General features: G+C 46.4%; 2 protein-coding genes across 2 annotated transcripts in view; both read left to right on the forward strand.

Moving 5' to 3' along the window:
• The first annotated feature begins 1,139 nt into the window (after nucleotides 1-1,139).
• LOC141192416 (uncharacterized) lies at nucleotides 1,140-39,993 on the forward strand. Its single transcript, XM_073661930.1, has 7 exons — nucleotides 1,140-1,480; nucleotides 18,639-18,849; nucleotides 18,979-19,158; nucleotides 19,242-19,365; nucleotides 19,449-19,546; nucleotides 19,745-19,835; nucleotides 38,372-39,993. Exons 1-7 carry the CDS (start codon nucleotides 1,140-1,142, stop codon nucleotides 39,649-39,651), a joined length of 2,325 nt encoding a protein of 774 aa, XP_073518031.1. The 3' UTR covers nucleotides 39,652-39,993.
• Nucleotides 39,994-60,752: 20,759 nt separating this feature from the next.
• The window catches only part of LOC141192446 (uncharacterized), a 20,100-nt gene continuing 8,763 nt past the window's right edge, over nucleotides 60,753-72,089 (forward strand). Inside the window, exon 1 of the mRNA XM_073661978.1 lies at nucleotides 60,753-60,834. The gene's annotated coding sequence lies outside the window, so the exon portion shown is untranslated. The remainder of the gene's footprint in view (nucleotides 60,835-72,089) is intronic.

A 72,089-nucleotide genomic window follows, 5' to 3' on the forward strand; every position in this document is an offset into this window, starting at 1 on the left:
AATTGTAAAAGACATTCCAAAGTACAATGAGAAGATGGATGATTTTGATAATGCCGACATTTTTGAATCTAATAAAGATAAATTCAATTTTAATGATGAACAGAAAAACAAGACATTTAGAGTTTGGTTACCCTCACATATGGCAAAAAGATTTCAGACCACACCCAGACTAAATGAGGATAATGAGCTGACACATACTACAAAAGAAGACAGACTTAGACAATTGCTATTATTTACCACAGGAGACATGCCCTCTCTTGACACTTTGCATCAATTGAGTGCGAGTGTCCATGATGACCCGTTTGCTTTTTTGGTCAAATTTGAACAGGTCTATAGAATGGTGATGCCTATTGTGGGGCCTAATGAGGAACCAACATCGATGATCAAATTTTATGTAACAAAATTCAAGTATCTAGATCCTGTTTCAGTGCAATTGGCTAATGCTCTGACATCATTGCAGGAGGCAACAACTTTTATCGACACAATTAGGAGATCCATAAAACGGAATCAGGTCACGGCAAAAATAGCTGTAGTTGATGAGGAAAAAGATAGACAACTGACATCAGAGAAAACTCAACCAAAACCTAAACCCACATTAACATCCAGGAATAGAGAGAGATTACACTGAACATAAAGGTAAAAATATCACACAAAGGAACAATATTCATTGTTATTTTTGTGGTATACCTGGACACTTAAAGTGGCAATGCAGAAAATTTTTGAGAGCAGAATCAGAGGCAGGTACATTGAGAAAAGGTAAGCTTGGAAGGAAAAATGGACTCATACCAGAATCATCCATCAAACCTTCTGCCCATCCATTCAATTCTCCCACATCCCCTCACACTGACAATACTCAAACACAGTCACAATAAGCTCCATTAATCAGACAGAGCAGAGAGATGACAGTGAAGAAGTCAAATTCCTGGGACAGTGCTTGTAAAAGAGACACTGGTCTGCTTCCATCTCCTCCATCTTTCTGACTAGCAAAGAATGCTCCCACACCCAATCCATTGGAATTTGTGACTCGAGTTACATTGGATGACTGTGGAAGACCGTTTCTCAGGGTGATTTTGGCAGAACAAAGTGCTGTGTTTCTCATTGATACAGGGGCACAATTAAGTGTTACTAACCTTGATTTGATGGTAAAATCAGAATCTCCAAGTTGTAATGTTATCGGATTCAGCGGAAAAGGAAAAACAAAAGCAAAGCTCGTTCCCAATGTTATGTTGGAAATACCAGGTTCTTTTAAAACAGAAATTGACATTTGGTATTGTCATGATTCTGAGAATATACTTGGCACAGATTTTATGCAGAAATTTGGATGGGTAATTGATCTAGGGAATCAAGTGATCTGGAAAGATTCTAATGGACGTAAACCTGTAGTCATTGACCCTAGTGAATATAGCCATGTTGGAAGTATTTGCTTGAATGATGTTTTGTGTCATCAGATCATTTGTGGCCTGAAACTGGTGGTGATGAGGTACTGACTGAAATTGTACAATGTTTTCCTTCTCTTTGGGCTCAGTTCAGGAATGAGGTGGGTACAATGAAGGATTTTGTTGTGAATGTAAAAGGACGTGATCCTCCTCCACAGCGTCAGTATAAATTGCCTCCAGATTCAATTGGTTCTATGTATAAGATAATACAGGAATTGCTAGCTCAAGGTGTCATACCTAAGGCTAACTCTGTAAGTAGCAATCCTTTCTGGTGTGTATTGAAATCTGATGGTAGATATCGAATGATATTGGATTTGGGGATGTTTAATAAACATACTCCCAATGTTGCTCCCATTGTTGCAGATACTCATGACATGATGGCAAGGCTAAATGCAAAGACAAAATATTTCTCTGTACTACACATCAGTAATGTTTTTTTCAGTATACCTCTTTAAAAGAGCTGTCAGTACAAGTTTGCATTTACTTTCTTGGATGAACAATATCTGTTTTGCAGGTTACCTCAAGGAGCACATTTGTCACCTAGTGTTTTTCATCAGGCGTTGGTAAAGGTATTATCCAGATTTTCTAGGCCTGATTGCATACAGCAATATGTGGATGATATTCTGTTGTCTACTTAGGATAAGGAGTCACATGTTTCTCTTTTGACAGAATTGTTTGAACTGTTGTATGATGCAGGGTTGAAATTTAACACTAAAAAGGTCAAATTGATGCAGACCGAGGTCAGGTTTCTGGGAGTGTTGTTGAGTCCAGGAGAAAGACAGCCATTGCAGGAAAGAATAGAGGCAATCGCTTCTCTCCCAATCCCAACCACACACAAGGCATTGCGACACTTTTTGGGTCTTGTAAACTATTCTAGGGATTTCATTGAGGATTTTGCTGATAAGGCCAGGCCTTTTGTACGAACTTTTGAAAGGTGAAAATAATGATTACTTTGGTCATTGGGATGTTGAACAACAAACCTCATTTGAACAATTGAAAATGAATTTACAGAATGCACCTGCTTTGTCCACAGTAGATCCTTCAGCTCCATTTGCTCTACAAGTTCACACATCAGAGACAGCGGTGCCTGCTGTTCTGTTACAATTGCAGGCAGAAGAGTGGAGAATTTTGGGCTATTTTTCTAAGCTTCTCTCATCTGTAGAACGAGGTTTTGAAATTTGTGCAAGACACTTGGTAGGTGTCTACTTTGCAGTCAAAGCAACTGAACACATTGTTGGTTTCAACCAAATCATTCTGCAAACTCCTCATTCTACACTAAAGCTTCTCTTTGAGAAAAATATCCCAGGTATCCCACATCAGAGATTTGCCCATAGGTTACTGTCATTGTCTTCCAATCAAATTGAGGTAGATTATAAGGCCAAATATGTTCTTCCTCAGTTGATGCAATATGAAGGGCAAACTCATGATTGTCTCCATTCTTTTCAGGATCCGATTCTATCACTTTTCAGACGGTAGGCCGAGGTAAGAGATGAAGCAGTCTTTGTAGATGGTTCCAGATTCTATTCAGATGGGCACTATTATACAGGATATGCCATTTTTTATCCCACAAGAAGACAGGTGGTAAAACAAAAGTTACTGAGTCATTTTCAGCTCAGAGGGTAGAGCTAGAAGCAGTAAAAATGGTGCTACAGCTGAATGAGGCTGACGAGTAGTGTCCCATTGTAATCTACAGTGATAGCTCCTATGTTGTGAGATCATTTACAGATTACCTGTCAGTTTTGGAAAAAAGAGGCTGTAGATTCTTCTAACAAGACTCTTGTACATAGTGACACACTGAAAACAATTTTTGAGATAGCTTCAAAAACCCCTAACGGTTTTGCAATTGTCAAAGTTCCTGCCCATAAAAAGTCTGATGATGATGATCTGTTGGAAATGCAACTGCAGATACGTTAGCCAAAGAGGCAGCCCTGACAGGAGAAGAAGTGTTTGAACCTGAACCTCTCGAGGTTTCAGCAGTTCAAAGAACAGACACGCATATCCCTTCTTTTGCGGAAGAACAAGAAAAAGATACAACTCTTGTTGCGTCCCGGGTTTTGTGTCATGACCTAAATGGGGACTTGCGTCCTGTTGTACCAAAACATCTACAGGATGAGTTCACGAGATATAATCATGACAGCTTGGGTCATTTGGGCCAACAGAAATTGTTAGGGATTCTCAGAGAGATTTTACTGGGAAAAGATGGAAGAGACTGTATGAAATATTGTTCAATCATGCCTCATTTGTGCCCAAATTAATCCAAGACAAAAAGGACAGAAATCGCCACTACTGCAAACCGCACCTGCAGATGGTCCATGGTCTACGTTACAAATAGACTATATTGGTTCATTACCATCAGGTAAAAATGGTCTCAGGTATGCATTGGTTGTAGTAGATGTTTTTTCTAAATGGGTTGAAATTTTACCTGTCAAGAAACATGATGCTTTGTCTATAGCTAGAGCATTAGTTAATCGTGTCTTTTGTACTTGGGGGATCCCAAGAATGATTACCTCTGATCGAGGAAGTCACTTCATAGGAAAAATCATGCGAGCAGTTTGTACTATTCTAGGGGTACAATAGTTTCATGTACCTTACCATCCACAGTCTGCTGGTATTGTGGAAAGGATGAATAGGACAATAAAATCCAGAATTGCCAAAATGTTATTGGACAAAGGTAATGCTTGGCTGGATGCCTTTTGTACTGTTGAGTGTTAGAGGAACAACTTCCTCCACAACTCCATTTACTCATTTTGAACTAATGACAGGAAGAAAAATGCCATTGATTTTCCCACATGAACCATTTTTGTCCACACCTCAAAAAGATGCTGTTCCAAGGTCCAAATGGTTGCAATTGTTGCAGGAAAACTTGAAAACCTTTCTTCCGCATGAATGCCGAGGATGGAGCCACCATATGAATCCAAATTCAAAAAAGGGGCTCTAGTCATGATTAAATCTTTCAGGAAGAGTGGACCTTGGGAAAGTAACTGGGAGGGTCCCTTTGAAATAATCGACACCATGGGACAAGTTATGATCCTAGTGCAACCAGCATCCAACATGGTTAAAAATATCTGCAGACAACAAAAATTGTGGGTACACGTTGATCAATGCAAATTGTATATTGCAAAATAATGATACTGCATTTCTTTTAGGAAGAAATGGATTCCAATAAGAGCTGGAATACGGAATACCATGTCCTTGATGGAAGGGATTCAACACCAATCCTTCAAGAAAAGAAAAAGTTTCCCAGGAAAAGCTACTATCTGATGGGAACCACATTTCTGCTACTTTGTACTATTTCAATTCTGATCTACACAGAAGACATTTTATATCATGGAACAAATACTAGTGAAGTGAATGGACATATCAAAGGAACTTTACATTCACGGAAACCAAGAGGATCAAGTATACAAAATCTAATAGATTAAGATAAGCCAGACGATTCAGTAGATATTACTGGGAACATTTGCATGGGTTATGGTGTAAAATGCTGAATTGAGCTACACTTCATACACGACACTTAATATTACATGCTGCCATAGGATCTAAGTCTAAATTTACACAATTACAAGGAGATTAGATACATTATTAGATACATTATGTATCACATGACATGACAGGCATATGGGAATGTAATCCTACAGATGTGTTATACTGGAATATAGAGATAAGAGGTGAAGAGAAAGCTGTGTGGTCGGGTGATATTCCTAATGATATGCTCGCAAAAGGGAAAGTTAGAACATCCGAAACAGAGATTATGTTAAAGACACAACTTTTGGGGAAATTTTTTTATCCTTCATTACTTTCTATTACAGAAGGAGATGAAGATTGGGTAAAAACATGGAACTTCCAGCTAACCAGAGAATCAGTACAAGTATCTGTAGTTTTTACAGTAACAAATACTATGGCTCCAGAAGTAAGGGTTGCACCACAAGCAGAACATAGTCAAGAAAATATGTCGTCTCTTTTATTGAAATGCAACACAAGGTTAGAGTTACCTCCCGAGTCTTTGTTAACATGGACCAGAAACAAAATATTTTTGGGAAGTTTTTCAAATGGTCCAACAAATGTTATACATAGAAGTCAATACGGGAATGTGAGATGGTTGCATAAGAATTTTGATTTTTCTCTAGATAATCCATCTCCTAAGGATTCGGGACTTTACCAATGTTGTGTTTTAAGTAAAAATAATTACAAACAATGTAAAGATGTAAATGTTTGGTCAGCAGTAGATAATGTATGTACACAGACAAGGTTTCAACCATCTACTCCTTTCCAAATCAATCAATTCCAATCTAAACCTCTATTAAGGGATGGAGTGTTGATGACTATGGTCTGGACTTTTAACATGTCTAGTTGGAAAATCTCATCCAGATATCCCCAATGTCAATCACATCTCATCAACATGGAAATGGGAACAGAACAATGGTTTGGGAGAAGAGCGTCAACACAGGTTAGAAGTAAGAGGGGGATATTAGAAGGTATTTTGGGGGGATTAGGAACAGTGGGAAGTTTAATTAACACTATGGACATCCGACATACATACACTTAAATCAGATTTAGAAAATATTGGGTATATTGGAGGCAAAGGAGTAAAAAATTTGAAAAGTTTGCATCAACTCCTTGAGAAGATGGTTTTGAACACTGCTGCTGTGTTGGGATCTTCAGTGTCACATCTACAAGATGCTACTTTAGCTCTAATAGAAAGTGAACAGGAATCCCAAGTGACCGGAGCATGTCTAGAAATTCAGATTGAATACTCCACCAATCTGAAAATGATTGCACAGGCATTGCAAAGTAGAATTACACCTTTAGGAATAATGTGAAATTTGCCTACAGAATATAATTTTGCGTTAAATCACACAGATTTGTGGGTAAATAAGTGGTTAGGATGTGAACAGAACATTTGTATAGGAACACTAATCCCAATATCGGGAAGAGAAGAAACCATGGTTCCTATTACTGTTCTGGGCATTCCTGTTAGTAATACACAATTACTATATTATCTATTACAGTACACAGATTTTGCATTTGATGGTACCAACACTGGACAATTAGACATTTCTTCATACTTACATTTTGTTTCTAAGGTAATGTGTCTACCTGGACAGGATAAAGTCATTTATAACTTGTGTTTCCATAATCATACCTCATGTCATGCCAGAGTTGAGAATGTGCACACGATACATGATTTGGTGACCCCAATAAGCTCAAACAAAATTTGTTTCCAAGTTATGTCCAAAAAAGAAGTTGTTTCTGTATTCTTCTCATCTTGTGTACATGCTGAAAATCTGACCATAGTTTTCACACTTCCCTCCGCACAATATAAACCTATCTCCAAGAAGGAAGTATTAATATTACGTCAATAGGGACAAGAAATCTGAAAATCCTTCCTATACAGTTCAGTTTGTCACAAATACACTGCTTTAAAAATAAAGGGAACACTTAAACAACAGAATATAACTCCAAGTAAATCAAACTTCTGTGAAATTAAACTGTCCACTTAGGAAGCAACACAGATTGATAATCAATTTCACATGCTGTTGTGCAAATGGAATAGACAATAGATGGAAATTATGGGCAATTATCAAGACACCCTCAATAAAGGAGTGGTTCTGCAGGTGGGGACCACAGACCACATCTCAGTACCAATGCTTTCTGGCTGATGTTTTGGTCATTTTTGAATGTTGGTTGTGCTTTCACACTCGTGATAGCACGAGTTGGACTCTACAATCCACAGAAGTTGCTCAGGTAGTGCAGCTCATCCAGGATGGCACATCAATGCGAGCTGTGGCAAGAAGGTTTGCTCTGCCTGTCAGCGTAGTGTCCAGAGGCTGGAGGCGCTACCAGGAGACAGGCCTGTACACCAGGAGATGTGGAAGGGGCCGTAGGAGGGCAACAACCCAGCAGCAGGACTGCTACCTCCGCCTTTGTGCAAGGAGGAACAGGAGGAGCACTGCCAGAACCCTGCAAAATGACCTCCAGCAGGCCACAAATGTGCATGTGTCTGCAAAAACGGTTAGAAACCGACTCCATGAGGGTGGTATGAGGGCCCGATGTCCACAGATGGGTGTTGCACTCACAGCCTAACACCGTGCAGGACGCTTGGCATTTGCCACAGAACACAACACCAGGATTGGCAAAGTATCAACTGGCGCCCTGTGCTCTTCACAGATGAAAGCAGGTTCACACTGAGCACATGTGACAGACGTGACAGAGTCTGGAGACGCTGTAGAGAGTGATCTGCTGCTTGCAACATCCTTCAGCATGACCGGTTTGGCAGTGGGTCAGTAATGCTGTGGGATGGCATTTCTTTGGAGGGACTTACAGCCCTCCATGTGCTCGCCAGAGGTAGCCTGACTGCCATTAGGTACCGAGATGAGATCCTCAGACCCCTTGTGAGACCATATGCTGGTGCGGTTGGCCCTGGGTTCCTCCTAATGCAGGACAATGCCAGACCTCATGTGGCTGGAGTGTTTCAGCAGTTCCTGCAAGATGAAGGCATTGAAGCTATGGACTGGCCCGCCCGTTCCCCACACCTGAATCCAATTGAGCACATCTGGGACATCATGTCTCTCTCCATTCACCAATGTCACGTTGCACCACAGACTGTCCAGGAGTTGGCGGATGCTTTAGTCCAGATCTGGGAGGAGATCCCACAGGAGACCATCCGCAACCTCATCAGGAGCATGCCCACGTGTTGTAGAGAGGTCATACATGCACGTGGAGGCCACACAGAATACTGAGCCTCATTTTGACTTGTTTTAAGGTCGTTACATCAAAGTTGGATCAGCCTGTAGTGTGTTTTACTACTTTAATTTTGGGGGTGACTCCAAATCCAGGCCTCCATTGGTTAATAAATTTGATTTCCATTGATGATTTTTGTCTAATTTTGTTGCCAGCACCTTCAACTTTGTACAGAACAAAGTATTCAATGAGAATATTTCATTCATTCAGATCTAGGATGTGTTATTTGAGTGTTCCCTTTATTTTTTTGAGCAGTGTATATAATTTCCCTTGGGATATGTGGACATATGAGATAAAGACAAAGGTTTGTTAAATTTGTTAACAAAACAACTAAAAGAAGCTGAAATTGTATTCCGACATGAACAAGGCCATTTAAATGATATTGAACATGAATGGACAAGTATGTCAGGCTCATCTTGGTGGAAAAATCTAGGAAGATCAGTAACTAGTTGGTCACAGTCTTCAGCAAAAATGGCTGCAGGAAGTGTATTAACAAATCCAAACATAATCATATTTATTTTGATCTTGCTGTGCATTTTTTATCAGATTTTTATGTGTAAAATTAAGAAAATATATTAAAAGATAAAGACAGAAATGAAAAAGGAAGATGGTCTTTATTTTTAATTTAGAAGTTTTTGGGAACTCAGATGACGTTCAATACAGGAGTTGATACAAGGTTTTCAGAATAAAGAATGAATGTGATACGAATGGTGAGAGAATGAGTTTAGGATTGATTATGATATTTCTTATATCATAATCAGGGGGGACTGTAAAATATTAATCTCTAATGATAAAATAAATACATAATAAGAAACTTTGAAGCTCTGGTTCGAACCATATTCAGTTTTAAACATTTTTAGAGCGAGACTGAGGGGTTATTTTGAAGATCTTGGCAGAGACACCTGTTCTGTATGTCAAACCTATAGGACTCTTGTCAATATGGGTTATTTGGAGATAACTAATGATCCTTAAAGGTCACTAGCCATATGTTTAAAATATACCAACATAAAGTAATTGTGCACGTAGCCAAAAGGCATATTCCATGAGTTACTAGTTTTGTTCTAACATGGTAGAAGTTACTAATATACCAGAAAGCCGCCATATTGGGTTATGAAACTGTAAAAATAATCTCCTAACTCCAATGTATGTCTGTGAGGCGAGATGGTATATAAGCAGAGGCAGACATGAATGGGCAGCTGTCTCATACCTTGAGAATCTCCACCACGGACCATCTCATGCTGTATACTTAAGAACTTATGAATGTTGTTTTCTCTCTTATAACCTGATACTTCTTTCTGTGCTATCAACTATTTTTTTCCTTATTTTGTAACCACTTTTGAATAAACCTTAAACAAGCTTTTGTTTTATCCACACAATTCAATATTGCTTTCCGTCCTATCCTCACTGTACTCTTACTCCAATGTAAGCCTTATATTTGTAACAGTGATGGAAAAGTATCATAGTCTTTAGTAAGTGGGCAGCTCCTCACACATCGTACACACGCGGCTCCGCTCCGTACACACGGCTCCGCTCCATACACCTCAAACACATGGCTCCGCACACCTCGTACATGCGCGCCTCCGCTCCGCACACCTCGTACAAGCGCGCCTCCACTCCGTACACCTCGTACACGTGCGCCTCCGCTCCGTACACCTCGTACACACACGCCTCCACTCTGTACACCTCAAACACATGGCTCTTCACACCTCGTACACACGGCTCCGCTCCATACACCTCAAACACATGGCTCCGCACACCTCGTACATGCGCACCTCCGCTCCGTACACACAGGCCTCCGCTCCGTACACCTCGTACACACGGCTCCGCTCCATACACCTCAAACACATGGCTCCTCACACCTCGTACATGCGCGCCTCCGCTCCGTACACCTCGTACACACACGCCTCCGCTCCATACACCTCAAACACATGGCTCCTCACACTTCATACACACGGCTCCGCTCCATACACCTCAAACACATGGCTCCTCACACCTCATACACATGCGCCGTCGCACACCTCATACAAACGCGCCTCCATTCCGTACACCTCAAACACATGGCTCCTCACACCTCGTACACATGCGCCTCCGCTCCGCACACCTCGTACACACACGTGCCTCCGTTCCCTACACCTCGTACACCTCGTACACACGCGACTCCGCTCCGTACACCTCGTACACACGCGCCTCCGCTCCGTACACCTCGTACACATGCGGCTCCGCTCCATACACCTCGTACACATGGCTCCGCTCCGTACACCTCGTACACACGTGGCTCCGCTCCGTACACCTCGTACACACGTGGCTCCGCTCCGTACACCTCGTACACATGCGACTCCGCTCCGTACATCTCGTACACACGCGGCTCCGCTCCGTACACCTCGTACACATGCGGCTCCGCTCCGTACACACGGCTCTGCTCCGTACAACTTGTATACGCGCGGCTCTGCTCCGTACACCTCGTACACACGCGACTCCGCTCCGTACACCTCGTACACATGCGGCTCTGCTCCGTACACCTCGTACACGCGCGGCTCCGCTCCGTACACCTCGTACACGCGTGGCTCCGCTCCGTACACCTCGTACACGCGCGGCTCCGCTCCGTACACCTCGTACACGCGCGGCTCCGCTCCGTACACCTCGTACACGCGCGGCTCCGCTCCGTACACCTCGTACACGCGCGGCTCCGCTCCGTACACCTCGTACACGCGCGGCTCCGCTCCGTGCACCTCGTACACGCGCGGCTCCGCTCCGTACACCTCGTACACGCGCGGCTCTGCTCCGTACACCTCCTACACGCGCGGCTCTGCTCCGTACACCTCGTACACACGCGGCTCCGCTCCGTACACCTCGTACACACGCGGCTCCGCTCCGTACACCTCGTACACACGCGGCTCCGCTCCGTACACCTCGTACACACGCGGCTCCGCTCCGTACACCTCGTACACACGCGGCTCTGCTCCGTACACCTCGTACACACGCGGCTCAGCTCCGTACACCTCGTACACACGCGGCTCTGCTCCGTACACCTCGTACACACGCGGCTCCGCTCCGTACACCTCGTACACGCGCGGCTCTGCTCCGTACACCTCGTACACACGCGGCTCTGCTCCGTACACCTCGTACACACGCGGCTCTGCTCCGTACACCTCGTACACACGCGGCTCTGCTCCGTACACCTCGTACACACACGGCTCCGCTCCGTACACCTCGTACAAAGGCGGCTCTGCTCCGTACACCTCGTACACACACGGCTCTGCTACATCCACACTGTAAACCCCTCCTGACCCCACACAAACTTCAGCTCATCCAGCACCATGACAACCAGAACAGCAGAGTCCTGCATCCACTGAGGCCCCTGATCATGTGACCCCTGACTCCTCCCCTCCTGTGACCTCATCACAGCTCCTGTGCGCACAGAGCAGCCATATATGTGGTGGCGGCTCTGCAGGTGGAGGTATGTGGAGATTCCCCATTATTGGGTGCAGGGGGCATTAACCCCTTCAGCACAGAGACTCTTTTGGGGTCTTGTGTTGCCCCTTTATAAGAATCATAAGGTTTTTGTTCTGTTTCCTGTAATAGATACATACGACCCAACTATGGAGACAGGAAGGGAGGAAACATATTGTTCTCAAAGTACAGGGCCCCTTTACTGGCCCCACAGTGTAATGCCCCCATTATACCCCTTATGCAGGATGTATGTTGCCCCCCACAGTGTAATGCCCCCATTATACCCCTTATGCAGGATGTATGATGCCCCCCACACAGTGTAATGCCCCCATTATGCTACTTATACAGTATGAATGATGCACACACACAGTGTAATGCCCCCATTATGCCCCTTATGCAGTATGTATGGTGCCCCACACAGTGTAATGCCCCCATTATGCCCCTTATGCAGTGTGTATGATGCCCCCCACAGTGTAATGTTCCCACAGTACCACCTGAGGTTTTACAGTTGGAATAATCCCTCTGGAGTTGGTTTTCCCTTTGCCTGCTCCCCTACATGTATACTCTCGAGCATGTATACATGCATTTACGGGAGCTGGCCTTACTAGATATCGAGGCTTTGTACAGTAATATACCGCATGATGATGGTATCAGAGGAGCAAGACGTTTCTTGAAATCGAGATCAATAGAGTGTAGCAGACATTATGACTTCATGGAGGATCTTCTAAAATTCACTCTTACTCATAACTTCTTTCTTTTTGACAGGAAGTACTTCCACCAGCTCAGGGGTACTGCGATGGGGAGCCCCTGTGCCCCCTCGTATGCTAACCTATTCCTGTGCTGGTGGGAGGAAACCACAATATTCAGGGATGATCATAAGTGGTGGCATCCATATATTGGGGTATGGTATAGATATATTCACAAAATTTTTCTAATCTGGTCAGGGACGAGTGAAAAGTTTATTGAATTTGTTAGGGAACTCAACGTCAATAGAGTGGGCCTTAGATTTATATCAGAATTCAACTATTACCAGTTGCCTTTCCTGAATGTACCAATCAAGAAAGTACGGGATAAGACCATAGGTACACTCATCTATCATAAACCTACAAGCACTAATAAACTATTGAAGTGGTATAGTCACCACCCCATCCTCCTTAAAAAAAAGCAATATCCAAGGGCCAATTTTTACGGTTGAGAAGAGACTGCTCTAATGTCACAGATTTTAATATACAGGCAATAGACATGAACACCAGATTCATGAAAAAAGGTACCCACAGTACATTTTGGATTCCGCACGATTGTTTTCAGAAAAACAGGATAGACAGACACTCCTCCATACCTAACCAAGAGACCAAGAAAAAGATGGGATAACACGAGTAATAGGAACTTAAAAGAATCAGAGTGACCATATCTTTAATATCCTCAGAAAACCCTGGCCGACCTGGACCTGAGGGTGCTGTGGGATCTACTCCCACAATAAGTTTCAGAAAGGGTTGGTCAATTAGGGACTGTTTAGTGCATATTTTCTATAAAAACCTGCACCCAAGTGGACTTGGCTGGATAGAAGAACCTCGAGAAAGTTGTATATGTAATTGGATGAGACCATGTAAATATTTCTCGAGTTCCTCTACAGGTAAAATCTTTTTCCAGAGAGATTATTCCAACTGTAAAACCTCAGGACTTTTATATATGGCCACATGCAACTGTCCCCTAGATTATGTATGCACGACCAAGAGGGAGTATAGGAGGAGGGTGGGGGGCATTTGGGCGAAATACGCCATGGTCGGGACACTCCATTAGTGAGACACATGAACAGTGCACATTGAGGTGAAACAAGAGACATCTCCTTTTGCATCATTGAGATGGTTAAACCCAATGTGAGAGGAGGTGATCTCAATAGATGTATCCTCAAAAAGGAAAGTGAGTGGATTTCCAGACTGGATTCACGAGCCCCTAAGGGACTCAATGAGCAAATTTCCTATGCCTGTTTTGTATGAATACAGACTCATTCTGGATTACATTTTTTGGATTTTATACTCTACCCATTGCTACTCAGTTCCCTGTGAATATGGTTCACATATTGTTTTACTTCATCAAGAGATCTGAGCTTCTATATAAGAATTATTTCTTATCAGTTATATCCCACTTATACTATTAAGTAACTAACAAGTGTGGTGTTCCTTGTGTATGTCTAATTATGCAATAGGGGTCAAATATGACCATTTAGGAATTTACTGTGGGCCACCATCCCATATTTTCTGTAGTGATAAAGTAGATCTACATGCCTATTGCATGATGGGAGGATGTGCAATACTTGTTTTTAGTCTCCCATGACGCTGATCTCAGAGATAGGATTTTTCTGTTGGTGGAATGCAATCCAATATCATATGTGCTCCGGTGTGGAGTGCAGACATCTGGGCATGCGCAATCGCGGACAATGATCCTAGATGCACGCTGGTGTGGAATTATAACTACGACCATGCGCAGTCACAGGTATGAGTGGCTTGGCCGCAATCAGTTTATCTGGCATTTCAGTGTAAAGCACGTCACTTCCCAACATGCACACTAGGGGATGGACATTATCATACCTCTAGCTCATGAGAAGTAGCATAGGTGCAGTACATTATTGTAGACAGACTCCATTCTGTATATCCTGTGACAATTCACCTCTAGGAATGGGAATGGGCCTCCTAGTCTGGGAGGGGTTTTGGATGAATTGGGCTATTTAAACATGGACACCTGGCTATTAGGCACACTATGCTGAACATCATGAATTATCATCCCAGTATCAAGCCTCCTGATGAACCTGTTGGGGGAAATGCGTTGAGGTGGATTATTGAAACATTCTCTGAGTACCATACCCTTTTCTTTATACATATAGTAGGGGTTTTACTCACTTGGATGCGACGGGAGGAAAATATGAGGCATGTTCCTTTAAAAGTTCATGTGGGTTTATTGCTTCATAAACCCAGAAGCCAAACAGAAAAGCAAATAGCCTTTAGATCAGGCAAACAAAGTAAATGTCCTTAGTGTAGCATACCTGGCGGCGTTCTTGCATGGTGTTCCATCTCTCATCATGCAAGATCGCAAACTTCATCTCCCGCCCAGCTTCCTGGTCTGGCTTCTTTCCTTGTGCTCTGCTCTGCTCCACTTTGGCTGCATAGGGCGACGCCCGCTGAACTTCCTGTTTCTTGTACCTGCTGCGGACACGCCCCTGTTGCACCTTCAGCCTATTGCTGTCCATCTTTGGGTATTTATACCACCTTCTTCCTCAAGATGGCGCCTGAGCATTGTTTCTTGTCAGTTGGCTTTTTGTCTCTGACATGCCAGGTCCTATCCTGTTTTCCAGTTCTGTGTCTGAACTGTGGTCTGTTCTTGTGAACACACCTCTTGCCTGTTCTTTCGCCTTCTAGGGGCCGTATTCCTAGATCTGCCTGTCTGTGCCTTGCGGTATCTGTTCCCTTCTGAAGAGAGTCCTGTTTGTGTCTCTGCCTTGCGGTATCTGTTCCCGTCTGAACAGAGTCCTGTTTGTGTCCCTGCCTTGCGGTATCTGTTCCCGTCTGAACAGAGTCCTGTTTGTGTTCCTGCCTTGCGGTATCTGTTCCCGTCTGAACAGAGTCCTGTTTGTGTTCCTGCCTTGCGGTATCTGTTCCCGTCTGAACAGAGTCCTGTTTGTGTTCCTGCCTTGCTGTCTCTGTTCCCGTTCCTCTGTTCCCTGTTGTCTGTGCCTCGTTTCTACTTTAACCTTGTCTCCCTTTTCCCTCTATGTCTGTTTTTTGCGTCTTTCTGCAGAGTCTGAACCCGCTCCTAAATTCCTTCTCGTCGTCTCTGTACCTCTGTTGTGAATTTAGTGTACGCTCGCTACTTCTATGTAAGTACTGTGCGTGCTTCTGGTTCTGCCTTTCCTTCTCCGTCTGTTCTTTGTGAACAGAGTCCTATCCCCTTGCCTTGTTTACCGCTCTGCGGTGTCCGCTCTGCTCCTGCTTAGCTTGCCGCTCTTGCGGTTTCTGCTCTGCTCCTGCCTTGTTTACCGCTCTGCGGTGTCCGCTCTGCTCCTGCTTAGCTTGCCGCTCTTGCGGTTTCTGCTCTGCTCCTGCCTTGTTTACCGCTCTGCGGTGTCCACTCTGCTCCTGCTTAGCTTGCCGCTCTTGCGGTTTCTGCTCTGCTCCTGCCTTGTTTACCGCTCTGCGGTGTCCGCTCTGCTCCTGATTAGCTTGCCGCTCTTGCGGTTTCTGCTCTGCTCCTGCCTTGTTTACTGCTCTGTGGTGTCCGCTCTGCTCCTGCTTAGCTTGCCGCTCTTGCGGTTTCTGCTCTGCTCCTGCCTTGTTTACCGCTCTGCGGTGTCCGCTCTGCTCCTGCTTAGCTTGCCGCTCTTGCGGTTTCTGCTCTGCTCCTGCCTTGTTTACCGCTCTGCGGTGTCCGCTCTCCTCCTGCTTAGCTTGCCGCTCTTGCGGTTTTCACTCTGCTCTTGCCTTGCTTGCCGCTCCTGCGGTTTCTGCTCTGCTCTTATCTTGGTTACTGCTTCCGCGGTTTCCGCCCTGCCCTGCTTCTGCCCGCTACTCCGGCAGTCCTGTCCTGCCCTGCTTGTGCTCGCTGCTCCTGCAGCCCCGTCCTGCTCTGTTCTTGCCCACCGCTTCGGGCGTTCCCTCTCTGCTGTGGTTGTCTACCGCATCTGCGGTTCTGTGACCCAGTCTGTACTGGGTCTTAACCTCTCTGTGCTCCAGCCCGTCCTTTCGGCCAGTACCTCCCTGCCTGCATACTCGCCTGTATCCACCCATCTGCATACCTGCCGTGTTTGCTTACATCCACCAGTCTGTGCCAGCCTAACCTGCCTGTTCCAGTAATCCTAGTGTGGGTCAACCCCCGTGTCCGGAGTTTGACCTGGAGTAGCACCTGGTCCCTCTGCCCGGTTTCTCCCTGGTGCACTGGCGTCGTATGCCGTCGTGCCACCTTGGTCGGATCGGCCAGATACTTAGTCACGCCCCTCCAGGCACTCTCCGGTCCATGGTCCAGTGGAACCACAACACCCGCACACGCCAGTCAGTCCGGGCGTGTGCATAACACTTAGCATGTTTCTGCTCAGCCAGGCCTGTGTGCCACACAAGCTGGGGTAGTGTCCAGTGTCCTGGCTTGGTCTGAAGACAAACATACACAGGAGGCCTTCTCCCTCCAAACACACAGACCATGTGCCAAACAACAGCCTCCATTTTATAGGCTGTTAACCACACCCAGAGGTGAGGTATGTGGGTAGCTGGACCCGCCCATTCTCTCCTAGCTACCTGTAACTCGGCTCCCAGGTGCACCGAACAATCCTCTTAGTGCTTATGTGCCCTAGAGAAACACTCCGGGTTACATCACAGAGACCAGCCATCTCTGTGACACATGCCTCCCATCGACTACGAGACCATTAGCCACCTTACAATACCTTGATATGTATCTGGATTTATGACTACCTCACGGCTGATTAAAGGGAATCTGTCACCCCCTGGGACTTATCTGACTTCTACTATGGGCATACAGGTCATAGCAATGTGAATCTATACATCTATGCCTCATATTAGAGTTTCTTTTGCTGTGAAATGGCTTTTTATTATTCAGTGAAGATTCCAATGCTTGCTGGCCGGGGGACGAGAAGAAATCCCCGCCTACTGTGTTAATTAAAATATTTCCCACCTCCCCTGCACGTCACAGTACCCTGTGACGTGCAGTCACCATGTCCAGATCCCACGACTGCGCGCTTTTTACGGTAGTGACGAACTTGTACTGTGTACTAAGCAGTTATAGTACTGAAGGGATCTTGTGCCCAGGCGCCGGGAAGTCACCATGACTCGCCAGTGCCTGTGCACAAGATCCCTGCAGCACTATGATTGCCTAGTACACAGTACCACTGTGCCTTCCGTAAGAAGTGAAGTGCGCGGGACCTGGACATGGTGACTACACGTCACAGGGCATTTCTTCCCGGCCCGCAAGCATCGGAATCTTCACTGAATAAAAAGCCTTTTCACAGCAAACAGACCTCTAATATGAGGCATACAGGTAAGTATAGATTCACATTTATATCACCTATATGCCCATATTAGAGGTTAGATAAGTCCCAGCGAGTGACAGATTCCCTTTAATCAGCCGTGGGGTAGTCGTTGAAGTGGATTCCCTTTAATAAATACTCACTTAGCCCCATTCTTGGTGCAGGTACTAATGAATCCAGGACCTATGAGATTTTTACCAAATGATAGTTGGATAGTTAGGGGGTGTATCATCCATAGCGTCGGCCCATACGGCCACTATGGTGCCCGTGAAAAAACACAGATTTTGAGCTTGGTTTAAATTGGTATCCATGCAGCACATAGACGCATGTTTACTATGGCCATAAATCAGAAAAAAACTATAAAGAAAAATTATCATAAACCCTACTGTAAATAAATAAATAAAAAGCAAAAGTGCATTTCAATAAAATAGGGTTCTTATCGACACTGTTTTTGATCAAAAATAGCATGAAATCTATCCCACCATAGCAAGGTGCACCCATTCGAGATAATCCTACTCTGTATAATATTAAAAACCTTACCATGTGTGAAAGCCTCAAACTTCTGTGTGTGAATCAGACATGAGATCTAACGAGATAGAAGATTACAGTCCGGGGAAGACGGGAAACATTCATATAGACGACCGGTGGAGATGTAGTCAGTGAAGCACTCTAGCCAAATATCTTTCTACAGCCATAGTAGAAGATGAAGATGTCGTCCTATTCATGAAGTAATTATTTCTCATGTCACGTGTAATGAATATCTCCTGCAGTATTGCTAATGCCGACTGCAGTGTCGGTAAATGAGACGAGAATTAGCATTATGGAAGATGAGTCTTTGAGAAACGAGTTCAGCTACAGACTCCAAGGAAGAAACTGCTTGTTGTCTGTGGCCTAAAATATATAGGTTTTATTACTAGATGTAAAGAAGAAAACTAAATACTGTAAAATGATATATCTCCTCATATGTTTTCCCTTATTATCTCCAGTAATTGTGTAATTACACAGTATTTTTATGATGTTACGTTGGCTAATCATCTTCTCATTCAGGTCCCTACAATATCGGATGCTCTCAGTGAAGATCTTCTATTTAAAAGAAATTTCCTTATGGACCCATCAAAGATGGATATGGACAGAGACAAGATGGCGGAGAGGATATTGTGCCTCACCCTAGAGATCCTCTTCCGACTTACTGGAGAGGTGAGAGATTCTGATGACGTCACATTACCTCATTCTTATCTATGGGAGTTACAGATGGACAGAACTTGAGAGGTGAGGACCTTGGAAATGTCTGTAGTGAGATTTAATAATTTGTCTCTCCATAACCAGCATTACACAATAGTGAAGAAGACCTCTAGTGGGCGCTGTCAGGCCCCTGTGTCTGAGGGATGGGGAAGACCACAGAGCCCAATCACCGGGGCTCCATCTCACCCCCTGATACATGAGGACATCAATGACCAGAAGATCCTAGAACTCACCTACAAGATGATTGAGCTGCTGACTGGAGAGGTGACACTGCTGGGAATGCTGGGACATTATACAGTAGCGCTATGAAGGGATCGGGGGGATGACTGTATCATTGTATGTGTCAGGTTCCTATAAGATGTCAGGATGTCGCTGTCTATTTCTCCATGGAGGAGTGGGAGTATTTAGAAGGACACAAAGATTTGTACAAAGACATCATGATGGAGGTTCCCCAGCCCCTCACATCTCCAGGTAAGAGACAGGACTAAATACACACGGCCTATAATTATCTGTATGTAAAGAATTAATTCAGTCCCTGTATGTGTTTCCTCCAGATCTATCCAGTAAGAGGACAACACCAGACAGATGTCCCCGTCCTCTTCTTCAACATGACTGTAAACAAGAAGATCCCAATGTTCCTCAGGATTATCAGGTAGATGGAGAGAAGGTGTCATGAGATCTCCCCTATGATGTGTAGATGGCTGTGAAGGTCTTGTGTTCAGTCTTGTTTTATCCACCAGTATTATATGTTTTATACTTGTGTAATGAGAACGGTGGAGATGGCAGGATTAGAGCTGATCATAGATGGGACTTCTCCATCTGTCTGTGACTTTTACAATATTTGTTTCAGGGTGAAGATCTGACCCATATTAATACTATAGAGGCATATGTATGGGGTGATGAGTGGTGTAAGGAGGAGATTCCTACATATGACTACCCAGGTGAGTAGTAACCACTTGTAACGAGCGAGTGTATTTGTTAATATTCGCTTTTCACACTTATAGTACGGTATTCGGGTTACTCATGATTCTGCGAGTATTTGTGTACTCGCCTCGCTATATTCGGATGTCCTGTCCTGCAGTTTTGGCGCCTTCTCTGCTGCCACTAAACATGCTGGGCTTCTTAACCAATCACAGTAATACCGCAGACATCTTGGTTGTGGCATTACTGTGATTGGCTGGCTGCCCAGCGTCATGGGGTCTATTTAAGCCCTGCCACCGCCATTTTGTGCACATTGGATCTGGAGCCTGCATTGTAATAGCCTATGGTAAGATCGCTGAGCTGCTAGGGAGAGTGTTTAGGCTTCTTGATAAAACAAAAGCCCTTTTAAGGGCTGCCTGCAGTGTATACTAGTTTTGTGTTTAAAGGAGCCGCTCACTAGCTCCATAATACCACCAAAAAATAGCTATTTTCAGAGCTGAAGGCACACAACAAAATCAGAGTACAAGGAGGGAGCGATTGTGTATTAGGTAGGGAGTGTATTAGCTAGTGTTCTTTCAGTGTCCATCTTAAAACAGCTCTTGTCAGAGGCAAAGCAATATTTTTCCAGCACACACAGAACTAGCATTTTGTGCTGCCTTTTTTTTTTTAGCACCGGTCTATTTTCCCTGCTGTTTTAGGGGTCAGAGCCTGGCTTCTGCAGTCCACATTAGTCCACTTAAAAAGGTGTTTGGTGCCCTACGCAAAGCAGTAGTCCAAACATTTCCTACTGCCTGCTACAAAAGAAGCATGCACCAGCCCATTTTAACTGCTATTTTGGGGTGTCAGCCTGCCTTCTGTCCATATTAGTCCACTTAAAAAGGCATTTTGTGCCCTACACAAAGCAGTAGTCCAAACTTTTCCTACCGCCTGCTACAAAGCACGCACCAGGCCATTTTAACCACTATTTTGGAAGCCACCATCCCAAGGGCCACCAATCACAAATAGTAGTTAGGCTGGAGTAGGAATACTGTCCTGGTTTGTCCACTGCACATTCTGCATAGGGTTTGTAAAAATTAGCCCTATGGGCTGAATCATGGTTGACGCAGGAAGCCGTCATCCCAAGGGCCTCCAATCACAAATAGTAGTTAGGCTGGAGTAGGAATACTGTCCTGGTTTGTCCACTGCAGAATCTGCATAGAGTTTGTAAAAATTAGCCCTATGGGCTGAGTCATGGTTGACGAAGCAAGGAAACGGGTTCTTATGGGAAGGGGTTGACGTTAACAGCAGTAGCATGAATCTGCATTTTTGGTGAATTTAGTTTGGCTTGCTCTCATCTGGAGGGATTACAAACTGTGGAGATATCCAGTCCTTGTTGAATTTAATCAGAGTAAGTCTGTCTGCATTCTCCGTGGAGAGGCGTGTGCGCCTATCAGTGATGATTGCCCCAGCGGCACTGAAAACACGCTCAGACACCACACTAGCAGCCGGCAGGCCAGCACCTCCAAGGCATATAAGGAGAGGTCGGCCAAGTGTTTAGCTTAGACACCCAATAATTAAAGGGAACTGAAGTGTCAGAAAGGACGCACGGATGGTCACTTAAGTACCCCTTGACCATGTTCTGCAACTTATTCCTCCTTGGCATTGTTACAGGCACAGATAGCCTTTACTGTTGTGCTGGTCTATATAAATAAAAATTATTATTATTATTATTACTGTTGGATAAAATGTGTATCACGCGAGGGTCTTGCCACAGATACTTATACATGAACTGTGCCATGTGGGTCAAGCTGCAAAAAGGCAAATGTTCTGTGTCCCCAACAGTAGAAACAGTACCCACCCTCTCCTCACGCTGACTCGCTTCCTCCTCCTCCACCACCTCCTCCTCTCCAGCCCATCCAGGCTGGGCAGACATGAAGCTTGGGTTGGGTGTCCCCTCTGTAGCATTACCCCTCGGTAGCACAGAAAAACAAGTCCTCTCCCTCCTCATCCTCCCCCTCTTCACCCAATGTTGCCTCAGAATATTGGCTGGGCTGGGTAGTATCACCCATTGGGAAATCTGGCTCCATATCAACATTCTGGGCACTTAAAGCTTTCTCTTTGAGATTATGCAGTGATTGTTTCAAGAGACACAGTAGCGGGATGGTTACGCTGATAATAGCCTGATCGCTGCTCACAAGGCTGGTGCAGTACTCAAAGTTCTCAACAACCTCACAAATGTCAGCGATCCACACCCACTCAACAGATGTTATGTGTGGTGGCTGACTCTCAGTCTGACCGGCATGCTGAAGCTGGTATTCAGCTACTGCCCTCTGCTGTTCACTAATCCTCGCAAACGTAAGATAGGTGGAGTTCCACCGCGTGGGCAGGCCGCAAATGAGTCGGTGACTTGGCAAATTCAAGCGCTTATGCAGCACTGCAAAAGCAGTAGAGGAATGGCGGAAATGGGCGCTAATATGGCTCACCTTCTCAAGTAGGTACAGGAAGTCACGGAAAGTTTTCAGAAATTTCTGAAGAACTATGTCCAGCACGTGAGCCATGCATGGCACGTGTACCGGCTTGCCGATCTTTAAAGCCGCCACCAGGTTACGCCCATTATCGCAGACGACCGGAGGCCACTGATTGGTCTGTTGTTTTACAGCTTGCCGCAGCTCTGTTGCAGTGTGTGCTTTCTGACCTAAACAGATCAGCTTCAGCAGAGCGTCTTGCCACTTTGCCGATGCACTACTGCACAGGTCCCAGCTTGGCAGTGATGGGGAGAATAATTCAGCAGAGGATTAGGAGCAGGAGAAGGGGAGAGAGGAAGTGGAATTTGAATAGGTGGAGACCCTGACAGAAGTTGGAACCGCTATTCTTAGCGTGGGTGGGATGTGTGATGTTCCAGTTTGCGCCTTTGTCCCACCCTCCACCAGGTTCCCCCAGTGTGGCATGACAGAAATGTATCATCCCTGTACACGACAATTTGTCCAGGTGTCTGTTATTAGGTGGACCTTCCCGGTTACGGTGTTGGTGAGAGCATGGTTCAGATTGTTTAACACGTGCTTGTGTAACGCAGGGACGGCACATCGGGCAAAATAGTGGCGGCTGGGAACACTGTATCGTGGGGCAGCCACAGCCAAGAGATCATGGAAGACTGTGTTCCCACAAGCCCAACATCTCCATAGCTAGCAATTTGGCAATGTGCGAGTTTAGTATTTGTACCTGTGGGTGCGTGGCTGGGCATTTACGCATTCTTTCCAAGCTCTCAGGCACGACAATTGGACACTTTGCTGGAACAAGGAAGTGGATGTGGTTGATGTTTGTTGCGTGTGAGCAACCGCAGCTTGTGGGCAGGAGGTATGAGCGCCTGCTTCTTGAACAGCAGATTCTGAAGGACATAGCCCAGACGACATGGCATAAGTTTCCACGGAACCCAAAAGCACTACAGATACTGGCTGGTGATCAGCTTATGCAACCTTTGTCTATCCCTCATCCCCTCAAGATGACTGGACCATCATTGTAAATAAGTCCCTGTCCTTTGTGTCACCCCCCACCTCATTGTAGATCGTAAGCTCCTATGAGCAGGGTCATCATTATTTTTCCTTTAATTATTATATTATCTTTAGCTATGTTACTTATGACTGTTGAATATGAACCTCTGAATTGTAAAGCGCTGCGGAATAGGTTGTTGCTATATAAATAAAGAGTATTATTATTATTGGTTTGACCCGCAGATGCAGATTTGGTACCTTGGTGTTCCGCCCACCTACTCGGCTGCTTGGCTGCCATGTGGTTTCTCATACTCTTTGTGCTCAGGTTGCCTTTGCCCTGGCCTCTGCTCAACTTGGTATTGCAGATGCTACAGACAACAATGTTTTTCTCTGAAGGACTTTCAGAAAAAAAAATTCCACACAGCAGCTGAACGCCCTCTTGCCCTGACTTGGCGCACAGCGGGGGTGCTCTTGGGAACAGTTGACCCAGTTTTTACTCTGGGCAAACCACGACCCCTTGGTGCCTTTGTTGGTCCATCTTCCTCTGTGTTGCTGCCAACGGTCCAGGTCGGATCAGTGGACTCATCATCGACCACCTCGTCTTCTATCTCATCCTCCTTCCCAGTTGATATTGTAGGCTGACCTGATGGCAACTATGTCTCATCATCATCAGCCTCCACCTCTGGAGACAGTAAATGACGTTCCTCCAAGTGGCTTTCTTCTGGTTGTAGGTCCTAAAATACTTGAGCATCAACGCACACCGCCACCTCTTGTCCCTCTTCAATGCTGCATGGTGATAGGCCAGAGCCAACCAAAGGATACGTACCAAACAGATCCTCGGAGTGGCCAAGCTTGGGGTCATATGTCTCCTGTGACTGATAATGGTGGGAGGAAGGAGAACCAGCTTCAGGATTGGAAGGGCCAGCCTTCTGTGTATCCACAGTAGACTGTGTGGTCGCGGAAGTTTTGGTGCTGCTTGACAAATGCGTAGAGGCCTTGTCTGCTATCCAAGACAGAATCTGCTCTCGCTCTTGTGGCTTCCACACATGTTTACGTTCCAGACCGGGAACTTTTTCCAGGAACATTGTGGATGCATCAAGCTTCTTCTGACCTGACACAGACTGAGTGGCTTCTCGCGCACCACTGACAACACCACGTCCACGTCCCTTAACAACAGGCTTTTTTGGCATTTTGGGTTTTGTTGACAGATTTTCAGATGTTGATGGCACAAGCCAAGCTAGCTGTCAAAGGCACAGCCAAAATAATGAGTCAACCGTGACACAGCCAATAGGGCTAATTTTTACAAATCCTATGTACATTGTGCCGTGGACAAACCAGGACAGTATTCATACTCCAGCCTAACTACTATTTGTGATTGGAGGCCCTTGGGATGGTGGCTTCCTGCGTCAACCATGACTTAGCCAATAGGCCTAATTTTCACAAACCATATGCACATTGTGCAGTGGACAAATCTGGAATGTACAGTAGTCCTACCAAACTAATATTTGTCATTGGAGGCCCTTCTCACAGGTTGTGTCACATTGTGAGATAGGGGATACATATTCAATAGAAATTTACACTGATTGTTGATGACCGACTGATGGCCCTCTGAAAACTTAAATTGAGGATCACAACTACTACAATACTCCATCGTAGATAATGTTTGTCAAGGGAGGCCCTTGTCATGCAATCTTCCTGCACCTATGACACAGCCCCCAGCCCCAGGAGTAATTTTTGGAAATACGATGCACATTCTACTGGACCAAGTAGTACAGTATCAAGAAGTCTTCTCCTGCTATATAATCTGGGGAATATTGACAATCAAAATCTCTAAGCCAATCTCTAAGAAGCTTCACCAACCCATCCTGGAGGGGGGGCACCATAAATACTTTGTCCAGTGACTTGCACAAGTGATATATTTGAGCTTGTCATCGAGTTGACTAGTGCAGTTTTATTTTTACGGTTCACTGAGTTCAGCCATACCTGAGGGTCGTAGTCCGCACTCACTGCTACCTTCTAGTACTCCATGTATCTTGGCCATTTTCTCTGTAGTCTCTGCCCTTAAATTAGTTAAATAATAATGAGGGCCCTACAGTATGAATAAGTGAGGGCACTCTCAAGTGTACACAAGAGGCAACTCCAAAATCTCTAGAGGAGGGCACTTCAAAATGTTTGTTACAGGGCCACACAAGGGCTCTCACAAAACTCAGCTTTCCTGCTTACTGCAGGCGATCTGAACATTTGAATTTAGGGCCCGAGTCTCACATGGTGGTGGAGGAGGAGGGTCAAGCCCAATGCTACAATGAGCATATTGTAAACTGCTATGGAATGTGTATTCCACTATCTGATTGTCAATGATGGAGGGACCGCCCAAATGTCTAAGTAATAGCTGTCCCTCCAAAACGCATGTTACAGAGCCACCTGAGGCCTCTCAGGTCAAAGATCTACATACATACTGATACTTTCTAGCTGTGCTTGTAAAGTGCTGGGGAATAGCGCACTAAAGATGATGTATGACAGATGGACCTACAAAATGTATAAGTCAGGGCCCTCCCAATTATAAAAGGCGAAAAAAAAAGCCACAACAGTATGTGTGAACAAACGCTAAAAGGGGTATTTTTTGGTTTCTCTGATTTATTTAGCCTTATATACAAGTGATTGTGCAGGAAATACTGTTTCTTAACCTTTTTGGCCTGTTAAATGCAATTTAGGTTAAGTTTGGTAGTTGTTCTTGTGTGTCTGTAAAAGTGGCGTAATACTGCGACAAACTTATCCCCCGAAACCATATGTGAGTCAGAAATGCATGCAGGCACATTCTCCAGGCTCTTCCCATTCTGTTTCATCACTTTCCCATCCATTTCACTTTCCCATCATCTTTTCCTCAGGCCCCTTTGTAGGGTCCAGCAGAAAATTATTCGCATTTCCCATTGACTTACATTGTACTCGCTATTCTGAACGAATACGCAATTATTACAAAGTACTATATATATAGCGAGTATAGTGATTACGAATATTACGGTACTCGCTCATCACTAGTAAACACTAAATGCAGAGAAGTCACAGATTCTTCTTAGTCACCGGCTGTGGCTGCTTTATCGGTGGTGTAGTCTGGCTGTATCACAATCGTGTGATCACCATTTTGCCTCTAGACCACAACACTCACCTCCACCCAAAACTGTTCAGATGATTTTGGGCACTGAAAGCCCTTTTCTATAGAATTTACAACCTGGAGGATCCACCTCCCCCCTGGGATTAGAAGATGCTGACCGTTACCTGATGACAAGTTAGAAAATCACTTGAAGTAAAATATCATGATGGATCTGTAAGAGAAAGTGGAGGGTAATGATGCTGTTGGCTTCCTAGAACCCTGATATCTTATTAGATGAATCTACCTTCTCTCCCTTCTGTGCTGATGAATGTGCTCATATGGTCCCTACAAGACCAGGTCCAGTCTTTCTGGCCAAACTTCAATTTTATGATCGACAACATTAAATGTGCAGTGAGGCCAAGTGTGAATTTCTGTACAATAACAACAGAGTTTCCCTTTATCCTGACTTTTCAATTTTTTTTAAAACCAACTAACTTCAAACAGGATTGTGACAAACTAAACAAAAAAACATTACACCTCTGCCATGATATATCTCTAAGCTAAATTTAAGACGCCTCAGCTCTGCACTATTATAAAAAGTTCTCTTTGATTGTCTAATATTTCTTCTTGAAACTCATCTGACAGAAAATATTGTCCCTTACGATAGTTTAGATTGCCAAGAGCCCCCGAGCCCCATACTCTAATTACCCCAGAGAGGTTTCACCACTAGTTACTCACTACTTACTGATGGAGACTGTTGAGTTTGATCATTTCAGTAGATGTGTTATTGTCTATACTCACAGTTTTGATTACAGTAGTTAGTGCCCAAAATACTCTGATTTAACCCCTTCCTGCAGCCAGTTTTGTGTTCCTATCTGGGCCCATTTTTCAAATCTGACGTGTGTCACTTTATATGATGATAACTTTGGAATTCTTCACAAAGAATAATAGGAAACAAATGGACCTTACAAATTATTTTCCAACTTCTCTTGAATCCGACAATCCCCTATATACGGTTGCACACTACTGTCTGGGCACATGGCAGGTTAAGAAGGGAAGGAGCGACATTTAGCTATTTGAATGCAGATCTTGCTCGAATAGTTTGCAGACACAATGTATTGGGGACACTGTTCATGGTCACCTGGCAGCGCAAAAGATGGCTACCACAAACAGGCTTGGCGTCATCTACTCCATTTTCCAGATCCCAGGGTTTGCCTTGCTCATCACCCTTTAACCCCTCTACATGGATTTGGACTTAGACAGAGACCCCTAGGCTTGGGCCACAGTGTTTCCTGCTGTTCTATTGAGTGAAATGGCAAGAAGAATAGTCACTTAACCGGGTCACAACATGGAGGTCAATGAAAATAGAAAATCACACAAGAGTAGTCAGTAAACGGGCCGAGGTCACAACAGGAAACAAATACACAAGCCGGGAGCTGAGCACAGAGGACTGAACCAGAGGAGAACAGGGCTGTATCTGGCAGCTTCTGGTAATATGCACAAAAAGCAAAGCCACACTAAGAAGAATTAAAATTCCCCCAATATTCAAGAAGAAACACAGCAAAAAAGAGCAGCAATGTTTACCTGCCCAGATGTTCAGAACTAAATGCACTACCAGGGTGCAGTATACCCACATACAGATGGCGGCTACACGGGTGCAAAATACTGATGAGACAATCATTCACAACCAACCTACAATCACTCACAACCTACCATTTCATGGAGGGGTGACTGCTTAGTATTTGAATTACTCACAAAAAGGTTTGTATAGGGTGCTGTTCACACTTGGGTAGTTCACAGTATCGGCTTACAGCCTATTAGTTACGCCCATACTATTAGATTAGGCGGGCTGCCCGGTACTATCCATATATTATATATATGCATTTTTGCACTTTTTTATCCCAGGGTGCAGCCAGGCCCATCAGTGCGGGCATTGTAAACTGTGTCTGTTCTCATGGAGTGCACTTGGATAGTACCGGGCAGCCCACCTAATCTAATAGTATGGCCGTAACTAATAGGCTGTAAGTCGGATACTGTGCATTATCCAAGTGTGAACAGCTCCATATACAAGCCTTTTTGTGTGCAATTCAAATACTACGGAGTCACCCCCTCCATGAAATGGTAGGTTGTGAGTGATTGTCTCATCAGTATTTTGTCTCACCTGTGTAGCCGCCATCTTTATGTGGGTTTGCTGCATCCTGGTAGTGCATTTACAGTACTTCTGAAGATCTGGGCAGGTACATACTGCTGCCCTATTTTGCTGTGTTTTAGCTTTTGGCAATATGCTTTGAGCTTTAGTAGGGTGCGGTGCTTTCCAATTGGCTAAAGCACGGAGCAGATTACTCCAGCTGGACAGCACACACATCCATACTGCCAGACTGGATGGTACTACAGGTCCCAGACACTCTAATCTTAGTGGCTGGACAGAAGCTGTACCTCCCAGTAGCTTCTGGTTCTGACGTCTCCTCCATCACCAGCGCCACCTGCAGGATGAATAAGGCGGCTCCTGGTGAGAGAAGCAGACGTCACAGGAGCAGATCCCAGAGGAGATGGGATACACCATTTGCAGAAGCCCTAATGTGACCAAATTGCAGAAAACCAGAACAGTAGAAATCCTCATAAAGTGACACCATTTTGGAAATTATAACCCTCAGTGAAATAATCTATAGGAGTAGTGACTATATTGACTCCACAGGCACTTTTCGGAAATTAGCACACAGTGGATGTTGGTGAGTGAAAATAACAAATATATTATTTCATTACCCAACACATAGTGCCCAGATTGTGCTCCAGGAGACACACACCATCAATTAAGTGGGTTCTTCTCACTATAGTAATGCCGAATACATGGATGCTGAATGTGGTTTGGGCGCACTGCAAGGCTCAGAAGTGAGGGGGAGATTTGACTTTGGGGGAGCAGATATTGCTGGATTGGTTTATGGAAGCCATGTTGCTTTTCAAAAGCCTTTGAGTCACTAATAATGTGGAAACCTCTGGTTTTCCATTGACAGATTGTAACGGGTCTGGGAGGCGGAACCTCTGAGCAACTATACAAGGGGGCGGTCCTTGTAAGGAAGCGGGTGGCTCCCAGCGAAGACGGGCAGGTAGTCACGGCAAGTGACAGGGACAGTCTCTGGGTAGAAGGGCAGGTAGTCACGGCAAGTGACAGGGACAGTCTCTGGGTAGAAGGACAGGCACTCACGGCAAGTGACAGGGACAGTCTCTGGGTAGAAGGACAGCAGGCAGGTGACTGGTGAGCGCTCCCAGGTGAGCACGCGAGAGTCTCTGGACAGGCAGGTGGTCACGGCTAGTGACGGCAGAGCCTCCAGGTAGGCTAGCAGGCAGGTAGCAGGTGAGCGCTCCTAGGTGAGCAGGCGAGAGTCTCTGGACAGGCAGGTGGTCACGGCAAGTGACGGCGGAGCCTCCAGGTAGGCTAGCAGGCAGGTAGCAGGTGAGCGCTCCCAGGTGAGCGGGCAAGAGTCTCTGGACAGGCAGGTGGTCACGGCAAGTGACGGCGGAGCCTCCAGGTAGGCTAGCAGGCAGGTAGCAGATGAGCGCTCCCAGGTGAGCGGGCAAGAGTCTCTGGACAGGCAGGTGGTCACGGCAAGTGACGGCGGAGCCTCCAGGTAGGCTAGCAGGCAGGTAGCAGATGAGCGCTCCCAGGTGAGCAGACAAGAGTCTCTGGACAGGCAGGTGGTCACGGCAAGTGACGGCGGAGCCTCCAGGTAGGCTAGCAGGCAGGTAGCAGATGAGCGCTCCCAGGTGAGCGGGCAAGAGTCTCTGGACAGGCAGGTGGTCACGGCAAGTGACGGCGGAGCCTCCAGGTAGGCTAGCAGGCAGGTAGCAGGTGAGCGCTCCCAGGTGAGCAGACAAGAGTCTCTGGACAGGCAGGTGGTCACGGCAAGTGACGGCGGAGCCTCCAGGTAGGCTAGCAGGCAGGTAGCAGATGAGCGCTCCCAGGTGAGCGGGCAGGCTGGTCCATAGACAGACTGACAGGTGTCGGAAGAAACCAGGCAATGTGAACTGAGGTCTAAGATGGTAGACATGCAAGAAATAGGAGCATGTTCACACTAGCAAAAAAGAAACAAAACCTACAAAAGACAAAAGACAAAAATATATCTCATACCCTACCATCATTATATATAAATGTAAAGCAAAGTTGCATAATAAATATAGGGTACTTAGTGAACTATTTTTGATCAAAAAAAGTATACAAGCCGTCCCACCAGCGGCAAGGTGACCCTAAATTGGGACGGTACCTATACTGCCTATATTAAAAACCTTACTGTATATCAAAGTTGAAGCAATGCATATAAAAGGGTAGACAAATAGGACCGGGTCCCAACTCCAGACCACCCAGGCTCGTGGTAAGCTACATATATACCAGTCAGCTCAACAAAGGGGATGCCACACCCTTAAATTGCACAGAATGCAAACAAGACAAAAAACCAGGCAATGTGAACTGAGGTCTAAGATGGTAGACATGCAAGAAATAGGAGCATGTTCACACTAGCAAAAAAGAAACAAAACCTACAAAAGACAAAAGACAAAAATATATCTCATACCCTACCATCATTATATATAAATGTAAAGCAAAGTTGCATAATAAATATAGGGTACTTAGTGAACTATTTTTGATCAAAAAAAGTATACAAGCCGTCCCACCAGCGGCAAGGTGACCCTAAATTGGGACAGTACCTATACTGCCTATATTAAAAACCTTACTGTATATCAAAGTTGAAGCAATGCATATAAAAGGGTAGACAAATAGGACCGGGTCCCAACTCCAGACCACCCAGGCCCGTGGTAAGCTACATATATACCAGTCAGCTCAACAAAGGGGATGCCACACCCTTAAATTGCACAGAATGCAAACAAGACAAAAAACCAGGCAATGTGAACTGAGGTCTAAGATGGTAGACATGCAAGAAATAGGAGCATGTTCACACTAGCAAAAAAGAAACAAAACCTACAAAAGACAAAAGACAAAAATATATCTCATACCCTACCATCATTATATATAAATGTAAAGCAAAGTTGCATAATAAATATAGGGTACTTAGTGAACTATTATTGATCAAAAAAAGTATACAAGCCGTCCCACCAGCGGCAAGGTGACCCTAAATTGGGACGGTACCTATACTGCCTATATTAGGTGTCGGAAGGCAGACCGTCGGACCGCAGGCTTGCAAGCAGGTAAACGGATATCTGGCAGGTATCAAGCAGGAATCTGGCAGGTGACTGGCAGGTAACAGGCAGGAATCTGGCAGGTGACTGGCAGGTAACTGGAAACGGGACCTGAGGGCTGAAGCAGAGTGAAGGCTTTGCAACAACATTGCTCGGGCACCTCCATTTTGGAGGAGGTGCCTTATATATGGTGAAGTCCTCCGGCCATTGGCCGGGGACTCCTTAGGACGGCGCGCGCGGCCCCTTTAAGAGAGGGGGAGCGCGCGCGCGCGCCCTAAGCACCGTGGCCGGGAAGCAGCGCGCGCTGCCAGCAGAGCGGGAGGAAGACGCCGGGCACAGAGCGGAGAGGTGAGGGGAACAGCGTCCCTGCCTAGCAGGAGGCAGGGACGCCGACGCTACAGTACCCCCCCCTTTAGGCCCCCCCTTTTTTAGGCCAGAGAGAAATTTATCAAGGATGAGAGGGGCATGGATGTTCTCCCGGGGCTCCCACGTTCTCTCCTCAGGACCAAACCCCTTCCAATCTACCAGAAAAAAGGTTTTTCCTCTTACCCTTTTGGTGGCCAGAATGTTCTCTACCTCAAACTCGTTCTCAGCGGAAACCGGAGCAGGAGGCGTACCTGTAGACTTGGAAAAAGAGTTAAGTACCACGGGTTTGAGGAGAGATACATGGAAGGAGTTAGGGATCCGTAAGTTGGCTGGGAGTTTTAATTTATAGGCCACCGGGTTGATCTGTTTGATAACTTCCAGTGGGCCGATGAACCGAGGCCCTAACTTGTAGGAGGGAATCTTGAGCCGGACATATTTGGATGAGAGCCAGACTTTATCTCCAGGACGGAATTGTGGAGGATCCAGGCGTTTCTTGTCAGCGTGTTTTTTCATCCGTTCGGACGACTGAAGGAGTGCGGATCGGGTACTCTCCCAAATGGAGGAGAATTCGCGAACGAGAGATTCCGCAGCCGGATTGTCCACCGAGGTGGAGACGGGAAATGGGATCCGAGGATGCTGACCGAAGACTACAAAAAACGGGGATTTGGAGGAAGATTCGCTCTCGTAATTATTGTAAGAGAACTCGGCCCATGGTAGGAGATCCACCCAGTCCGAATGGTGGGCATTAACGAAGTGCCGGAGGTAACTGGTCAGGTTCTGATTGATCCGCTCCACTTGACCATTGGACTGTGGATGGTAAGCGGAGGAGAAGTCCAGAGTGACGTCAAGCAACTTACATGTGGCTCTCCAGAAGCGTGAGGTGAACTGAACCCCACGATCTGACACGATGTGGAGGGGCTGGCCATGGAGACGGAAGATGTGGCGGATAAAGTCTTTAGCCAGTTCGGGTGCAGACGGGAGACCCGGCAGGGGAATGAAGTGCGCCATCTTGGAGAAGCGATCAGCGACCACCCAAATCACCGTACAACCGCAGAGACAGGAAGATCCGTTATAAAGTCCATAGCAATATGCTGCCACGGGGCAGCAGGTACTGGAAGAGGAAGAAAGCGACCGGCTGGCAGGTGTCTCGGAACTTTGTTGCGGGCGCAGGACACACAGCCAGAAACAAAGTCTGTTACATCCTTGTGCAGGGTAGGCCACCAGTAATGCCGGGTAATGAGCTGGAGGGTGTTTTTCTGACCGGCGTGGCCAGCTAGCTTAGACGAATGACCCCAGTGTAGGACCTTCTTCCGATCAGGTACAGTTACAAACGTCTTACCGGGAGGGAGACGATTTAGATTCACGGGAGCCACTTGCATTACTCTGGCGGGATCAATGATGTGCCTAGGTTCCTCCTCTAGATCAGATACCAGGAAGGATCAGGACAAGGCGTCAGCTTTGATGTTTTTGTCTACCGGGCGAAAATGAAGAACAAAATCAAAGCGGGCGAAAAACAAGGACCACCGGGCTTGGCGCGGGTTAAGTCTCTGGGCGCTCTGAAGGTAAGCCAAGTTCTTGTGGTCCGTGTAAATTATTACCGGGTGAAGAGACCCCTCGAGCAGGTAACGCCACTCCTCCAGTGCCAGCTTAATGGCTAACAATTCACGGTCTCCAATAGAATAGTTGCGCTCAGAAGAGGAGAAGAGTTTGGAAAAAAAAACGCAGGTTACCATTCTTCCGGAAGATGACTTTTGGGTAAGTACCGCCCCGACTCCGGAGGAGGAAGCGTCAACTTCTAGGAAGAATTGTTTGTTGCCGTCCGGACGATGAAGCACCGGGGCGGAGGAGAAGGCCTGTTTTAAGGAAAGAAAGGCCTCCTCAGCTTCGGGCGGCCATCTTCTGGGATTAGTCCCCTTACGGGTGAGCGCAGAGATAGGGGCAGTCCGGGAAGAGAAGTGCGGTATGAAGAGGCGGTAATAGTTGGCGAAGCCCAGGAACCGCTGAATAGCCTTCAACCCCTCTGGTCGGGGCCACTTCTGGATGGCAGACAGTTTCTCAGGATCCATTTGTAGGCTGGTCTGAGAGATTATGTAGCCCAGAAATGGAAGAGAGGTCTGCTCAAAGATGCACTTCTCATATTTAGCGTAGAGGTGGTTCTGCCTGAGCCTGAGCAGGACCCGACGAACATCCCTCCGGTGAGTAGGAAGGTCCGGAGAGAAGACCAAGATGTCGTCCAGGTACACCACCACGCAGGAGTAGAGAAGGTCACGGAAGATGTCATTGACCAACTCTTGAAAGACGGCAGGAGCGTTACAGAGACCGAAGGGCATTACAAGGTACTCATAGTGGCCGTCCCGGGTGTTGAATGCCGTCTTCCACTCATCCCCTTGACGAATACGGACCAGGTTATACGCCCCACGGAGATCCAGTTTGGTGAAGATTCTAGCCCCCCTCAGGCGGTCAAATAATTCAGGAATGAGCGGGAGGGGGTATTTATTCTTCACTGTAATCTGGTTAAGGCCTCTATAATCTATACATGGACGGAGTGAGCCGTCCTTCTTTTTGACGAAGAAGAAGCCTGCTCCCGCCGGGGAGGTAGATTTCCGGATAAATCCCCGGGCCAGATTCTCCTCAATATATTCTGACATGGACCGGGTCTCCGCTGCGGACAAAGGGTAGATACGCCCACGGGGAGGAGTAGAGCCGGGTATCAGGTCAATTGGACAATCGTATGGTCTATGAGGGGGTAATGTCTCTGCTTCTTTTTTATTGAAGACATCCACATAAGACCAATAGGGAACCGGTAGACCGGGTAGACTGACTGGGGTAGGAGAAGGACGAGCAGGATGAACGGGAGCTAGACAAGTCCTATGGCAGTCCTGTCCCCAGCGAAGGACTTCTCCGGTCTGCCAGTCAAGCACGGGTGCATGTTTCTGGAGCCAAGGTAGGCCTAACAAGAGTGCGTGAGAGAGTCCAGGCAGAACATGAAAGGAGATGCTCTCAGAATGCAGCATTTCCACCTGCAGAGTTATGGATTCGGTGATGAGTTGGATGGGATGTGGTAAGAGGCCCCCATCCACGGCGGCGACAGATAAAGGTACGGCCAGTGGTTTGGTGGGAATGCGGTATTTCTCTACCAGAGACTGAGAAATGAGATTTCCAGCAGCTCCTGAGTCAAGTTGAGCCAGTTCGAAATAGCGGTTCTCTCCGCAGGAGATAGAGACTGACAGCATCAGAGATGGAGAGGGTTTACTTTTGTCTAGGGCGACCTCTCTGAGCGATCCTAGACACAGGCGTTTCCCGACCTCTCTGGGCAGGAACGGATCCGGTGCTCCTTACTGCCACAGTAGAAGCAGCTCCCCTCGGCACGGCGTAAGTCTTGACGGGTTTTGACCATCTTGGTCTGGTCGACCTGCATAGGCTCAGGTGAGTGTGCCTGGGGAGTAACGGAGGGAGTAACGGGTTTCTGGAAGGTGGGGGCTAGACGTGGAAACCTCCTCTCACGGGTGACCTCTTTGGCGCGCTCCTGGAATCGGATGTCAATCCGGGTGGCAAGTGTTATTAAGTCATCGAGAGTGGTAGGAGTGTCCCGACCGGCGAGTTCATCTTTAATACGGCCGGACAGACCCTCCCAGAAGACAGACACCAGAGCGTCGTTATCCCAGGCCAGCTCCGAAGCAAGGGTACGGAACTGTATGGCATATTGGCCCACGGTGAGATCTCCTTGACGGAGGCGTAGCAGAGACGATGCGGATGAGGTCTTCCGTCCGGGTTCGTCGAAGACTTTCCGGAAAGCCGTGAGAAAGGCTGGCAGGTCGGACACCAGGGGATCTCCTCTCTCCCACAGAGGATTTAGCCAAGCCAGAGCCTCCCCCGTGAGGTGGGACATGATAAAGGCTACTTTGGACCGGTCGGAGATAAACTGGTGGGACAAGAGTTCAAAGTGCAGGGTGCACTGGTTTATGAAGCCCCGAGCTTGAGCGGAGTCACCTCCGAAACGAGGAGGTGCAGAAAACCGGGGTCCGGGACAGGATACCATGGTATTGGTGGGCAGCGGCGCTGCCGGGTTGCGAGTCATGACACTAGCGGTGGTTGCAGGTGGAGCAGACAGAGTGTCCAGGCGAGAGTTGACACTCCGCAGGTGACTCAGGATGGACTCCTGTTGGGACCTCTGACGGGACAGTTCATGACATAGGTCCGAGAGTGAGGGAGCTTGGGTGCCACCGGATTCCATGGCCCGAGCAAACTGTAACGAGTCTGGGAGGCGGAACCTCTGAGCAACTATACAAGGCGGCGGTCCTTGTAAGGAAGCGGGTGGCTCCCAGGGAAGACGGGCAGGTAGTCACGGCAAGTGACAGGGACAGTCTCTGGGTAGAAGGGCAGGTAGTCACGGCAAGTGACAGGGACAGTCTCTGGGTAGAAGGACAGGTACTCACGGCAAGTGACAGGGACAGTCTCTGGGTAGAAGGACAGCAGGCAGGTGACTGGTGAGCGCTCCCAGGTGAGCGGGCGAGTGTCTCTGGACAGGCAGGTGGTCACGGCAAGTGACAGCATAGCCTCCAGGTAGGCTAGCAGGCAGGTAGCAGGTGAGCGCTCCCAGGTGAGCAGACAAGAGTCTCTGGACAGGCAGGTGGTCACGGCAAGTGACGGCGGAGCCTCCAGGTAGGCTAGCAGGCAGGTAGCAGATGAGCGCTCCCAGGTGTCGGAAGGCAGACCGTCGGACCGCAGGCTTGCAAGCAGGTAAACGGATATCTGGCAGGTATCAAGCAGGAATCTGGCAGGTGACTGGCAGGTAACAGGCAGGAATCTGGCAGGTGACTGGCAGGTAACAGGCAGGAATCTGGCAGGTGACTGGCAGGTAACAGGCAGGAATCTGGCAGGTGACTGGCAGGTAACTGGAAACGGGACCTGAGGGCTGAAGCAGAGTGAAGGCTTTGCAACAACATTGCTCGGGCACCTCCATTTTGGAGGAGGTGCCTTATATATGGTGAAGTCCTCCGGCCATTGGCCGGGGACTCCTTAGGACGGCGCGCGCGGCCCCTTTAAGAGAGGGGGAGCGCGCGCGCGCCCTAAGCACCGTGGCCTGGAAGCAGCGCGCGCTTCCAGCAGAGCGGGAGGAAGACGCCGGGCACAGAGCGGAGAGGTGAGGGGAACAGCGTCCCTGCCTAGCAGGAGGCAGGGACGCCGACGCTACACAGATGATGGACCTGAGTGGGGACTTGTTTTTTGTGAGATGAGTAGAAGTTTTTATTGGTATTATTTCACCTACGTAACATTTTTTGGTGGCTTCTTATTCCGTAATTTGGAGACAGAATGAACAAACAGTTGAACACCACGCTCTACTGGTTCATCCTATGAGGTTTTCTATTAGAATGTGAACTGTTATTGTCCTGGTGAATAATGATGGCTAACATAAGGCAAAATAAAAAAAAATCACAGAAAAAGATACAGCCTTACCAACACCAAATCATATAACAAATGCACTGGCAGGATGCCGCTGACCCCCATGATAAAGGGGGGGGGGGGCAGCGCAGGCGCAAAATACTGAGGGAGCAACCACTCACAAACCTACCAATTCATGGAGAGGGTGATTACTTAGTATTAAAGATGCACACAGATGAGGCTAGCATAGGACGCCAGTCACACAGGCAGGTTTGATGCACAGTGTCTGGCTTAGCCTATATGCAAATTGCCTCTTCAGAGAAAAAGAGGACTTGGACTCTATAGCGCCACCTATTGGAAGCAGCAATCCTTCAAGTCACAATCAACCCTTTAACAAGACATGCAATATGACTTAAGATAGAAGCCAAATCAGAATCTCAATTTGCAGACACGGTGTTTCGGGCTGTTGGCCCTCGTCAGTGCAAAGTATGAGAACTGATTTGGCTAGGTGAGAGGCTCTGGACTGAGGTCTAAGGGGTAATGTTTCTCCTTGTGGAGAGTGAGATACCAGCTCTGACACGTCAAGGTAAGGAGGCTTATTCACCAAGCAATGCTCTTCTGGGAAATTTAATATGCAAATTGCCTCTTCAGAGAAAAAGAGGACTTGAACTCTATAGCGCCACCTATTGGTAGCAGCAATTCTACAAGTCGCTATCAACCCTTTAACGAGTCATGCAATATGACTTAGGATAAAAGCCAAATCAGAATCTCAATTTGCAGATGCGGAGTTTCGGGCTGTTGGCCCTCGTCAGTGCAAAGTATGAGAACTGATTTGGATAGATGAGAGTCTCTGGACTGAGGTCTAAGGGGTAACATTTCTCCTTGTGGAGAGTGACTAGTGATGTTGCCCATACTATTAGATCAGGAGGGCTGCCTAGCACTATATAAGTGCACCCCACATAGACAGACACTCGAGTACACCCAAGAAACACTAAAATACTAGTGCATTTGTTATCAGATTTAGTGTTAGTAAGGCTGATTTTTTTCTTGGTTTTATTCTTGGCAGATGACTGTACCAGGAGATCAGAGGAACAGCTGACATCTTCAATTTTTAAATCAGATGACCTTGAGATCACACAGGATACAATTGAAGTGAATGCCATTTCTCCAGATATACCATCATCCCTTCACAGCAAAGATCTGTCATCTGATCCTTTGAAACAGATCCTGTCTTCTGATTCATTACCGACTACTAAGGAAAATCAAAGTCACAAAATAAGCATTAAAAAACAAACTGCTCCTAAAGCAAAGAAGCCATTTTTCTGTTCAGAATATGGAAATATTTTTTTCCTTGAAAAGTCTTTTCTTAAACATCAAAACATTCGCACAGCAGAGAATAGATTTTTTTGTTTCAAGTGTGGGAAATGTTTTAACCAGAAATCAAATCTTGTTAATCACCAGAGAAGTCACAAAGAGGAGAAGCCATTTTCTTGTTCAGAATGTGGAAAATGTTTTACAGATAATTCAAGTTTAATCAGACATCAGAGAACTCACACAGGGGAGAAGCCTTTTTCCTGTTCAGAATGTGGGAAATGTTTTAAACAGAAAGTGCATCTTGATAACCATCAGACAACTCACACAGGAGAGAAGCCATTTTTTTGTTCAGAATGTGAAAAATGTTTTACAGATAATTCAAGTTTAATCAGACATCAGAGAACTCACACAGGGGAGAAGCATTGTTCCTGTTCAGAATGTGGAAAATGTTTTATCCAGAAATCAGCTTTGGTTAATCACCAGAGAACTCATACAGGAGTGAAGCCTTTTTCCTGTTCAGAATGTGGGAAATGTTTTAGCCAGAAATCAGATTTGGTTAAGCACCAGAGAACTCACACAGGAGAGAAGCCTTTTTCCTGTTCAGAATGTGGGAAATGTTTTAGCCAGAAATCAGATTTGGTTAGTCACCAGAGAACCCACACAGGGGAGAAGCCTTTTTCCTGTTCAGAATGTGGGAATTGTTACAACCAGAAAACAAATCTTGTTAATCACCAGAGAAGTCACACAGGGGAGAAGCCTTTTTCTTGTTCAGAATGTGGAAAATGTTTTACAAATAAATCAAGTTTAATCAGACATCAGAGAACTCACACAGGGGAGAAGCCTTTTTCTTGCTCAGAATGTGGTAAATGTTTTAAACAGAAAGTGCATCTTGATAACCACCAGACAACCCACACAGGAGAGAAGCCTTTTTCTTGTTCAGAATGTGGAAAATGTTTTAAATTGAAATCACGTTTTATCAGACACCGGAGAACTCACACAGGGGAGAAGTCTTTTTCCTGTTTCGAATGTTGAAAATGTTTTAGCCAGAAATCAGATTTGGTTAAGCACCAGAGAATTCACACAGAGGAGAAGCCTTTTTCCTGTTCAGAATGTGGAAAATGTTTTGTGAAGAAATCATCACTTCTTAGTCACCAGAGAACTCACACAGGGGAGAAGCCTTTTTCATGTTCTTAATGTGGGAAATGTTTTACACGGAAATCAACTCTTATTAAACTTCAGAGAACTCACACAGGGGAGAAGCCTTTTTCATTTTTAACCGAAAATTGTATCTTAAAGGGTTTGTCCACTACTAGGACAACTATTTCTCTTTCCTCAAGGTTGGCCTTGTTAAAATAAAAACACTCATATACAGGTCCTGTTCTGGCACTGTTCCATTGGTGCCACAACTTGCGTTCCCGGGGCTCACATAAGGATAGGGCATCAATGTATTATCGTCTGGGGTCCCGCACGCGCCTCCCCTGACGATCAGCTGTTAACTGTACCGGCGGCGGCTGCCGCCGGCTGGAAGTCCTTATCTGCGGTGCTTGGCCATCAAGTTGTAGTGGCCGCCGCTTGTAACTGCACATCAGCCTCCCGTTCAATTGAATGGAAGGCGGATGCAAAGTACCCCGTGGCGGCCACTACAGATGGACGGCTAAGCAGCACAGGTAAGGACTTCTGGAGGGTGGTAGCCGCTGCCGGCACCGATAACAGCTGATCAGCGGGGGTGCCGCGTGCAATGACTCATCCTCAAAATGAAATGTATAAAATATGTAGAAGATTTCATATATGTTGCAAGCCATATCAGATGATTCAAAAGTCAATTTCTTCAGAAAGAGTTAAAAATTCAAAACTATGACTTCTCTCTAAAAAACAAAATGGCCGAAATAAACAGACAGAGGCAGGTGAGACGACCAGGTCACAGTGACATCCTGGAATGTAGACTGAAGAACAGGCAATGTCTTTTCTAAATAGAGCTTTTCTGGAGATTTTTGACAAGAGACATAATTGGTTTAGGGAGTGGCTAAGGAAAAACTGTAATTATATGTTGTATAAAAGTGTTACAATGTATCATTAGTTATTTATTATTTTATACAGTAAAATTGTGAAGTTATATAGATTTTGGTAGATTTATATATATATACACTTATATACAGTAGAGATTGTATATAATTGTATTTATATATATTTATAGTAATAATTAAAAATGAATTAATAAACTAGAACGTCATATATAAATTAAAGCAGCAATATTTTGGATTGCATTAGAATCAATATAAGATATTTAAATAATTATGTTTCTGTATGAATTTAATATTTAATTTTATCTTTTATGTATCCTTAGAGTTTTCATTCCAAAGCAGGATTTGATCAAACAACTCTAAAATTGGTTTATTTCTTTATTCACACAGGAAGTTGGAAAAAATTGCATGATTTTATGTGTATAACATTTTAAAATAATAACATAACTAGTTGAACTATATTATGTGTAACACTTATTAATTAGATCTTTTGTGCTGCTAATATTTTTTGTGCATGAATTATTTGTGCTTTATAACTAAAGTAACTTTACAGCATAATGTGTGTGACAGCTGCAGCCTTTGAACTTTGAGCAAATAATATGGATTTCCATTCATCCTATTTTTAGTTGGTGTAATTTAAACCTGGTAGCCAGTAAAAAAAAAGAATCTAAGACATTTCTATTTTAGCAAGTCAAGAGCAATTTTTTTTTTCAAGTGTCCTAAATTTCAGAAAAATATTATATCATATTATATGTACTTAGGGAATATTCAAAGAAATATTAAGATATTACATTTAATAGTTTACAATGTGCATTGATAATTAGGATACAAAAAAATTTGGGTTAAATATATATATATATATATATATATATATATATATATATACAGTACAGACCAAAAGTTTGGACACACCTTCTCATTTAAAGATTTTTCTGTATTTTCATGACTATGAAAATTGTACATTCACACTGAAGGCATCAAAACTATGAATTAGCACATGTGGAGTTATATACTTAACAAAAAAGTGTGAAACAACTGAAAATATGTCTTATATTCTAGGTTCTTCAAAGTAGCCACCTTTTGCTTTGATGACTGCTTTGCACACTCTTGGCATTCTCTTGATGAGCTTCAAGAGGTAGTCACCGGAAATGGTCTTCCAACAATCTTGAAGGAGTTCCCAGAGATGCTTAGCACTTGTTTCCCCTTTTGCCTTCACTCTGCGGTCCAGCTCACCCCAAACCATCTCGATTGGGTTCAGGTCTGCTGACTGTGTTGGCTAGGTCATCTGGCGTAGCACCCTATCTCTCTCTTTCTTGGTCAAATAGCCCTTACACAGCCTGGAGGTGTGTTTGAGGTCATTGTCCTGTTGAAAAATAAATGATCGTCCAACTAAACGCAAACCGGATGGAATAGCATGCCGCTGCAAGGTGCTGTGGTAGCCATGCTGGTTCAGTATGCCTTCAATTTTGAATAAATCCCCAACAGTGTCACCAGAAAAGCACCCCCACACCATCACACCTCCTCCTCCATGCTTCACGGTGGGAACCAGGCATGTAGAGTCCATCCGTTCACCTTTTCTGCATTGCACAAAGACACGGTGGTTGGAACCAAAGATCTCAAATTTGGACTCATCAGACCAAAGCACAGATTTCCACTGGTCTAATGTCCATTCCTTGTGTTCTTTAGCCCAAACAAGTCTCTTCTGCTTGTTGCCTGTCCTTAGCAGTGGTTTCCTAGCAGCTATTTTACCATGAAGGCCTGCTGCACAAAGTCTCCCCTTAACAGTTGTTGTAGAGATGTGTCTGCTGCTAGAACTGTGTGTGGCATTGACCTGGTCTCTAATCTGAGCTGCTGTTAACCTGCGATTTCTGAGGCTGGTGACTCGGATAAACTTATCCTTAGAAGCAGAGGTGACTCTTGGTCTTCCTTTCCTGGGGCGGTCCTCATGTGAGACAGTTTCTTTGTAGTGCTTGATGGTTTTTGCAACTGCACTTGGGGACACTCAAAGTTTTCTCAATTTTTCGGACTGACTGACCTTCATTTCTTAAAGTAATGATGGCCACTCGTTTTTCTTTACTTAGCTGCTTTTTTTCTCACCATAATACAAATTCTAACAGTCTATTCAGTAGGACTATCAGCTGTGTATCCACCAGACTTCTGCACAACACAACTGATGGTCCTAACCCCATTTATAAGGCAAGAAATCCCACTTATTAAACCTGACAGGGCACACCTGTGAAGTGAAAACCATTTCCGGTGACTACCTCTTGAAGCTCATCAAGAGAATGCCAAGAGTGTGCAAAGCAGTCATCAAAGCAAAAGGTGGCTACTTTGAAGAACCTAGAATATAAGACATATTTTCAGTTGTTTCACACTTTTTTGTTAAGTATATAATTCCACATGTGTTAATTCATAGTTTTGATGCCTTCAGTGTGAAAGTACAATTTTCATAGTCATGAAAATACAGAAAAATCTTTAAATGAGCAGGTGTGTCCAAACTTTTGGTCTGTACTGTATATATATCCATTTCTATATTTCTTTGGTAATTATTATTTCTTGATTTAGCTAATAGTGGATAAGGGCAACCACACATCAAAATGGTTTATAAAGCAAATTTACATTTACAATAATTTTTCCAAATGATAATTTTATAGTATTCAAGGTTATTATTTTTTAATGGTTACCTAAATATGTACACATCTCTTCAGACAAATATATGCTACACATTGATATGAAATTTATGAAAAATATTTATAGAAGAATAATTATTTTTAATTTGGTTCTGATATATAAATTATTTTCTAAAATAATATTTTTTGGCCTTAAGGGGGAATGTGTTTTTGATCCTGATTACATAATTACATTTGATCGATACTTATTTTTCACACATTTTTAATAAAGGAAAAATAGTAATAAGGTACAATGGTATAACAAAGAAGGGGTTATATGCAAAGTTGCATATTTTAATCATTTTTGGTAATACAAGGTTATGACAAATATGAAATCATCCAGATAATTGAAATATAAGAGTATTTTTATGAAGAATATAATTACTCTGCATTTGTAATTAACATAAAAGGCATTATTATTATTATTATTATTTTTAGTCTTAATTTTAATCTTCATTTTTAAATTTTATTCTTACTTTCTTATTTTTCTATTTTTCATTTTTAATTCTCATTTTTTGATTTTATTTCAGCTCAAAATCTCAATTGAGAAAGCACATTAATATTTAATAAAGTAATGCCTACTACAAGAATATTGCTTCATTAAATACAATGATATGGTTCCAATATAAGAAGAAAAAATGTTTCAATTTTCTGAGTAAACACAACAAGTCATTCTTTCATTCATTCATTCATATATTTATTCATTTTGGTTCATGAGTATATATTCTTTGGTATTATTGGTTTAATAAAGATATAAACACTTGTTGTTTCAAAACACACTGACACCTATGGGTTGGAAAAGGTAATTACACCTATGACACAAAAATATTCCATCACATGAAGAACTTGATTAATAATGAATTACTATCTATTATTGTTTTATTATTCCTAACATAATTAATTTTAATATTTTGATAATAATTAGATGGATATTCTTGATTGCTATGGTACGCTGTGATATTATAGGTTAGGAAAATTGCGAGATTTGGTATCAGATTAGGGAATGAAGACTTCAATCAAGACATCGCAATTATGAATTCTATCTTAATAAAGACTTTCATATTTAAAAATCATAGAGACTCTCAAAAGTTACAAGAAGAAGCAACCGATATCCGGAAATCTCAGAAGTTAAAGATGTTGTGAATGCTGAGTGTTATAATAGACTGTGTCAAATACATTCACACAGTGGCGTTCCCCAAGCAGCCTGGGAACGAGGAGGATAGGTGAGTAGGAGGTTGCGGCGGCAGAGGAGCGGGTTGCGGCAGTGGAGGAGCAGGGCACACGCAGTAGCCCCTGCCGCAGCTACTACATGTGCCCGTTGTTAAAGGAACATGAATATTCCCTCTTCTCCACGCCCATGGGCGTGGAGAAGAGGGAATATTCATTCTCTTCAGCAGTGGGCATGGAGGAGCGCTGAGCCGCGGCTCCTGTCAGTGCCCGCTGCTAAAGAGGAAGCATATTCACGCTTCTTCACGCACATAGTCCCGGCGTGGAGAGGAGTGAATGTGCCGGCAGCAGCAGCAGCTCACCTAGGCAACTGAGAGCGCGCGCTGCTCAGATGCCGACATGAGCTGCTGCAGACAGGACTCCGCGATGGAGCAGAGGTGAGGAAGGAAGGTAAGTGTTTATTGTTTTATGTGTGCAGTGATTGGGGATTGAGGAGGCCACACATACCAGGATACTTGCATTGAGGAGGCCACACATACCAGGATTGGGGGATTGAGGAGGCCACACTTACCAGGATTGAGGAGGCCACATTTACCAGGATTGGGGGATTGAGGAGGCCACACTTACAAGGATTGGGGGATTGAGGAGGCCACACATACCAGGATTGGGGGATTGAGGAGGCCACACATACCAGGGATTGTGGGGGCCACACATACCAAGGATTGTGGGATTGAGGGGGCCACACATACCAGGATGGGGAAATTTACCAGTAGCTGCTGCATTTCCCATCCTAGGCTTATACTCAAGTCAATAGGTTTTCCCATTTTTATGTGGTAAAATTAGGGGCCTCGGCTTATTTTCGGGTCGGCTTATTTAAAATATACAGTATTTTAAAATCAGTGAGTACGTGGTGCCCATAATACTGCAGGACTGTGGCATTATACTATATGGGCTGCATTTTACCCTATGGGGTGTGTAATATACTGTATGGAGGACTATGGGCAGTGCATTATATTCTATGGAGGACAATATGAAGTTCATTATACTATATGGAGGATTATGGGGGGCACATTATACTATATGGGGGGAGCATTATACTATATGGAAGATTATGGGGGAGCCTTATACTATATGGAGGATTATGGGGGCGCATTATACTATATGGAAGATTATCGGTGGTGTATTATACTATATGGAAGGCTATGTTGGGCCATTATAATATTTGAGGGCTATGTGGGGGGGCCATTATACTGTATGAAAGCAATTATACAGTGTGAAGGTGTGTGTGGGGTCCATTATACTGTTTGGAGGGCTGTGTGGGGGCCATGAGAGTGTATGGAGGCTAATGTGGAGGAATGCACCATGGGGGTATCATACTTTGTTTGGGGGGCACTTTTGTTGGCATCATACTTTATGGGGCAATGAAAGAGGAATCTACAACTTCAAAAGGAGGAAAATTACTATGTAAAGGCTGGAAAGTTGTGAGATCGGCTCTTCTGTGACACAGACAAATTTTTTTTTTTTTTTTGGGGGGGGGGGGGCCCAATTAGAGCTTCTGCTATGGGGCCCCATGACTTCTATGTACGCCCCTGCATTCACACCACTGATAACCATGACTACAGAGGACGATGATCCTATATGAACTGGGTTGTGTTCAAGTTTTCATCACGTTCCAGTGGTTTCCTATCACCTGAAAGCTGCTGAATAATGAAGGAGTGTCAGAAAGCTGCCAGCCTGACATATGTGTCCTGTACATTAAGGACTGAGTACTGGTTATGGTGCTATATAAAGCAGAGAAGTGTCAAGCTAACCCTTGCTTTGCTGACCAAAGATGTCACATCTGTTCCAAAAGTGACACGAGACCAGTGCGGATGACACGGAGGATTCCAGAATGATCCAAAGACAATCCAGTGTAAGTCCAGGTGACACTGCACAGATATTAAAGCTACATTTCATCCATGGACTTTGTTTTCTTATCAATTGACACACATGATCTTTCTAATAAAGAGAACAGTTTATGGACTGAACAATGATGAATACAATTATGGACTGTACAATAGCTACACGCTATAATTTATTTCAAAGGAGTTTTCATCTAAAGACCGTGTTATAAAAGAACCAAGAAGAAGACGAGACGACGACCCGATGACATCAGATGATCACGATTGGACCCGCGATTGCTTCGATTTAAATTTAGGGAAGTATCATTATACATATTAAATGAATATTAGTCACGGCTTACCATAACATGAATTCACATCATTATGCTATTGAATACATATAACAATAAACTGATATTGATATTAATATTATTATTATGGACATTAAATGATATTGTCAAGGAAGAAGAAAAGAAAAATGATCCTGTTATCCTAATGATGAACCTATCTACTTTGAGGATTTCAGTTGATGTCTGTCATCCTCAAAAAGGGGGAATTGTTAAATATTAATTATGGATATTCATTTTATTCTGAATTCTGTACCATATACTGCATAAGATTCCATCCGCCATCGTGCTAGGGTTTCTAGATGACATGTGCTATTTGTGTATTTTTAGTTCAGTGCCATATGCAGAAGAACAGGTGTTACATGACCAGCTATAAAAGCCCATGTTAGAGAGAGGGGGGATCTTGCCATTTCACAGGACGAGAATCTATGTGTGAAGAAAACAGCTGCTGATGTAGGCCCAAGGAGACATGTTCTTTACCCGGACACATGGTGTCATCCGGACACACGTGCTGGACACAGGCAGAAGCAATCTACCATCCAGGATCCCAGGGAAAGATGGGTGACTCTCAACAATTAAGCTAATAATGGACAATCACTTTGTAACTAACTATTTTATGTAACTATTTCAATCATTCTTTTTAATGGACAATCCGAGAATAAATCAATATTTTTTTTTCATAAGAATATCGTGCTATAGTTTTTGATCAATCGCATCTAATAAGAAGTCCTCAATAGAAAATTATACGGAAAGAAGTATTTTTTTACAGATTACCATCAGAACTGGGGTGAGTATATAATTTAAATGATTAAAGAATGTGTCTGTTGTATTTCAAATAAAGTGTTTACTCTGTGTGTTTATTTAACTCTTTACTTTAATTAGGTTTGGTCATGAAAGGGTCTGTTTGACACCTTGTCATCACCAAACAAAACAGCTAGGTGTCAGCTAATTCCATTCCAATCTTCATTAGCATTTCTATTCATGTAGTTTCTGGGGCAGCAGCGAGCTGCTATTTTTAGCCTGGGAAGGTGCTATTTGCAAACATGGTCCCTGGCTATTATTAACAGCTCACAGCTGTTACATTAGCCGCTACGTCACCACGAACAGCAAGAAGCAGTGCTTTGGATGCAGCATATTCTTGCGTCCAAGATGAGGTGTTCTAATGCTGCACTTTTGTTGTCGGTACATGTGAATCCACCACATACAATAACACTTCAATTGGTCAAAATCTGCAGCGAAGTCCTGTGTCAAATAAATCAAAAATGCCATCAGTGTAAACAAAGCAAAAAAGTGGGCAACCACCTGTACTATTACAGATGATTGTCCACATGCATGCTGAGAATAGCATAAACAAAGGAGGAGAAAGAACTCAGCAAATATTGCAAGAAATATTTATTTAGTTATACACAATAAAAGGGTACAAATAGAAATTAAGACAATGAGGTAGTGTCAGATGATAAAGTGCTTTCAAGTAGGGTAGTATATTTAAAATGAATCCATGAGACTGCGAAATTGCACATTGCCCACAGAAATAATTTAGTTATAGGTAATAGTAAATTGAAATGAAAAAAATGGGACAAAAATCACAGGATTATCATGATTCACATAATCTCACTGAGATATAAATGGAACAAGATGAAGATGTTAAATGTTCTTAGTATATAGCTATATGCCCATCTCCATAACCAAAAATAAATCAAACCAGCGAGATAATTACCTGACAGGAAAGCACAGCAGAGGGGGAGGTAGAAAGATGATGAGAGTGATGGCCCAACGTACGTTTCGCTGCGTTCCAAGCCACTTTTTCAAAGTAAAAAAGTAATGCCATCATAGTGACCCAGAAAGTATATATATACGTCTATCCCCATGGAGCCTGGAATGCAGACAACTGGTCGGCGGGGCACACATCCGGAAGTGGCCAGCTAAGCCGGGGGCGGTCTCCACGGACCACGTGACATGGGGTCAAAGACACCAGGTACGGCGCATGCATGTGGCTGAGGGAGTACGCCGCGCGCGCGCCCCGGCCGTCACACCGCCAAACTGCACATGCGCCGGAATTAATTCTAATGCAGGCGCAGGGCAGCCTCCAGATGGCCACGCGCACGCGCGCCACGATCCACACCGCGGGCACGCGCTCAGCCATGTCAGAAAGCAGTGTAACAGAGCTCATTCTGGAGAAGTTGGGATCACATAACGGAGCAACAGTGAAACAAAAGGGGGGAAGGGGGAACTTAATAGTCAAAAATAGGGAGAAGGCCATAGAAATAGATGCTGCATACAACAAAAAATAATTAATCAAAGTATATATGTAAATATAAATATTAAAGTCGCATATGTATAATAGCAGCAATCATAGATCTTGATAATCATATCTCCCGTCTGGACATGAGGTCAAATGTATATATCCGAATCTCGCTGGTCTCCAAACGTGAGCAGGGTCACAAGGACTTCATAAATATGGACTGGGAAGAGGAAGGAAAGAAAAAGAAATAAAATGAAAACATTGGAATTAAAACCACATAAAAAATAATTCCTCTTATAATCACCCGCCCCACATGTGTTAATACAAACATGTGGGGATAAAGGTATACAAGATAAGCTTACTGTTACAAAAATGAGGAAAAGCTTAGCGACTCATTCAGGCCATTAGGTGTTACTGTGTTCAGGCGCATGATCCATTGTGACTCTTTCTGGGCAAGTCTCTTCCTGACATTGCCCCCCCGAATCCCCATATGTATTACGTCAATACCCCGCACAATGAAGGAACGGGGATTGCAATCATGTTTAGCCTTAAAATGGCGTGGTATCGTCTTGAGTTGAGTTGGATCATTTGCCGAACTGGCAGCCATAATGTCCCTCACATGCTCCCGTATGCGTACCCGCAGCTCTCTCGATGTCAAACCGACATAAATCAATGAGCAGCTGCAGGTAGCATAATAGATGACATTAGAAGTACCACAGGTGATATAATGTCTGATATCAAATTTCTTTGTGCCATCTGTCGAGCAAAAGCTGGTACAGCGTAGGACATTGGGGCATGCCACACAGTGTCCACCATAGGCGGATTATAATGAGGGCAATCCGGGCGACCGCCCGGGGCCCCGAGCCGGCAGGGGGCCCTCGGCTCCAGGCGGGGTGTCTAATGCCGGATTGCCCTCATTATATGTGCGGGCCGCCGCGGCACATAGCGGTAGCAGTGGCGGGAGGGGGGGGCCCGGACCGCTCCCCCAGCAGCTGCCGCCGCTACTTCTTCATCTGCCGGGCCAGCACTGCAGCAGTTAACTTCCCTGTGCTGGCCCGGCCACGTCACTGCTAGGAGACACGGCCCTGTGCGCGGCCGTGTCTCCTAGCTGTGACGTCAAGCAGTGCGCCCCGGCCTGCACTGCTGCAACAGAGAAGAGAGAGCAGGCAGGAAGAATGAAGCCGGGGGATGGTGAGTGTGTGTGTGTGTGGGCAGATGTGTGTGTGGGCAGGTGTGTGTGTGTTTGTGGGCAGGTGTCTGTGTGGGCAGGTGTGTGTGTATATGTGTGTGTGTGTGTGGGCAGGTGTGTGTGTGTGTTTGTGGGCAGGTGTGTGTGTGTATATGTGTGTGTGTGTATATGTGTGTGTGTGTGGGCAGGTGTGTGTGTGTGGGCAGGTGTGTGTGTGTGTTTGTGGGCAGGTGTGTGTGTGTATATATGTGTGTGTGTGTGTATGTGTGTGTGTGTATATGTGTGTGTGTGTGGGCAGGTGTGTGTGTGTTTGCGGGCAGGTGTGTGTGTGTGTATATGTGTGTGTGTGTGGGCAGGTGTGTGTGTGTGGGCAGGTGTGTGTGTGTTTGTGGGCAGGTGTGTGTGTGTATATATGTGTGTGTGTATGTGTGTGTGTGTGTATATGTGTGTGTGTGTGGGCAGGTGTGTGTGTGTTTGCAGGCAGGTGTGTGTGTGTGTATATGTGTGTGTGTGTGGGGACAGGTGTGTGTGGGCAGGTGTGTGTGTGTGTGGGCAGGTGTGTGTGTATGTGTGTGGGCAGGTGTGTGTGTGTGGGTAGGTGTGTGTGTGTGGGCAGGTGTGTGTGTGGGCAGGTGTGTGTGTGTGGGCAGGTGTGTGTGTGTGTGGGCAGGTGTGTGTGTGTGTGGGCAGGTGTGTGTGTATATGTGTGTGTGTGTGTGGGCAGGTGTGTGTGTGTGTGTGGGCAGGTGTGTGTGTGGGCAGGTGTGTGTGTGTGTGGGCAGGTGTGTGTGGGCAGGTGTGTGTGTGTGTATATGTGTGTGTGTGTATATGTGTGTGTGTATATGTGTGTGTGTGTGTGGGCAGGTGTGTGTGTGTGTATGTATGTGTGGGCAGGTGTGTGTGTGGGCAGGTGTGTGTGGGCAGGTGTGTGGGGGCAGGTGTGTGTGGGCAGGTGTGTGTGTGGGCAGGTGTGTGTGTATATATGTGTGTGTGGGCAGGTGTGTGTATATGTGTGTGTCTGTGGGCAGGTGTGTGTGGGCAGGTGTATGTGTGTGGGCAGGTGTGTGTGTGTGGGCAGGTGCGTGTGTGTGTGGGCAGGTGTGTGTGTGGGCAGGTGTGTGTGTGTGTGGGCAGGTGTGTGTGTGTGTGGGCAGGTGTGTGTGTGTGGGCAGGTGTGTGTGTGTGGGCAGGTGTGTGTGTGTGTGGGCAGGTGTGTGTCTGTGTGGGCAGGTGTGTGTATGTGTGTGTGTGTGGGGGGGGGGGCAGGTTAGAAAGTCTTGCCCTGTTGAACACTACACCTGACTTGAGGCCACCACCTCTTGGTTGTCCAATGTTCTTGCTTCTCTAGGGCTCTTCTCAGATATTCATTATACCAGCTCCCCAGAATACCAAAGCTAGGGTGGGTGACCGCGAGCCCTGGTGGTGGTCATAACTGCAGCCACCCACGGGCAATACTCCATAACAACAATCCCCTGAGGTGGTGTAGGATGTAAGGACCTATTCACACTACATTCAGCGCTGCATTCAGGTCTTTACACAAGGCTTACAACTGAATCCCTGAAATTCAGGATTGTGCTGTCTGAAATGAGACATCTGAAAGCAGAGCAAATGGAGCCTAAAGATTCAGACTTTAGCCTCGGTTTGCCTTTGTTCAAATCAATGGCTATGTCAAAGCCCATCTGAATGCCATTTTTCAGGGATTTAGATAGAAGTCTGGAAAGAGGAGATGAATGCATTGCAAAATTCAGTGTGAATAGGCCCTTATATCTGGAGTCTTGATATTGATGCCACAAGCATTTTACTTGTTTTTAACTTAAAAAAAAAATACACACACACAAATTATACACACACACATACACACACACACTATACATACACACACACTATACATACACACACACATTATACACACTATACATACACACACACTATACATACACACACACTATACATACACACACATTATACACACACACATTATACACACACACACACTATACATACATACACACACACAGATGTGTGTGTGGGCAGGTGTGTGTGTGTGTGGGCAGGTGTGTGTGTGGGCAGGTGTGTGTGTGTGATGTCTGTCTGTTTGTGTGTGTGTGGGCAGATGTCATTGTGTGATGTCTGTTTGTATGTATTTTTGTGTTTCAAATGTGTTTATGCGTGTCTGTATATGTTTGTGTGTGTGTATGACTGCATGCGGCCTCCTGCTGAGTATAGTTGGCGCCGTGCGGCCTCCTGATGTCTCTGGGGAGGGCACAGTGTGGCCTCCCGCTGTGTATAGATGGCTACGTGCGGCCCCCCGCTGTGTATAGATGGCTACGTGCGGCCCCCCGCTGTGTATAGACGGCGCCGTGCGGCCCCCCGCTGTGTATAGATGGCTACGTGTGCCCCCCGCTGTGTATAGATGGCTACGTGCGGCCCCCCGCTGAGTATAGATGTCGCCGTGTGGCCTCCTGCTGTGTATAGACGGCTACGTGCGGTCTCCCGCTGAGTATAGATGGCACTGTGCGGCCTCCTGCTGTCTCTGGGGGGAGCGCCGTGCGGCATCTGTGCTCAGCAGGAGGCCGCACGTAGCCATCTATACACGTATACTCAGCAGGAGGCCGCACGTAGCCATCTATACGGCGCCATCTATACACAGCGGGAGCCCACACGGCGCCATCTATACACAGCGGGAGGCCGCACGGCGCCATCTATACACTGCGGGAGTCTCAGTGCTTTGCAACAGCAGTCAATAAATTCTGCTTGACTAATTCTGAGCACCATAAAGTCTGGTTCGCTTCTAACCTGCTGTCTTCATTTTCAGCTTGCTGAATTCTAACTCATTTACTGTCATTCGAGACGATGCCTTTGCTGGTCTCTTTCACATTGAATACCTGTAAGTGCTCCACTTAATGTCATATTTTTGATTCTGTTCTTCTTCATCTTTTGGCATGTGCAATTGTATGAGCAAGTATTCATATGAATTTATGACCTACTTAAACCTTCGAGGACCTTAAATTTTATTCAATCAAATTTTTTTCCAGTTTAAAACTATGGGACATATATGTGCCTTGGTCCTCAAAGGGTTTTTAAAGGGGCTGCAAACATAAATACGAAAAAAAATAATTCAATTAGTGCTTTTTGTGTTCATTTAATTTTTATTTGAAGTCCATTTTTTTTATATACCTTGAAATTAAGCCCTACCCCATGGAATGAAGCCCTACCTACATGACATCTGAGAGCTACATGGATCCCGCTTGTGAGGTGCCTGTCCGTCACTACTATTCAGTTTTAGGGTCCACTCACTAAGCCATATATTCTCTCATGCAAGAGAATAGGGCCAATTATGCTAGACACTCAGCTCAAACTCTGTCAGAGCTTCAACTGAGTGTGATCCGATTCTCTCGCAGCACAGATATGGAGAAGATGGAGAACTTAATTTCTCCATCTTCTCCATAGTCTCTGTGAGTGTTCATCGGACTGCACTTGGATGACATCCGAGTGCAGTCCAATGTTTTACGTGCACCCGTAGACTTGTTTGGGTGCACATGGTCCGAATATCGAATGAGATTATTTTCTCATGCCAATAATCGCAGATCTGCACTGTCCCATAGTATAACATAGGGCCGAGTCCTAGCCGATAAAACATCACATAGCATTCGGCCGTGTTATACGACAGTGTGAGCGAGCCCTTAGAGTCAAGGAATATTTACATGCAGATGATGATATTACTCCCCAAGTGCATATTTTTTTAGGCGAGTTCATAGTAAATGCTTTGCCTTTTTGACATGTGATCAACTAAAGAACAAGAAAGATTTAGGACCTCCCCTATAGAGAAACGGAAAATAGTTTGGAGGACTTGCATGTCCTTTTTTATTTATTATAAGAAAATCATAAAAGATCCCGTTTTTTAACCATGCTGTGACTTTCTGCTGAGGGAGAGGGAGAGAGCTGCCCTATTCAGAGTCTGTAATAAGACCTGCTGACAAAAGTGTTGAAGATACAGTCTAATGTGAATTAACAATGAAAAAAAGTTAATTTCACAAATGGCTTGTATTTTTTTTAATACAAACTTTTTTGTGTTTACAGCTCCTTTAAAGGGAATCTGTCATCAGGTTTTTGCCACCTAATCTGAGAGCAGCATAATGTAGGGTTAGAGGCACTGATTCCAGTAATGTGTCACTTACTGGGCTGCTTAGTGTTGTTTTGATAAAATCATTGATTTGTTAGAAGGTAATTGACTAGTAAGTTCTGTAGGACCCCACCCCCATCACTGATCAGTAGATTTCTGTGTACACTGAGCATGGGCAGAAAGCTGCCAATCAGTGGTGTGGGCGGGGCTATACAGAGCGCAGCATTCAGAGAGCTGCTAGATCTGCAGCAGATAAAACGGTGATTTTCTCAAAATGACAACAAGCAGCTGAAAAAGTGACACATCGCTGGAATCAGGGTATCTGCCCCTATATTGTGCTGCTCTCAGATGGGGTAGCACAATTAATATTGTGCCAAATTAATTTCCCGTGAACTATCACATGATCTATCACAGGGGATCATGTGACATGTCACGTGATAAATCAGGTGGGGGGGGGCCCGCGCCTTCTAAACTGCCCGGGGCCCTTGCTACTCTTAATCCACCCCTGGTGTCCACATTTGAAATTACCTACCATCGGACCACTTGAGCCAAATAGACGTGGACCAGTGTGTCCGCTACAGAAATTGACATGCTGCGGGTGAGTTTGGGTACATGGCCATGATCAGGAGCCGCTTGTTTATACAGCGTCAAACCCACAGCATTCAGATGTTACACATAGTGGATGGGATCTCTAGAAATCCCATGTTCACTATGCGTGCATCAGAGGCTGCGGATCATCCGTGGACACTGACATGGGGCGCGTCTTTCAGGACTGCAGCATGTCAAATTCTCTTGCGGAGTCGCTAGTCTCCGCAATATAAATTGGACTACTAGAAAGTATTGAATGCGGTAAATCCGCATGGTTCAGTTAACACATGCGGATTTACCTTAAAAAAAACAACAAAACAATATATGCCTCACCATGCATTTAATCCATCCTGCTGTTCATATCTTCTGAGTTCAGACCCACAATGCCGTGACTCGTGGCCAGTATAAAGAGAAAGTGGGAAAAGTCTCCAATAAAAAATAATTCTCACTTTATTTGTGCAAAATATTAAAATATATAAAAGTCCGTGATAGCGGAGATGCAATCTCAAAGCGTTTCTGGCTTACGCACCTTAGTCAGTGATGATCACTGACCAAGGGCGTAAGCCAGAAATGCGTCGAGATTGTATCTCCGCTATCATGGACTTTTATATATTTTAATATTTTGCACAAATAAAGTGAGAATTATTTTTTATTGGAGACTTTTCCCAATTTCTTTTTATGCGGATTTACCTGTGTTCAATAGAACGCAGTGTTTTGGACACAGCAAAAAATATGCATCCAAAACGCTGCTACATCCGGATCATGGGCACAGAGCCTAAAATTTAAAAAAAAAATGGCGTGGGCTCCTGCGTTGTTTTTATAACCAGCAGAAGGAAAGCCGACCACTGCTATTAGTAGCTGGGGAAGGGGCCATTACCCAACAATGTTCCCTGGCTATTAATATCAGTCCACAGCTGTTTGTTTAGTCTTTATTGGCTAGATTACAGGGGGACCTCAGAAAAAAATAGGGGTCTCCCTATAAAAATCTAACCAGAAAAGGCTAAACAGATAGCTGCGGGCTGACAGTAATAGCCAGGGAAGGGGCCATGAATACTAGCCCCCTAAGCGGCCTTTAATATCACCCCTCAGCAGTCCCAGAAATGGCGCATCCATAAGATGCACCAAATCTGGTGCTTAGCCTCCGCTCTTCCCACTGCCCTGTAGCAGTGGCGAGTGGGGTAATGGGGTTGGGGTTCATGTCAGCCTTGTATTGCGGCTGACGTGAAGCCCAGATTAGTAATGGAGGGTGTCTATAAGACGCCCCCATTACTAACTGCGTAGTAGAGTGGTTGCCGCTTTATCAATAAATACACGGCCAGAATAAAGTATTTTAATGAAATAGAAAACACGGTTCTAAAATTTTTTTTATTACACTCTCAGTCCCCGAATCCCTCGTCTCCTGAAAAAATACAACAAACAAACAACCATATCCCTCACCTGTCCGCCGCCATGATATAGTCCACGATTACCGTCAATGATTGTCCCTCAGCGATCCATGTCACTTCTATAGCAGCGACATCAGCAATCACTGATGTCACTACTGTAGAAGACAGCAATGTGTACTGACAGGGGTGTAAAATCACTTCTGTCAGTGTACATTGCTGCTGCAGGAGGTCACTGAGGTTCATCAGCTGAAGATCAGCTGATCAGCCCCGTTGAGCTTACCACCATGGGAACATTCTTGAGAATGTTCCTACGGTGAGGTCAAGTGAGCGATCAGCTGATCGCTCACGAGACCGCAGGTCCATAGAGCGCAGTACACTGCTGGGAGCGAGCGTGCTCCCTGCAGTGTATCGCCAGCCACCGGGAGGAGAACATCGCTGGGGGACATCGGGAGGACATCGGGGGCGCCAGACAGGTGAGTATAGTGTTTTTTTTTCTTTTTTTAACTACTGGTGGTTCCCTGCTCGGCTGAGAACTACTGATCTCTTCAGCTACGCCGCTGACACTGTTATGAGCAGGAACGGTGGTCGGATGAGAGGAGTAGTAGTCCTCCCCAGCCGACCTGGGTACCACTCGCAGCGGGTTTCCGGAGCGTTTCAAGTCTATTGGTTTTAATTGAAACGCAGCAAATCCACAGGTATAAATATTATACCTGTGGATTTTCTGCGTTTCAATTAAAGTCAATGGGCGGGAAACACTCCGGAAACTCTGGGCATAATGGTCATGCTGCGTTTGTTTCCGCAATGGTAATTTCCGCATCATGTGCACAGCATATCAGGATTACCATTGCAATAGCTGGTAGAGTGTTTTTGATGCGTTTTCGCACTGAAAAACTGCCGCAAAAACGCATTAAAAATGCTACGTGTCCACTTAACCTTAGTGTGTCAGCGTCACAAGGCACATCCGTCCCTCGGATAGGGATTGATGTACAACTAGTCCCTTTTGTTATGAGAGTGGCAGTAGCCCTGGATGTTCTTTTATCCTGTGAAGGTGCTCAACTTTGCAACATTATTACATTCCTTCATTTTGAAACATGTTGCCTTTCATTTCAATGCAATTTTTTTCCAGCACTAATGAAATAACTGTGGTATGCTCTGTGAGTATAGTTGCATTTACTGGCAAATGTGATGCTGGGGACATTGTACCCCATATATATGAATTTATGACCCCCAGCTCTTTCAGCTGCTCGTATAACCCGGCCCTTTAATCCGGGCCCATTAACTCCCTCTCAGCACTATGTGTGCTGGAGCCTGCTTCTTCGGGTCCTACATCACCGAAGCTTGGTACTTCGGGGACACATACCTCCCATCCATGACCTGTCCGGAAGCCACCTTACAGTGCACAGATATGCACACCTTGTACATGCACGACTCCGCTCCGTACACTTCGTACACGCACGGCTCCGCTCCATACACCTCGTTCACAAACTGTTCCTCTCTGTACACCTCGTACATACACGGTTCCGCTCCGTACACCTTGCGCGCGCGCGGCTCCGCTCCGTACACCTCATACACACGCGGCTCCGCACACCTCGTACACACGCGGTTCCGCTCCGTACACACACGGCTCCCCTCCGTACACCTCGTAGACACGCAGCTCCGCTCCGTACACCTCGTAAACACGCGGCTCCGCTCCGTACACCTCGTACACACGCGGCTCTGATCCGTACACCTCGTACACACGCGGCTCCGCTCCGTACACCTCGTACACACGCGGCTCCGCTCCGTACACCTCGTACACACGCGGTTCCGCTCCGTACACACACGGCTCCCCTCCGTACACCTCGTACACACGCAGCTCCGCTCCGTACACCTCGTACACCCGCGGCTCCGCTCCGTACACCTCGTACACACGCGGCTCGGATCCGTACACCTCGTACACACGCGGCTCCGCTCCGTACACCTCGTACACACGCGGCTCCGCTCTGTACACCTCGTACACACGCGGCTCCGCTCCGTACACCTCGTACACACGCGGCTCCGCTCCGTACACCTCGTACACGCGCGACTCCGCTCCGTACACCTCGTACACGCGCGGCTCCGCTCCGTACACCTCGTACACGCGCGGCTCCGCTCCGTACACCTCGTACACGCGCGGCTCCGCTCCGTACACCTCGTACACGCGCGGCTCCGCTCCGTACACCTCGTACACGCGCGGCTCCGCTCCGTACACACACGGCTCCGCTCCGTACACCTCGTATGCACGCAGCTCCGCTCCTTACACACACGGCTCCGCTCCGTACACACACGGCTCCGCTCCGTACACCTCGTATGCACGCAGCTCCGCTCCTTACACACACGGCTCCGCTCCGTACACCTCGTACATGCGCGGCTCCGCTCCGTACGCTTCGTACATGCGCGGCTCCGCTCCGTATGCTTCGTACACGCGCGGCTCCGCTCCGTACGCCTCGCACACGCTCGGCTCCGCACGCCTCGCACACGCTCGGCTCCGCACGCCTCGCACACGCGCGGCTCCGCACCGTACGCCTCGCAAAAGCGCGGCTCCGCTCCGTACGCCTCGTACACGCGCGGCTCCGCTCCTTACGCCTCGTACACGCGCGGCTCCGCTCCTTACGCCTCGTACACGCGCGGCTCCGCTCCTTACGCCTCGTACACGCGCGGCTCCGCTCCGTACACCTCGTACACGCGCTGCTCCGCTCCGTACACCTCGTACACACACGGCTCCGCTCCGTACACCTCGTACACACACGGCTCCCCTCCGTACACTTCGCACACACGCGGCTCCGCTTCGTATACCTCGTACACACTCGGCTCCGCTCCGTACACCTCGTACACACGCGGCTCCGCTCCGTACGCCTCGTACACACACGGCTCCTCTCCGTACACCTCGTACACGCGCTGCTCCGCTCCGTACACCTCGTACACACACGGCTCCGCTCCGTACAGCTCGTACACACGCGGCTCCCCTCCGTACACACGCGGCTCTGCTCCGTACACCTCGTACAGATGCGGCTCCGCTCCGTACACCTCGTACACACGCGGCTCTGCTCCGTACACCTCGTACACACACGGCTCTGCTCCGTACACCTCGTACACACACGGCTCTGCTCCGTACACCTCGTACACACACGGCTCTGCTCCGTACACCTCGTACACACACGGCTCTGCTCCGTACGCCTCGTACACACACGGCTCTGCTCCGTACGCCTCGTACACACTCGGCTCTGCTCCGTACGCCTCGTACACGCGCGGCTCCGCTCCGTACGCCTCGTACACGCGCGGCTCCGCTCCGTACGCCTCGTACACGCGCGGCTCCGCTCCGTACGCCTCGTACACGCGCGGCTCCGCTCCGTACGCCTCGTACACGCGCGGCTCCGCTCCGTACGCCTCGTACACGCGCGGCTCCTCTCCGTACACCTCGTACACACACGGCTCCTCTCCGTACACCTCGTACACGCGGCTCCGCTCCGTACGCCTCGTACACACGCGGCTCTGCTCCGTACACCTCGTACACACGCGGCTCTGCTCCGTACACCTCGTACACACGCGACTCCGCTCCGTACACCTCGTACACACGCTGCTCCGCTCCGTACACCTCGTACACACGCGGCTCTGCTCCGATCACCTCGTACACACGCGGCTCTGCTCCGATCACCTCGTACACACGCGGCTCTGCTCCGATCACCTCGTACACACGCGGCTCTGCTCCGATCACCTCGTACACACGCGGCTCTGCTCCGATCACCTCGTACACACGCGGCTCTGCTCCGATCACCTCGTACACACGCGGCTCCGCTCCGTACACCTCGTACACACGCGGCTCCGCTCCGATCACCTCGTACACACACGGCTCCGCTCCGTACACCTCGTACACACGCGGCTCTGCTCCGTACACCTCGTACACACACGGCTCTGCTCCGTACACACGCGGCTCTGCTCCGTACACCTCGTACACACACGGCTCTGCTCCGTACACATCGTACACACTCGGCTCTGCTCCGTACACCTCGTACACACGCGGCTCTGCTCCGTACGCCTCGTACACACGCGGTTCCGCTCCGTACACCTCGTACACACGCGGCTCCGCTCCGTACACCTCGTACACACGCGGCTCCGCTCCGTACACCTCGTACACACGCGGCTCCGCTCCGTACACCTCGTACACACGCGGCTCCGCTCCGTACACCTCGTACACACGCGGCTCCACTCCGTACACCTCGTACACACGCGGCTCCGCTCCGTACACCTCGTACACACGCGGCTCTGCTCCGTACACCTCGTACACACGCGGCTCTGCTCCGTACACCTCGTACACACGCGGCTCTGCTCCGTACACCTCGTACACACGCGGCTCCGCTCCGTACACCTCGTACACACGCGGCTCTGCTACATCCACACTGTAAACCCCTCCTGACCCCACACATAAACTTCAGCTCATCCAGCACCATGACAACCAGCACAGCAGAGTCCTGCATCCACTGAGGCCCCTGATCATGTGACCCCTGACTCCTCCCCTCCTGTGACCTCATCACAGCTCCTGTGCGCACAGAGCAGCCATATATGTGGTGGCGGCTCTGCAGGTGGAGGTATGTGGAGACCCCATTACTGGGCGCAGGGGGCATTAACCCCTTCAGCACCGAGACTCTTTTGGGGTCTTGTGTTGCCCCTTTATAAGAATCATAAGGTTTTTGTTCTGTTTCCTGTAATAGATACATACGACCCAACTATAGAGACAGGAAGGGAGGAGACGTATTGTTCTCATAGTACAGGACCCCTTTACTGGCCCCACAGTGTAATGCCCCCATTATACCCCTTATGCAGGATGTATGATGCCCCCACACAGTGTAATGCCCCCATTATACCCCTTATGCAGGATGTATAATGCCCCCACACAGTGTAATGCCCCCATTATACCCCTTATGCAGGATGTATGATGCCCCCACACAGTGTAATGCCCCCATTATGCCCCTTATGCAGTATGTATGATGCCCCCACACAGTGTAATGCCCCCATTATGCCCCTTATGTAGTGTGTATGATGCCCCCACACAGTGTAATGCCCCCATTATGCCCCTTATGCAGTATGTATGATGCCCCCACACAGTGTAATGTCCCCATTATGCCCCTTATGTAGGATGTATGATGCCCCCACACAGTGTAATGCCCCCATTATGCCCCTTATGCAGGATGTATGATGCCACACAGTGTAATGCCCCCATTATGCCCCTTATGCAGTATGTATGATGCCCCACACAGTGTAATGCCCCCATTATGCCCCTTATGCAGTATGTATGATGCCCCCACACAGTGTAATGCCCCCATTATGCCCCTTATGTAGTATGTATGATGCCCCCACACAGTGTAATGCCCCCATTATGCCCCTTATGCAGTATGTATGATGCCCCCACACAGTGTAATGCCCCCATTATGCCCCTTACGCATGATATATGATGCACCACACAGTGTAATGCCCCCATTATGCCCCTTATGCAGTATGTATGATGCCCCCACACAGTGTAATGCCCCCATTATGCCCCTTATGCAGTATGTATGATGCCCCCACACAGTGTAATGCCCCCATTATGCTCCTTTTGCAATATGTATGATGCCCCCCACACAGAGTAATGTTCCTACAGTACCACCATCCCCCCACACACAGTCCTGAGGTTTTACAGTTTGAATACTCCCTCCGGCAATGGTTTTCCCTCTGCCTGCTCCCCTACATGTATACCCTCGAGCATGTATACAGGCATGTAGGGGAGCAGGCCTTACTAGATATCGAGGCTTTGTACAGTAATATATCGCATGAGGATGGTATCAGAGGAGTAAGACGTTTATTGAAATCAAGATCAATAGAGTGTAGCAGACATAATGACTTCATGGAGGATCTTCTAAAATTCACTCTTACTCATAACATCTTTCTTTTTGACAGGAAGTACTTACCCAAGCTCAGGGGTACTGCGATGGGGAGCCCCTGTACCCCCTCATCTGCTAACCTATTCCTGGGCTGGTGGAAGGAAACCACAATATTCAGGGATGATAATAAGTGGTGGCATCCATATATTGGGGCATGGGATAGATATATTGACAACATTTTTATCATCTGGTCAAGGACGAGTGAACAATTTCTTGAATTTGTCAGGGAACTCAATATCCATAGAGTAGGCCTTAGATTTACATCAGAGTTTAAGTATTACCAGTTGCCTTTCCTGGATGTACCAATCAAGAAAGAACGGGATGGGAGCCAGGGCTATGGAGTCGGTAAGCGAAACCTTCGACTCCTACGCCTCAATTTCCATGACATCGACTCCCTCATACATGGCTCATTTTAAGTGATAAATTTACGGTGGGGCACATTTTGCTCAGCTAAAAGCCTAGACCCTTAGATCAGGACTAGGACAGACATTTATAGGACATTTCATAACTTTCCCAAATTCTTATGAAAAAATATTCCTCACAAACTACATTGAACTACTGTACCCAATTTATTTATTTTAGGAGTCGGAGTCGGTCCATTTTATACCGACTCCATCAATATGGGCACCGACTCCACGACTCCGACTCCACTGCCCTGGATGGGACCCTAGGGACACTCATCTACCATAAAGTATTAAAGTGGGATAGCAACCACCCCAGCCTCCTAAAAAAAAAAAAAAAAAACAAGCATTATCCAAGGGCCAATTTTTACAGTTGAGAAGAAACTGCTCTAGTGTCACAGATATTAATAAAGAGGCGATAGACATAAACACCAGATTCAAGGAAAAAGGTACCCACAGTACATTTTGGATTCCGCACGATTGTTTGCAGAAAAACAGGAGAGAGACACTCCTCAATACCTAACCAAGAGAGCAAGAAAAATATGGGATGACATAAGTAATAGGAACTTGTGACAATCAGAGTGACCTTAGCTTTAATATCTTCAGAAAACACTAGGATGTACTTGTGGCTGAGCAGGACCTGAGGGTGCTGTGGGATCTATTCCCACAATAACTTTCAGAAAGGGTTGGTCAATTAGGGACTGTTTAGTGCATAGTTTCTATAAAAACCTGCACCGAAGCGGACATGGCTGGATAGAAGAATCTGTGGTTTCTTTAGTTGTGGAGAAAGTTGTACATGTAATTGGATGAGACCATGTAAATCTTTCTCGCGTTCCTCTACAGGTGAAACCTTTTTCCAGAGGGATTATTCCAACTGTAAAGCCTCACGACTTGTATATGTGGCCACATGCACCTGCCTCCTAGATTATGTATGCACGACCAAGAGGCAGTCTAGGAGGAGTGTGGGGTGGCATTTGGGCGAAATACCCCATGGTCGGGACACCCCATTAGTAAGACACATGAACAGTGCACATTGAGGTGAAACAAGTGACATCTCATTTTGCATCATTGAGGTGGTTAAACCCAATGTGAGAGGGGGTGATCTCAATAGATGTATCCTCAAAAAGGAAAGCGAGCCCCTACGGGACTGAATGAGCAAATTTCCTATGGTTGTTTTGTATGCATACTGCCCCATTCTGGATTACATTTTTGGATTTTATTCTCTCCCCATTGCTACTCAGTTCCCTGTGAATGAGGTTCACATTGTTTTACTTCATCAAGAGATCTGAGCTTCTATATCAGAATTATTTCTTATCAGTTATATCCCACTTATACTATTTAGTAACTAACAAGTGTGGTGATCCTTGTGTATCTCTAATTATGCAATAGGGCTCAAATATGACCATTTAGGAATATTCTGTGGGCCACCATCTCATATTTTTTGTAGTGATAAAGTAGATCTACGTGCCTATTGCATGATGGGAGGATGTGCAATACTTGTTTTTAGTCTCCCATGATACTGATCTCAGAAAGAGGATTTTTCTGTTGGAATGCAATCCAATACCATATGCTCAGGTGTGGAACGCAGACATCTGGGCATGTGCATTTGTGGACAATGATCTTGGATGTGCTCCGTCGTGGAATGATAACTACGGGCATGCGCAGTCACAGGTTTGAGTGGCGCGGAGGCAATCAGTTTATCTGGCGTTTCAGTGTAAAGCACGTCACTTCCGGACATGCACACTAGGGGATGGACATTATTGAACCTCTAGCTCATGAGAAGTAGCGTAGGCGCGGTACAGTATATCCTGTGACAATTCACCTCTAGGAATTGGAATGGGCCTCCTAGTCTGGGGTTTTGGATGAAGTGGGATATTTAAACATGGACACCTGACTATTAGGCACACCATGCTTAACATCATGAATTATCATCCCTGTATCAAGCCTCCTAATGAACCTGTTGGGGAAACGCATTGTGGCGGATTATTGAAACATTCTCTGAGTACCATACCCTTTTCTTTATACATATTGAAGGGGTTTTACTCACTTGGGCACAACGGGAGGAAAACAGGAGGCATGTTCCTTTAAAAGTTCATGTGGGTTTATTGCTTCATAAACCCAGAAGCCAAACAGAAAAGAAAATAGCCTTTAGATCAGACAAACAAAGTAAATGTCCTTAGCATGTTTCTGCTCAGCCAGGCTTGTGTGGCACACAAGCTGGGGTAGTGTCCAGTGTCCTGGCTTGGTCTGAAACAAACATACACAGGAGGCCATCTACCTCCAAACACATAGACCATGTGCCAAACAACAGCCTTCATTTTAACCACACCCAGAGGTGAGGTAAGTGGGTTGCTGGACCCGCCCATTCTCTCCCAGCTACCCGTAACCCGGCTCCCAGGTGCACCAAACAATCCTCTTAGTGCTTATGTGCCCTAGAGAAACACTCCGGGTTACATCACATAGACCAGCCATCTCTGTGACACATACCTCCCATCGACTACGTGACCAATAGCCACCTTACATATCTCCCCCCTCTGCCTAAAGTTGTGGGACTTGGCACCTTCTACTACCAGACAGGGGATTCTCGAGAGGGCATGGACATTACCATGTAGCTTCCATGCTCTATGTTCTACATGGAAGTAGAAGTCCTGTAGGGCTAAAAACAAGAGGGTGACCCCTCATCCATTCCAGTGGGGCATAGTCGGATACTATCTAAATTTTCAACCTAACAGATAGTACCGTAAAGTGTCCACCGCCCACTTTATAGCCCACAGCATTCCTTCTCTATGACCTAATAATTTTTCTCACAGGATGACAGCTTTCTACTCAGGTAGAGGACAAGGTGCTCCTCCCCGTTTATCTCCTGGGAAAGGACTGCTCCTAAACCGACATCTGAGGCATCTTTCTGGAGTATAAACTCTTTCTTGAAGTCCGTGGCAACCAGGACCGGTTGATTACACAGAGCCAGTTTCATCTCTTGAAAGGCCGTCTCCGCCTCTGCCGTCCACTTGGCCATGGCTGATTTTGTCCCTTTAAGGAGGTCAGTCAGGGGTGCGGCCATCATGGTGAAGTTTGTGATGAATTTCCTGTAGTATCCCACGATTCCCAGGAAGGCTCTGACTTGCTTTTTCGACAGCTGTCTATGCCAATTTTGGATTGCTTCTACTTTAGTAATTTGTTTTTTTTTTCTCGCCTCTACCCACTACATATCCTAGGTACTTGGCTTCTTCTTTCCCCATGCTACATTTCTTCTGGTTTATTGAAAACCCCACCTTCCTCAGAGCATCAAACACAGCCTGGATTTTTTCCAGATGACTCTACCAGTCTGGACTGAAGATAATAATATTGTCCAGGTATGTTGCGCCATATTTCTAATGGCATGCAAGGATGCGATCCATGGCTCTCTGGAAGGTTGCAGGGGCCCCCTGCAGTCCAAACAGCATCCGGACATACTGGAAGCATTCGTCAAGTGTAGAAAATGCAATTTTCTTTGTCTACCTGTGCCATGGGGATCTGCCAATATCCCTTCGTCAGATCCAAGGTGGTTATGTGCCTTGCTGGCCCAAGCCTATTGATCAGCTGATCGACGCATGGCATGGGATATGTGTCAAATTTGAAGACCTCAATCAACTTCCGATAGTCGTTTCAGAATCTCCACTCACCATCGGGATTTTGGACCAAGACGATCGGGCTCGACCAACCGCCTTTGGATTCTTCAATGACACCGAGCTTCAGCATACAAGCTACCTCTTTGGAGATCAACTCTCTTTGGGCCTCAGGTATTTGATAGGGCTTCAAGTTTACCCGCACATGAACCTCCGTCAGAACCTCGTGTTCTATGATACTTGTGCATCCCGGCAATTGCGAGAACAGATCCCGTTTCTTCTGCATCAACTCCCAACACTGCTGTTTCTGGGCCTTTGTTAGCGTTTCCACTATTGCGACTCTTCCAACATCACCTTCTGGCTTGCCCAGCAAGCATGGAGCTTCCACAGCCTCTCTGTCTTGCCACAGCTTGATATCTGGTGCACCTTACGTCGTCCCGGTTGATGAACCTTGTAGTTCACTTCACCCACTTTTACCACCACCTCATACGGCCCTTGCCACTTGGCCAAGAACTTACTTTCCATCGTAGGAATTAGCACGAGGACTCGGTCTCCCGGATTGAATTGCCTCACTCTGGCTAACTGGTTGTAGACTCTGGCATGAGCTTCTTGTGCCTGGAGGAGATGTTCTTTTACAATGGGCATCACCTTCGCAATCCTCTCCTGCATCAGAGCAACGTTCTCGATGACGCTCTTGTGGGAGGTGACCTTGGCTTCCAAGGTTTCCTTTGTGACATCCAGGAGACTCCGCAAATGTCAGCCATACAGGAGTTCGAATGGCGAGAACCCCGTAGAGGCCTGTGAAACCTCTCGGTTAGAGAACAACAGATATGGTAGGAGACAATCCCAGTCTCTACCATCCCTCTCTATGGCCTTCCTCAGCATACTCTTCAGATTCTTGTTAAACCTTTCGACTAGGCCATCTGTCTGAGGATGGTATACTGAAGTCCTCAGTTGGGAGATTTGAAGGGCTTTGCATAACTCCCTCATCACTTTACTCATAGAGGGAATTCCCTGATCGGTGAGTATCTCCCTTTGGTAAGCCTGTTCGGGGAAAAAACGTGGACCAACTCACAGGCTATACATTTTGCGGAGGAGTTTCTCAGTGGAAAGCTTCAGGATAGCGTGTGGCATAGTCCAGGATAACCAATATATATTGATGCCCACGAGCTGATTCAACCAGGAGACCGACCAAGTCCATAGCAATTCTTTCGAACGGCACTTCAATAATGGGCAATGGCACAAGGGGACTTCGAAAGTGAGAGGTGGGGGTGGTTAACTAGCATGTAGGGCAAGACCTGCAATACTTAAATATTTCCCCGTGTGTCACGGGTGTGTTGCCACGAAGATCGTCACGAGTACACAGCCTGACTTCTCGCAGCTGACTTGTTGGTGCTTTGTGTTTTTTCGGCAGTGAAGGAGTTAATTCTCTCTCTCTCTGGGCTAGCTGAGGTCCAGCCTCGCCCAGCTGCAATCAATGCTTCTTTAGTGAGACTCCTTCATATTCCTGCAGGTCTGTTTGGGAGGTGTCGGTGAAAGCTTTTCATTCAGACTTACAGAGCGGATCGTGGTGTTTGGAGTTGCTGAGATAAGTGTATTTGGAAGTGTTTTTTCCCTTTCCTCGCTTTATCATTTATCTCCTTTCCCGTTGGTGTTCCCTCTGTTGTAGTTGTGTAGAAGTTGTATGCAAGGTGGTTTTGGTTTTTCCCTTGTACTGTCTCGTTCGTCTAAATACTGTGTGTGGGCATATTATTTCTGGTTCCCAATTGTTGTGATCGGGGTCCTTCTCAGGACTAGATTACTGAGGTGCAGGGATCCTCAGGAGGTAGGGGTTACGCTGGCGGCCTGGACCTCTGTACCTTTAACAGTACCTCCAGGTTGAGGGATTAGTCAGGGCCCCAGCTTAGGGTCAGCTTAGGCCCCCTACCTCCAGTATTCTGTGACAGTGTGACATTTTCACCGACCAACTTAGTTTTTCTCCAGCTACCATGGATCCAGTAGCCGGTCTAGCTCGGCAGTTGCAGAGTTTGTCCATGGGGCTGGCGGACGTTAGGTCCAAGGTTTTGCATCCTCTGGAGCAAGCCGGACCAGAGCCTAAAGTAGCTCTCCCTGACAGGTTCACTGGGGGGCGGGACAAGTTTTTTGTTTTCCGGGAGGCATGCAAATTGTACTTTCGGCTGCGGCCTCGGTTATCGGGCAGCGAAGAACAAAGGGTGGGAATTGTCATCTCGCTCCTACAAGGGGACCCACAATCTTGGGCGTTCTCTCTTCCCCCAAGCTCCCCGGTTCTCCAGTCAGTGGATAGGTTTTTCGCTGCTCTGGGACTCGTATATGATGACCCAGATCGGATCTCCCTTGCTGAGTCTAAGTTACGTAGGATTCAGCAGGGAGATCGTCCGGCGGAGGAATTCTGTTCGGAGTTCCGTAGGTGGGCCACGGACACCCAGTGGAATGACCCGGCTCTTAGGAGCCAGTTTTGTCATGGTTTATCCGACAAATTACAGGATGTGTTGGCACAGTATGACTCTCCCGCGTCACTGGAAGCCGCTATGGCCCTTGCCATTCGCGTTGACAGACGGCTTCGGGAGAGGTGCGGGATAACTCTACCCCCTGTAATGTCTCCACCTCCTACAAGGTCCCCTCATATGGTGGTTCCCCTGGTCAGTCCGGAGGAGCCTATGCAATTAGGAGGGACATCATTTCGGGGAAGGGGACCGGTGGAGCGCCATAAGACAGGAAGGTGTTTCCTCTGCGGGAAAAAGGGACATTTTATTGGGGGGTGTCCATCCCGTCCCTTGCAGAGTAAAGAGTCGTCGAAAAAACTGTTGATCCCAGGTTGTGTGGTGGACGGCAATCTGGGAGTAGGTATTTCGTCCCTAGGTTCGTCTCAGTTTCTCGTACCGGCGGAGGTGGTGGTGGGTGCGAGAACTGAGAGGATATCTGTTCTTCTGGATAGTGGGGCCGGGGCTAATCTGGTTGATGCTCGGTTTGCCCGGGTTCAAGGTATGCGATTGAGTGAGTTGGCTAAACCCATCCCCATATTCTCGATCGATGCCAGGCCTCTCGGTCAGGGAAGTTTTTTGCAAGCTGTGCATGGCGTAAAACTTCAAGTGGGGGCAATACATAAAGAACTGTTGTCTTGCTACGTGTTGGAGGGTCTTCCCACTCCTATAGTGTTGGGCCTTCCTTGGTTAGCTAAGCATAACCCGGTTATTAATTGGCAAACCAGAGAGATAAGCCAATGGAGTAAATTCTGTAATAAAAACTGCATGAACACGGTCATCGGTGCGGTTACTCCTTGGGTCTTACCTCCATTTCTGGCGGACTTTGAGGATGTATTCTCGGAGAATGGGTGTCAGGAACTACCTCCTCATCGCGAGTATGACTGTTCTGTAAAACTGCTCCCTGAGGCCAAGTTACCTAAAGCTAGGTTGTATAACCTTTCTGGTCCTGAGAGGCAGGCCATGAAGGATTATATTTCTGAAAGTCTGGCTAAGGGGCATATTAGACCTTCATCTTCACCGGTGGCCGCGGGGTTCTTCTTTGTTAAGAAGAAAGATGGAGGCCTACGCCCTTGCCTGGATTTCCGTGAACTTAATCGGATTACGGTCCGAGATCCGTATCCGCTCCCACTTATTCCCGATCTCTTTAATCAGATCGTGGGCGCCAAATGGTTCTCTAAGTTGGATCTCAGGGGGGCGTACAATCTGATTAGGATGAAGGAGGGGGATGAGTGGAAGACGGCTTTTAACACTCCGGAGGGGCATTATGAGAACCTTGTCATGCCATTCGGTCTGACTAATGCCCCGGCGGTGTTTCAACACTTTGTTAATGATATTTTTCGCCACCTGGTGGGACAGTTTGTTGTCATATATCTGGATGATATCTTAATTTACTCGCCGGATCTGGTGTCTCATCAGGAGCACGTTAGACAGGTGTTACAGATCTTGCGGGATAATAAACTGTATGCCAAGTGGGAAAAGTGTGTGTTCGCCGTACAGGAACTCCAGTTTTTAGGCTTCCTGGTTTCAGCGTCCGGTTTTCGTATGGACCCTGGGAAAGTGCGGGCAGTTCTTGAGTGGGATCGGCCGGAGAATCTTAAGGCACTACAACGTTTCCTGGGGTTTGCTAATTATTACCGGAAGTTCATTCGTAATTTCTCGTCCATGGTTAAGCCTCTCACAGACATGACTAAAAAGGGGACGGATTTTTCTAGGTGGTCTGACAAGGCTTGTCAAGCATTCTCCTCCTTGAAAAAATGTTTTGCCTCGGCACCCATACTCATTCAACCTGATGCGTCTCAGCCATTCTTTGTAGAGGTAGACGCTTCCGAGGTAGGGGTGGGAGCAGTATTGTCACAGGGTTCGTCCCCTGGTAAGTGGCATCCGTGCGCCTTTTTCTCTAAAAAATTGTCGTCCGCTGAGAGGAATTACGATGTCGGCAATAGGGAACTCTTGGCCATTAAGTTAGCTTTTGAGGAGTGGCGCCATTTTTTGGAGGGGGCAGTTCATCCGGTCACCGTCATCACCGATCACAAGAACCTGCTATATCTGGAGTCCGCTAAACGTCTGAATCCCAGACAAGCTAGGTGGTCATTGTTTTTTACCAGGTTTAATTTCGTCGTTACATATCGTCCTGGGTCTAAAAATGTAAAGGCGGATGCCTTATCTCGTAGTTTCCCTGGGGCCGGGAATACGGACGACCCGATTCCTATTCTTCAGGAGGGGGTGGTGGTTTCGGCAGTATGCTCTGAGCTGGAGGAGGAGATATTGGAGGCTCAGGGGGACGCCCCTGTTGGACCTCCGGGGAGACTGTTCGTTCCAGATCAGTTGCGACAAAAGGTGATCGAGGCACACCATAACTCAGTTTTTGCAGGACACCCGGGGAGTAAAGCAACTGTGGATCTCCTCTCGCGTCGGTTTTGGTGGCCTAACTTACATAAAGAGGTGGTAACTTTTGTCGCGTCCTGTGGGGTTTGTGCGCGCTCTAAGACCTCACATACCCGTCCGTCTGGGGCCCTTTTACCTTTGAAGATCCCGGAGCGTCCTTGGACTCATCTGTCTATGGACTTTATTACGGACCTCCCTCCGTCTTCGGGTAAAACGGTCATACTCGTTGTAGTGGACAGGTTCAGCAAGATGGCACATTTTATCGCTCTTCCGGCTCTCCCTAATGCTAAAACTCTTGCGCAGGTGTTCATTGGGGAGATTGTGAGGCTTCACGGGGTACCCTCCGAGGTGGTGTCTGATCGGGGGTCTCAGTTTGTGTCCAAGTTCTGGAAGGCGTTTTGTGCACGGCGGGGGATGCATTTGTCATTCTCGTCGGCTTTTCATCCTCAGACCAATGGTCAGACGGAACGTATGAACCAGAGCTTGGAGACATATCTTCGGTGTTTTGTGTCAGAGAACCAGGAGGACTGGGCTTCTTTCCTACCTCTGGCAGAGTTTGCTCTCAATAATAGGCGGAGCGAGTCCACTGGTAAGTCCCCGTTTTTTGGGGCATATGGTTTTCACCCCCAGTTTTGTACTTTCAGTAGGGGGGGCTCTTCGGGGGTTCCGGAGGAGGAACGATTTTCCTCATCTCTCGCTTCAGTATGGAGAGGGGTGCTGAAGAATCTGAATACTATGGGGAACCGATACAAACGTATGGCTGATAGGAGGAGAGTGTCTGGTCCGGACCTAAGTGTGAACGATCAGGTATGGTTGTCTACCAGGAATATTAAACTTAAGGTTCCCTCCTGGAAACTGGGTCCCAGGTTCATCGGGCCGTACAGAATCAGTTCTGTTATTAATCCGGTGGCATTCCGTCTTGACCTCCCCCCTACGTTTAAAATTCACAACGTGTTTCACAGATCATTGCTTAAGAGGTATGTGGCGCCGGTGGTACCGTCACCTTTACCTCCCCCTCCTGTGGTTGTCAA

Source organism: Phyllobates terribilis, unplaced genomic scaffold (genome assembly GCF_046119375.1).
Source record: "Phyllobates terribilis strain yellow unplaced genomic scaffold, ASM4611937v1 Scaffold_61__1_contigs__length_8056638, whole genome shotgun sequence".
NCBI classification, from domain to species: domain Eukaryota; kingdom Metazoa; phylum Chordata; class Amphibia; order Anura; family Dendrobatidae; genus Phyllobates; species Phyllobates terribilis.

Excerpts from the sequence above, each read along its gene's own strand:
- LOC141192416 (XM_073661930.1), top strand. The coding sequence starts at position 1,140 with ATGGTAAAATCAGAATCTCCAAGTTGTAATGTTATCGGATTCAGCGGA. Across the intron at positions 19,366-19,448 it reads CCAGCCCCTCACATCTCCAG|ATCTATCCAGTAAGAGGACA; the intron begins GTAAGAGACAGG and ends TGTTTCCTCCAG. Across the intron at positions 19,836-38,371 it reads TCCTACATATGACTACCCAG|ATGACTGTACCAGGAGATCA; the intron begins GTGAGTAGTAAC and ends TATTCTTGGCAG.